The 62815-nt window shown below is 34.9% G+C and overlaps 8 protein-coding genes, 1 long non-coding RNA gene and 3 pseudogenes across 10 annotated transcripts; 7 read left to right on the top strand and 5 right to left on the bottom strand.

Moving 5' to 3' along the window:
• The first annotated feature begins 5773 nt into the window (after positions 1–5773).
• On the top strand, positions 5774–9279 carry LOC120204081 (linoleate 13S-lipoxygenase 3-1, chloroplastic-like). The gene is made up of 8 exons (XM_039204166.1): positions 5774–6200; positions 6278–6546; positions 6627–6864; positions 6955–7242; positions 7328–7521; positions 7658–7959; positions 8047–8310; positions 8409–9279. The coding sequence occupies exons 1-8, from the start codon at positions 5843–5845 to the stop codon at positions 9163–9165; spliced, it is 2670 nt and encodes an 889-aa protein (XP_039060097.1). The 5' UTR covers positions 5774–5842; the 3' UTR covers positions 9166–9279.
• Positions 9280–9574: 295 nt separating this feature from the next.
• On the bottom strand, positions 9575–13007 carry LOC120203966 (annotated as a pseudogene).
• A 1950-nt stretch (positions 13008–14957) lies between these two features.
• Positions 14958–17187, bottom strand: LOC120203965 (ras-related protein RABA1f-like). The gene is made up of 3 exons (XM_039204091.1): positions 17115–17187; positions 16120–16393; positions 14958–15390 (listed from the first exon to the last, which is right to left on the bottom strand). The coding sequence occupies exons 1-3, from the start codon at positions 17185–17187 to the stop codon at positions 14958–14960; spliced, it is 780 nt and encodes a 259-aa protein (XP_039060022.1).
• A 57-nt stretch (positions 17188–17244) lies between these two features.
• Positions 17245–18170, top strand: LOC120203964. The gene is made up of 2 exons (XM_039204090.1): positions 17245–17412; positions 17597–18170. Exons 1-2 carry the CDS (start codon positions 17245–17247, stop codon positions 17888–17890), a joined length of 462 nt encoding a protein of 153 aa, XP_039060021.1. The 3' UTR covers positions 17891–18170.
• A 3059-nt stretch (positions 18171–21229) lies between these two features.
• LOC120204078 (glutaredoxin-C9-like) lies at positions 21230–21778 on the top strand. The gene has a single exon (XM_039204165.1). The coding sequence runs from the start codon at positions 21280–21282 to the stop codon at positions 21718–21720; it is 441 nt and encodes a 146-aa protein (XP_039060096.1). The 5' UTR covers positions 21230–21279; the 3' UTR covers positions 21721–21778.
• Positions 21779–22654: 876 nt separating this feature from the next.
• On the top strand, positions 22655–22919 carry LOC120204080. Its single transcript, XR_005523913.1, has 2 exons — positions 22655–22721; positions 22799–22919. It is a non-coding gene; the product is annotated as an uncharacterized LOC120204080 (long non-coding RNA).
• Positions 22920–26487: 3568 nt separating this feature from the next.
• LOC120203963 (ethylene-responsive transcription factor 4-like) lies at positions 26488–27221 on the top strand. The gene has a single exon (XM_039204089.1). The coding sequence runs from the start codon at positions 26517–26519 to the stop codon at positions 27219–27221; it is 705 nt and encodes a 234-aa protein (XP_039060020.1). The 5' UTR covers positions 26488–26516.
• Positions 27222–30147: 2926 nt separating this feature from the next.
• On the bottom strand, positions 30148–33915 carry LOC120204076 (protein FRIGIDA-ESSENTIAL 1-like). 2 transcript variants are annotated; one of them, XM_039204164.1, is made up of 5 exons: positions 33654–33915; positions 32503–32974; positions 32218–32390; positions 30642–32095; positions 30148–30518 (listed from the first exon to the last, which is right to left on the bottom strand). In XM_039204164.1, exons 1-5 carry the CDS (start codon positions 33805–33807, stop codon positions 30489–30491), a joined length of 2283 nt encoding a protein of 760 aa, XP_039060095.1. In that variant the 5' UTR covers positions 33808–33915; the 3' UTR covers positions 30148–30488. The 2 variants fall into 2 exon arrangements, with proteins under 2 accessions (XP_039060095.1, XP_039060094.1); XM_039204163.1 differs by having other exon boundaries at positions 32173–32390; positions 33654–33914.
• Positions 33916–34842: 927 nt separating this feature from the next.
• On the top strand, positions 34843–36568 carry LOC120204077 (annotated as a pseudogene).
• Positions 36569–36847: 279 nt separating this feature from the next.
• On the bottom strand, positions 36848–40297 carry LOC120203962. Its single transcript, XM_039204088.1, has 2 exons — positions 39829–40297; positions 36848–37128 (listed from the first exon to the last, which is right to left on the bottom strand). Exons 1-2 carry the CDS (start codon positions 40295–40297, stop codon positions 36848–36850), a joined length of 750 nt encoding a protein of 249 aa, XP_039060019.1.
• A 2235-nt stretch (positions 40298–42532) lies between these two features.
• On the bottom strand, positions 42533–45899 carry LOC120204075 (linoleate 13S-lipoxygenase 3-1, chloroplastic-like). Its single transcript, XM_039204162.1, has 8 exons — positions 45501–45899; positions 45155–45423; positions 44836–45073; positions 44457–44741; positions 44177–44370; positions 43741–44042; positions 43388–43651; positions 42533–43289 (listed from the first exon to the last, which is right to left on the bottom strand). The coding sequence occupies exons 1-8, from the start codon at positions 45856–45858 to the stop codon at positions 42533–42535; spliced, it is 2667 nt and encodes an 888-aa protein (XP_039060093.1). The 5' UTR covers positions 45859–45899.
• A 3267-nt stretch (positions 45900–49166) lies between these two features.
• Positions 49167–57150, top strand: LOC120203961 (annotated as a pseudogene).
• Positions 57151–62815: the final 5665 nt, after the last annotated feature.

Genomic DNA, 62815 nt, shown 5'->3' with positions numbered 1-62815 from the left:
CTTATATGATTAGAAAAAGTAAAAAAGTTGGAACAAATTCTTGTCATAATATTATAAATAATTATAATAAAATTATTATCGAAACTCGAATAACTCAACTCAAATCAAAAAAATTTCAAATTAAATTCGAATTGTAAAACACGACTCGTCAACTTGAATAAATCAAAAAAATTTGACTCGACTCGATCGAATGTTGAACCACTCTCTTTGTCCATAACATCTGAAAATTAGATTTGTTCGAGGCGTACACTGAACATTGTCCTTAAGGATATTTCACACATATACACATCTAATTAATAGAAAATTAAAAGTTAAACAAAACAAAACAAAGTTAAAGAATACGCATAGAAGAAAAAGATAATGAAAAAAAATAATATTTACAGTACCACACATAGGGATTGTCATAGATCTGGTTTCTGTACAACCCGACCCGACCTCAAAATTTTATATCTTCATATGTAATTCGACCGACCTGAGTTTAGAGTAATTTTATCTGAAATCTAACTCCGACTCGAAATAATATAAAATTATTAATTTTATTTAATAAATAGGGAATTAATTAAAAATAATAATATAAAGAGAAATATTATTGCAATTATCCTAAATATATAAGGTATTTTATATTATTTTTCGGGTCGGGTTAGATTGGGTTAAATTTTTTACCACAAACCCGAACACGACCCGACATGAACTTATTCTCTAAAAAAATCCGACCCAAACCCCATTTCTTAAAAAAAGTTCGATTCGATCGGGTCAGGTCAAGTTGGAAACCATCAGGTTCGAGTCTCGTACCACACATCCCTAAAAGAAGATAGAACTTTAAAACATAAATATGTAAGAAGGAAATAATGTTTTTTGAATGATCGAAGTTTAAAACTTACAAGGTAGGGTTCATCTTACAACAGAAACGTTTTAATTGTGACTTTGGTTAAGTCATGATAATGCCAAAAAAATAGCTTTCAAAGAAGCTCTAGTGAGACAAAGAAATAATAATTCAATCGGTCCGAGTAAATCTTCAAGACCCAAACGTTTTGCTTTGTGGAAACGTTTATCAAACTATGATTTTGTCCCATCGCTATGTATTCGGCAGAATAAAATGGAACCCAAAAGATTGTGTGGTTCATAAGGGCTTATGATGTACATCCTCCAAAACTACAATATCTTTGTGTCGTTCACAAGTAGAGGTGGGTATACGGGCTACCCGCCCGATTAGTCCGTGGATTTTGATAGTGCGGGCTTAAACGGAGAGGGCTAAAAAGCTAGCATTCATAAACGGTTTTGAATTTTAAGGCCCGTGACCCGTCCATTTAACCCGCGGGCTAAACGGGCTTACCCGCGGCCCGTTTAATAAAAATAATTTTAAATGTTTTAAATGCAATAAAAAAAATAATGTTTTAACTTACTACACATTTAAAAATGATCGAGCAACTTGAAAAGGAAGGTAGCATCGTCAAAATAATAAATAATTTTTTTTATTTTAAATAGCCGAAAATGATTATAAAATAATATTTTTTTTAATTTTTTAATCATTAATATATATATATATATATAATGATATAATTACTTAAACTCAAATTAAAAAAACAATATTCATTTATATCACCAAATTGAAAAACAAATAAAAAATAACCACATTACACTTTTATAAAACACGATTATTCAAGGATATAATATGAAGACACAGAAGTGTCTGAATTCTGAAAGCAGAAATTCAAACATAAAAATTCAACAAAGTCAAACATTATACAAATCTAACAAGAAAGTTGTCAAGTGGTCCTAATAATTGTATTTTATGGATACTTTAGAGAAAGACTAAAACATAATATGAAAATATAAAAATAAAATACTTACAGTATAAGAGTAAATTTGAAAGATACATTTATACTAAAATTGATGTCATTAATTTGTTAAAATATATTTATTTTATAAAAGTCTTTAAAAGTTGAAAAGTATGTTTTCAATTTTTTCTTTTACTTTTCTTTCTTATTTTTAATTCAAATATTACGTGTCATGTGATATATTATTAGAATATCACGTGACTTTTTATAATTAAAGAACAAAATGGATAACATACTTCATGAAAAAAATAAAGGTCAAAATTAAATTATAAATCTTTAAATACCAAAATGATAATAATGTATATTTAAATGAAAAAAATATTAAACAGCGGTAAAATTATGACAAACGCCGTAATAAATTTAAGAACTACAATAGTTATAAGTAACATTATATTTATAGGTAATTTATTTTTTTTCTATAAAATTCTTTAAGTTTATTTTATCTAAAATTTTATGAATTTTAAATTAAGCGGGCTTTAGCGGGTTTCGCGGGTAGCCCGCGGGTTTAACGGTTCGGGCTAAAAAGCCCGCAATTTAAACGATCTTTAATTTTTGAGGCCCGAAGCCCACACGGGTTGCGGGTTAAACGGGTAGCCCGCGGGCCTTAGCCCATATACCTAGCTCTATTCACAAGTAGGGATGGTTCTAAGTAGGGTCGGAGGCAATTAGGGGTATTCGGTTCGGTTTTCACTAAAATATAAATCGAACTATCCGATTTTGAAAATAGGAATTGAAACCGAAATCAAATGGTATAAAACCACGGATTTAGGTTCAGGGCGGGTCAACGGTTTTTTACTGTTCACTATTTTTCAAACTCAACCTCCAAAAAAGACAAATTTAAAGATTAAATCGTGCGAAAAATATATAAATTTAAATTTATAAAAAAATTATTAGTTTAATATTTTATTTATTTAAATTTATCTCGTAATAAATTCAAAATGAATGTTTTTTGGATACTCATTTTCTTTTATATTTTTAATACAATTCAAACGGTTTCCATATGGAAAAACCGAAACCGAACTGAATTGGATATTTATTTTTTAGAATCGAACCGCAAATTGAAAAACCCGAATTGAATAGTCTGGTTCGGATCGATTTTTTCAGTTTTCTTGATTTCGTTGCTCAACCCTAGAGGCAATCACTACTATAATTAGGGGTGAGAGTTCGATCGAGCTGATTTGAGTAAAAAAAATTTGAGTTATTCGAGTTGACGAGTCCTATTTTACAACTCGGAGTTGACTTGAATTTTTTTAGTTGAGTCAAACTTTCGAGTTTATATTTAAATTTAATTATAAATATTTATAATATTATCATATTATTTTATTTCAATTTAAATGATTTTTTATGATCACGTCCACAATATATATTTATATATATCATACAAAATTGAGAGACTCAACTCAAACTTGAAAATTTATCTACTAATTACTAAAAGTTTCGAGTTATTCGATTTGTATTTTACAACTCGATTTGAACTTGAAATTTTTTTCGAGTCGAGTTGAGTTTATAAAATTATAACTTGAAGTCATTTCGAGTTGAGTTTTTTTAATCGAGTCAAGTTTTGTTCACCACATATCTATAATAATTTTTTTTTAATTATTTTAGAGTTTTATAAATTTATCCTTTTTTTAAATTTTAGAAGTTCACCGACTGACATAAAACCATCTGTTTGTCCCTGCTAACGAGCATGATTCACAATTTATTCAAATTTTTAGTCGCAATCAATTGCATGTCATTTCTTCACGTCTTTTAGCTTTTAATTTTGATAGATTTTTCGTAGATGTTTTGAAGTAAGATTAATGAAATGTCGATTTCTAATTTTTTATGATATATATAATATATATTTGATAGAAACCGCTAGTTATATTAAAAATAAGAAATATCTAGAATTATAAGAAAGATTTATAAGTATTATCGTAAACGTAAACTAAAGTATAATTAATACATTTTCCTATAACTATTTATATAAACTAGCCACCTAGATTCTACAAGGACCAGAAAAGGAAAAAGTTAAAAAAACCTAACCAATGTTCGAACAAACAAATCTGATTACATCGGCAAACGAACCACAAAAGGAGATATAGTTACTGAAAGACCATAGAAAAATCACAAATCAGCGTTAAACGATGTGAGAAAACTATCCCCAAGCGCAAAACGCGTATCCAAATCAACCCGAGCGTCCAAGCAGGAAAGATTAACATGATAACAAATAAGTGTAATCTTGATCAGTCGTGGCGATTTCAAATCCAACCCTGAGAAAAAAGATAACGAAGACAACGACAAAAAAAACCAAAAATTACAAAAAAATAGACAAAAACGTACCAATAAGACAGAGATAAATGTGTCATAAAGGTAGAGATAAACATATCACAAAGATGTAATTATTATTATTAAAAAACAAAAAAACAAAGAGAAAAAATAATCGACGATCGACAATCAATATCAAAACGATGCCACCGCCAACTAAACAAAATCGAAGAAGAAAAAATTAATTTTATCTATAGAAATTGGCTTGGCACAAGTTGTAAAGAAAAAAAGAGAGGGGAAGAAAGGATAAGGAGAGAGCGGCTAGGGTTTTTATGTTATATTTTTAAAATCTAATTTGTTCATTCTATAAAATAAAATTATAAGAAGAAGAATTAAAAAATTAAATTATATATGAACCAAATTATCTCAATTATTAAAGGAATTGTTGTTATTTCTAGAAATTCCGAGTTCGAGCACCAACGACTACAGCATGAATGATTGAGCGTTTATTACCAAATAAAAGTTACAGACACTGTGGATGATGGATGTTAAGCATTGGTGAAGAATGTCCTAACTTCAGTTAGAATCTTCAACAATAAGAATAATGTTGTTTTCCCGAAAAGTTTATGTCTCATTTTAGTCTCTACAATTTATCTCTTCACCCTTAAGAGGGTCACGGAAACAAGAAGAACACGATCCTTAAACCATTCGATTTTGGTTCTCCCAATGAGGTTAACACCAATTAATTATTCGTGGCTCTCCACACCGATCTGGATGAACTACACGATAATAAGTCAAAAGACCTAAGGATCGTATTCTCCCCCTCCGAGGCTCTCATGGGACCTTTTAAAGGTTAAAAGGCAAAATTTTAAGAATAAAACAACACACGAATTCCTCGAGAAAATGTTATATTTTCGATTGTTAAGAGTTCCAATTGAACAATCGAAAAATTTCTCAATAAGTATAGTCAACACTTACATAATAATAGAGTATGACAATATGTTAACAATTGATTTTTATCAAAACTCAACTTTTTAGCAGACTCGAGGACGAACCTCGTTAAAAACCCTTTCTAAACCTAATAAAGAGAAAAGAGTGTCCACATATACACCATAAATCAAATATCAAGTACATCGGTCTGAATGTCATTAGAAATGATGTTGAGACAAACCGAATCAAAAAAACAAAGAACTACCAGATCTAGGAGCCCAACTAGCTAACTTGTGAACAACATGATTACAAGAACGATAGCATATGTAATACAAAACTGAGGATTTGACTGAAAAATGACAACCATAAAGATGAGAGAACTAATACGAAGGTCTAAATTAGGAGTAGATTAACGAAAAAATTAAATAAACTACTTTTTTTTGAGTGTTTGTGTTTGCCACTCCATGGATAAACGTTTAAATTATGATTTTCAACCTTGTTTTCCTCCGAGTTAACTCATGATAATGCCAAAACCTAGCTTTCAAAGAAGCTCTACGTTTTTAGTGAGACTATTCAATTGGTCCGAGTAAAACTTAAAGACCCAAATGTTTATGAACGTGTGGGGGCAAAAACATGTGATTCACAATTCACACACATGTCTAAAGCCAACACCGATTCCGAGTTGACTCAATTTCAGCTCCCTTTTGCCTATAAATTTATCGGATAAACTTCAACATGTTCCATAGTTCGAGCTCACAAGCAAACCCTACATCTTTTCATCTTAATCATCATCTTAGCTTTGAATTCTAATTGATTTTCTCCCATCAATGGCGGCAACTAGGACTAATGAATTGTTGGGTTCGAAATCTTTGATTTCTGATAATCACTTTCTCTCCCATTCAGCCTCGTTGTTGAAGTCACGGGAGAGAAGGACAGTGCAAGTGAGGAAGGTGGTGACGGCTGTTGCCACGGTTCCCATGACGACGAGGCTCATCGAGCTTGATTCCGTCAGGGCTATCCCTGAGACTCCGGTGCAAGTCACCGTGTCGGGTCAGGTAACGGTGGGGTACAATGCGAAGGAGAAGATGAAGGAGTTTATGTTTCAATGGTGGGATTCTTCTAAAAACTCCATTGATGCTGAAAGAGGTGTTTCTCTTCAGCTTGTTAGCTCTGGTGTTGACCCAAGTAAGCATTGATTCTTGTGAAAGTAAGTGTATATGTATTTGATATGTAATGGCTAATGTGTTTGGAAATGAATGAAGGGTCGGGCAAGGCTAAGGTCAGCAAGGAAGCCATAATCGAGTGGTCCAGAGATTTTAACATAAGTGCCGACAAATTCATCACTCACAACGTTGAATTTGTGGTGGACGTAGACTTTGGGGTTCCAGGAGCTATTATCGTCACCAACACTGATCAAAAGGAGTTGTTTTTAAAGAGCGTCACCATTGAAGACTCTCTTCATTTCGATTGTGAATCTTGGATTCAACCAGAGAAGCTTCACTCGGAGAAAAGAATCTTCTTTTCTAATCAGGTATAAATCTTTATCAATTTTGCTCATGAGAACGTGAAATAATGGTGAAATGGCATGAACTGAGTTCCCTAATTTTGCAGGCATTTTTACCAGGCGAAACGCCAATGGGACTGAGAGAGTTGAGGAAGAAAGAGTTAAGGGAACTGAGGGGCAATGGAGAGGGCGTTAGGGTTTCATCGGAAAGAGTTTATGATTACGATGTTTACAATGATTTGGGACACCCTGATAAAGGAACCAAATTTGCAAGGCCTGTTTTAGGAGGAGAACGACGACCTTATCCCAGACGATGCCGTACCGGACGTCCTCCCGCTGAGTCAGGTGAGTTTAGCTTCATTATTCTTTCGATGGAAGTTAATAATATAATTTATAAATGAAGCAATTTATGGTGGTTTCCATGAAAATACACAGATCCCAAGTCGGAAGCTCAGGCAGACGAGTCGATGCCGATGTATGTACCGAGAGACGAAGCATTCGGAGACGTGAAAAGACAGACAGTTGATGCTGGAAGCTGGAAAGCGATGATGAACAATCTTTTCCCTTTCCTTAAACACTCAACAGAAGGCGATGAGGCAGTCAATTCCTTTTCTGATATCAATAATCTCTACAAAGAATGCCGAAACCATTCGCATCTTAACAAGATGATCAAAGATTCGACGGCCGGCGCTTTCAAATTCGACCCTCCGAACATCGTCTCCAGTAAGAGCTTTTCTTTAACTCAGGAATATGATATCTTTAATCTTTGAGATAAATTAACAAATTTTGGGTATGGGAATATTTGCAGGAGATGCTTCATGTTGTTTACGGGACGATGAATTCGGTCGGCTAACGCTCGCCGGAATGAATCCCTTAAGCATCGAGAGGCTTCGGGTTTTCCCGCCGGTAAGCAAACTGGAAGCCTCCGTTTATGGTCCTCAAGAATCTGCTTTGAGAGAACAACACATCATCTCTCATCTTGATGGCATGTCAGTACAACAGGTAGAATTAAAGAAAATGGCTGTTCTTGTTTGATTTTGCAACTTGCCATTGTTACTACGTACGAAACATGTCATTTTCACGAAATGAATTGGGTAAAATACAATTTAGGTCATCCAATTATTTGAACTTTTTGCAGGCAATTGAAAAGAAAAAACTGTATATATTGGACTATCACGATGCCTACCTTCCATTTCTCAACAGCATCAATGCTCATCCTGATCGAAAAGCCTATGCAACGCGGACGGTTTTCTTCTTGACTCAGTTGGGAACTTTGAAACCGATTGCAATCGAGCTCAGCCTACCGCCTATGAACCCTTACACTCCCACGAAACGAGTGATTACGCCTCCGGTTGATGCCACTTCTTGCTGGCAATGGCAATTAGCTAAAGCCCATGTTTGCTCCAACGATTCCGGTGCTCATGAATTGATTCAGCATTGGTATGTAAATCCCGATCCCTTATAAACATCAGTTTAGTAATTCCGATTTAGGATTTCGATGAATGAGAAGTTTTTAATTATGTACAGGTTGAGGACTCATGCGTGCATGGAACCGTTTATCATAGCGGCACGACGAAACTTAAGCGTAATGCATCCAATCCACAAGCTTCTTCATCCTCACATGCGATACACTTTGGACATTAACGCCAGGGCTCGAGATCTTCTCATCAGCGCCGACGGATTGATCGAGTCCCTCTTCTCCACCAAAGAATGTTCAATGGAGCTTACTTCTTTTGCTTACAAAAACTGGCGTTTCGACATGGAAGCCCTCCCTGCAGACCTCATCCGAAGGTATGTAGAGTTGTTCTTTGTTCGCCACGATTTCGACTCGGTTTTATTTAAACATTTAGATCTCGAGATGGATTCTAATTTTTACTTTTGTAATGCAGAGGGATTGCAGAACCAGACTCAACCGAGCCGCATGGCATAAAATTACTCATCCAAGACTATCCATACGCCAACGATGGGTTACTTATATGGTCAGCCATTGAGAGACTGGTTAAGGACTACGTGAACCATTACTACCCAGATTCAATTAGTATTCGATCCGATCTAGAACTCAATGCATGGTACTATGAGTCCATCAACGTAGGCCATGCCGATCTACGCCATGAGACCTGGTGGCCCAAGCTTTCCACCCCGGAGGATCTCGTCTCCATCCTGACCACCCTCATCTGGATTTCATCGGCAGAACACGCCGCTCTCAACTTCGGGCAGTACCATTACGGTGGATACGTCCCCGTACGCCCACCGTACATGCGACGACTCGTCCCGAACCAGGACGATCCGGATTACCCGAGTTTCGTATCGGATCCGGAAGGGTATTTCTTATCATCTTTGCCAAGTTTAAAAGATATGACGGTGTTAATGTCGGTACTCGACATCTTATCCACACATTCAGCTGATGAAGAGTACTTGGGGGACAGAAAAGATCTCTCGACATGGAAAGGAAACCCAGAGATCACAGAAGCATTTTACAAGTTCTCAATGGAGATTAGGGCAATCGAGAAAGAGATTGAAAAAAGAAACAGGGACCCGAAGCTTAGAAATCGATGTGGGGCTGGGGTTTCACCTTATCAGCTATTGCTGCCGTCTTCGGAACCTGGAGTTACTGGCAGAGGAGTGCCTAATAGCATTTCAATATGAAGTTTGAAGAGATTGAATGATGAACACTCATCTTTTCAAATTCTTTGTAGGGAAGTAGAAAGATTAAAGGCCATCCATTTCTTGGAACCAACCAATACAAAAGGCTACAAGGTTGAAAAATAGCTTAGTATTTGAGTTGCGTTCATCCCTGTAATAATTGTATCATATTCTTAAATACAACTTTATTCATAATGCTATATGTTAAAAGATCGTGATTTACAGTTTATCTTACTATCAGTTTGGTGAAGAGTTATTAAAAAATCGAGTTTTCATGGGTGATCATGATTTTAATTTTTGGATAAATTACATATTTAGTACTTAAATTATTAATTTTGATCCGTTTTAGTATCAAAACTTTCAATTTTTCAAAACTATAGTTAAAGTTTAATTTTTGTTCCATTTTAGTATCTCATTCAAAACTGCCTGGAGTTACGTGGATGTTATTGTGCGCAAAGAAGGGCCAAAGAGCCGAATGAAAACTGCGTGTACTTTTTTCCATCCCAGTTTCTGCAGACCTCATATCATTTGCCCTGTTAATGAAAGAGGTGTGTTAATGTCTGGGGAGAATCATAATCATCTAGATGTCATGCCAATAGATGTTAGTCGAAACGAGATTACCTTCCATGAGCTCATGATATTCCACCGTATTTTTTGAGTTTGGCGCATTCTGTGCCACAGCCTTTGCCTTGTCGGCCTCCTGAGGAAAATGAGGGCCGTCGGAAGAAACCGGTGGACAGTACTCCACATCGACGACGTGTTTGTAACCATCCAAAGATCGCAGTGGGGGCTGCCGAATCCATATAAATGTCAGGCGTATGCATGAAACCGGGATGACTCATTTTCAGTACTTCTATTTTCCCTCATTAATTCGAACTGAAAGTGTTGATTGTTCTACAAGAAAGTTTACCTTGACAAGTTCTTTCTCCCTCCTAATGGAGGATGTACGCCAACCGACCATATCTATTCGATGTCAACGAAAGTTCCAATTGGGCGGCAGAGACAAAAAACGAGTAGAAAAGCAACATATGTAGTTAAATATAGTAAAAGACAAATGATTCGGAAGGATACGATCATAAGATACATTTGCATACAAAGTGCGAGACCTAAATGCACCGAGGGCAGATCTGCAAAATAGAAATTTATAATCGTAAAATCAGTCATAGAAACAACCTAGACCTGGCTCCATGGTATCCCCACGAGTAGTGGTGGTGGTAGTCGGAAAAAAATGCGTCTTTTAGTCACTGTATAAAGCTCACTTTACGTACAAAAATTTTCCTTCTTCACAATCAGATGCCATCTTCAAAAGCAGTGGTGGCCTGCTGGGTTTGCCATCACTGAGAAATAGTTGCTTACCGGTTCTACCAACAACAAATGGAGCAATTGGTGCCGCAATTTTCTCTAAAAAGGAACTCCTAAGAGAAATGGAAGCTGAGGCACCACAAAGAGTAATATTAGAAACTGCAAAATGCATATGAAAGATGATTTTAGTACAGCCGAAAGCTATATAAACATTTTAATCATCGAAAACAGGATTTGAGATGCCAGAAGCATGGCAATAACATTGGAATTACAGGACACGAACATCATTTTGTACTCTAAAACATTATGAAATAAACTTAATAGCCAACAACATTGAGAACTAACCCGCTTTCTCCCTAGAACCCCAAGATGTTGTTGCCAAGGTAATAAAACTGACTGGCTCCAGTCCAGCAATCATTCCTCTTCTTGAAGGGACAGAATTGGTTACATTATCAGACTGGGTAGAACTTGAATCACTTTCTGAGTAAAGCATAGCGATTACATATCTTGCCTCTCAACAAAAGTTATAAAGTATATCACTTTGCTATTCATATGCTACAAACTCGTCTTTTTTCGTTAAAAAAAATAATAGTCGTTTAAGTTGAACGTTAACTTATTGACTGAGATGTGATAAAAACTATATTTTAATTATGTTTATTAGCATCATTGTTGTTTTAAAGCATTGGCTGGACGACATAATGTTTCAAGCACTTGCTCGACAGAATAATATAAAGGGAGAGTCGATCTACAAAATACAACTCAAATAATTCTGAAGTTAAGTTTTATCATATCTCAGTCACATGGTTTATGTCTACCTTAGACAACCACCAATTTTTTAATGAAAAAATACAAGTTTAGAACATATGAATAGTTAGATGACTATTTTGCATTTTTTAATAGTTTGAGGACTCAACAAAGCAATATCTTATAGTCAGAGAACTATTTTGTAACATTTAATAGTTATAGTATCCAAGAAAAATTGTCCTATAATTAAAGACCATTTGTATGTTTTACCCTTAATTATGTAGTCCGAAATAATAAATATTTTATGATTTATCGTTTATTTATTTTTTATAAAGGATTCGCAATGAGGTAAATAGTCATTATTACTAATGGTATATACTTTAATTTTGACCTAATCCTTTTTATATTTTTATTTATGTTATTTAAAATATAAGATTTAATTTTAAATAATATATAACTACCAGTAGATAAATTCATTATAAGTTAAACCCTAGTCGTTCTTTCCTTCCCTCTCTCCTTTTTTTTTTCTTTACAATTTTTTTTTATTTTGATTATGTTTAGTCGACGACGGTATCAATTTTGATACTACTTATCGATTGTCGGTTGTTTTTTCTCTTTATTTTTTTTAGTTTTTTATGAATAATTGTCTTTATGACATGTTATTTTCGATTATCTTTTTTCTCAAGGTTGGATTTCATATTGTCACGACTGATCAAGACGATGCTTATTTGTTATCATGATGATCTTCCTTGCTTTGGACCCTTAGATCGATTTGGATATGTGTTTTGCGGTCGTAGATAGTTTTCTCACGTCGCTTGACTCTGATTTGCGATTTGTCGGTGGTCTTTCAATAGCTTCATCCCGTTTTGTGGTTCGTTTGGCAATGCAGTTAAGTTTGTTCATATTTTTATTTTATTTGAGTACTTTGGTTAGGTTTTTTAACCTTTTCCTTCTTTAGTCTTTGTGTGATATAGGTGACTAGTTTTTGTGTCAATGCTTATGGGAGAATATCCTAATTATAATTTAGTTTACGTTTACAGTTATAGTTATAAATCTTCATTATAATTCTAGATATCTTCTAATAAAACCAACGGTTTTCTATGAAAAAATTCATTATAAGTCAATTTCAAAGTAGATAAAATATATTTACGAGTATATGAAAATAATTGTACGAAAGTACATTAAATTTTAAAATTTTAGTTATACATATATAATTATATGAATTTAATAATTTTAGTTGTACAATTTAAGAATCGTTGTATCCATGTCCGTATAAAATATTGACAGTTAATTAACTAATAATTTTTATCTAATCAGGAGATATTTTGCTCTAAAATAAAACTTTGAGACTAAAATACTCAAAAAAATGATAGAGAATAAAATCACCATTGTACAAACATTAGGGAAAATTTTATTATTATGCCTTTTAACAAATATTATAGGAACCGGTTAAATGGATGTCCCTTTTTCCCATATATATGGGGTAAGGGAGAGGTAAGATAGTAGGCTACCCCCAACACCAGGTTGAGAGCAGCTTCCGTAAGAGACCTCGAATTATAAAATACCCTCCGTGGGACTCGATCCCACGACCACAAGGTTAAGAACCTTGTGCTTTACCAACTGAGCTGGCGGAACGAGGCCACTGGTTTTCCTTCTTCTTGCCTGCCGGAACCTTGCGCAAGGTCGAGCCTTTCAATCTCTACCCGGATCTCATTGCCTTTATTCCGGTCATCGTTCCGCACGTCCAGGGTTGTCCTCTCGGCTCCAAGACAACGAACGACGTTCCTTTCCCTTTGCATTCACTCCTTATCACCGCCATGGATCTCACGGAACCGGACATCGAAGCTTCTTTACGTGAAATAACAAAATTCAACTTTTCCTTCCATAAAATATATACTGAATCTGATTTCCATTAGATAAATTATGTGCTTAGTACATAAATTATCCATTCTGGTTTGTTTTAATACTTAAATTTTTAATCTTTTCAAAATCATACCTAATGTTTAGTTTTTGTTTCATTTAAATATCTCGTTAAAAACTTAACATAAAGTTTGAAAAAATTGAAAGTTTAGGTACTAAAACAGACCAAAAGTGATAGTTTAGGTACTAAATGCAATTAAGTTTTTAACAGCGGGATACTAAAATAAAAAAAACTAAATGTTGGTATAATTTTGAAAAAAATAAAAATTTAGATAGTAAAATGGGATAAAATTGATAGTTGAAATACTAAACATGTAGTTTACCCTTTTTTAAAATTGATTCTATAAATTTATGGGTAAACTATTTAGATCGTCACTAAAGTATAGGATTGCTTTTTTTACCACAGAGTTATTAAATTCCTATCTATCAAGTCACCCAAAATGAATATTTGACGAAAATAATATGATAATTAATTTTTTTTGTATAATTATACTTTTGATACTCATTACTTACACATTTTATCAATTTATTTCTAATTTTAGTTTAAATTAATAATTTTTATCATTCACGTATGTAATACCTCGTGTCATCATCTGATTGATGGAATTTTTCCTTATTTTAATTAATTCAATTTATACTCATACATAACTTTTACTAACTATTATTAATTAGCTAAATTATAAATACTTCAATTATTTTTATGACATAATTGTTTTTAATAAATTTAATTAATTAAAAAATAAATAAAAAATATTTGAAGAAGAAAAATTGATAGGATCGAGTCATTCATTTTATTGAACAACTTCCCAGTGGGTCACCCATTCTTGGATTACTCTAGTTCAAACACGCTTAACTACAGAGTTATAAAGCGAATAGTCATCATTCCTTTTTAAAACCAATTGGTAATAAGTAAGTGATCCATTTTAACCTCATATCTTTGTAGCGGGTGATCACTGGTTTCCCCCAAACCAATGTGGATTCTTGTGGGATACCCCCATAATTCACCACGGCATTGCAAAGCTCCGCATCTATAGCGTGCTGCGAGCTGGCCTAGGGGCTTCGTAAGGCACACGTGGACCTCGGCAGGTTGGGCTGTCACGCACCTGATATCGCGCCCATACACGATATAATCCCTAAGGGTGATCGCTGAACCCATATCCCAACAAAAATTATTTAAAAGAATCTAATGAAAAGTGTGACTCAAAAACTGGTATCATTAATTTATAAATCAACTTATCAATAATTAATACTTTTAAAATTTAAATTGACAACAAGATGCTTTATTTTTTAGTATGCCATATTATATAATTTGTGAAAATATATACAGTTGACAAACCCACTTTATTTTTAAAGTATATTTATAATTTGTAAAATTTAAATTTAAATTGAAGACTCAGGTTCGAGCAATATAGATATCAAAAGTGTAAGTATTTAATATCGAAAGGTTGAAAGTTTATCTTTTAACATATGTTACATTGTACTTACTCCAAATTAATAAATATATATTTTATTTCTCGTACTTGAAATAAACTAGAGGAAAAAAGTCAAAAAGTGTGTTAAAGTATAGGGTTTATCGATTAAATTAGTTTTTTCGATTTTTACCGAACCAATCGATTACGCACCCTTAATTTTCTTTTTTATTTCAATTTTTGAATAAGTATTAGTGTTTCCAAACCGAAAATCACAAAAGAATTTGTGTTTTAACCTAATCCAAACCGCAATTTCAATCGGCTAAATACATGTTGATGCTCATTTGTGTGCGCGTTCAAGCTTGGCATAAAAGAATTTCAAAAGATGAAACATCTTGAAGAATGCATTCATCTGTGTAACTAAGACGAGCAACATCCGGCTCCTTTCACTGCCGATGCATCAACTTTAGATCCGACATTAATCGTCCGGCCTTTAGGTAAAGCCGACGGATCATCTCCGATATCAAGAGCTTTCCTACTCACGACATGGTAAATCTGAGCCAACACTTCGGTAAAAGCCTTCTCGACATTCAGAGCCTCGAGTGCAGATGTTTCCATGAAGAAGGTATTCTCTCTTTCCGCAAAAGCTTTGGCATCGTCGACTTCAACGGCTCGCAAATGGCGCAGGTCAGCCTTGTTCCCGACTAGCATGATCACAATGTTCGGGTCGGTGTGATCTCGGAGTTCCTTGAGCCACCTCTGTACATTCTCAAACGTAACGCGACGAGTAACATCGTAAACTAGTAGAGCTCCGACCGTGCCTCGATAATATGCACTGGTAATTGCGCGATATCTTTGGCAAAACAGGGTATGGAATAGGGATGTTAGAACAACATTTTGAAATTTTCATGTTCTTGTAAAAAAATCAGTAGAAAAATGACACTTCCAAGATAAAATGTACCCTAAATTGTCAAACCTAAAATTCCAAATTTTGAACCAGATTGCACCCTAAGGAGATCTAGTTATGACTTTAATCCTTCTATTATTCTGAAATTTTAGATTTAATTTCTCTAATTTAATTTGACATAATTCGATCCCTACGTAATGTTAGTCAGGAATCAGGATATCCCTTGCCATAAATTTCATGCATACGATCACGTGAAATCAAAATCTACTATAAAACTCAGATCTACTCATATCTAGGCATGTAAACGAATCAAACATTCAACGAATCGTTTGGCAGAAAGTTCGTTTATGTTCGTTTAATTAAATGAACGAACACGAACAAATTGCTCGTTCGTTCATTTATTTTCGTGAATGTTTGATAATTTGTAAACCCAATTAATTTTATGTTCTTTCGTCTATTTTTGTTCACGTGCGTTTATTAACGAACGAACGTGAATGAACATGAACAAGCTAAATTTCTTAATGAATGAACGGAAACAAAAAATTCCGTTCGTTTAGTTATTCGTGTTCGTTCGGATAAAGTTAAACGATCGAAGATAAACGTACCATCATTCATGTTCATTCCGTTCATTTACAGACCTACCCAGATAAAAAAAAAACAAACAAAATGATTTACCTTTCTTGCCCAGCAGTGTCCCAAATCTGAGCTTTAACGACCTTATCATCGACACGAATGCTCCGAGTTGCGAACTCGACACCGATGGTCGACTTCGATTCGGCGCTGAACTCGTTCTTCGTGAATCTAGACAAAAGGTTGGATTTCCCGACGCCAGAATCACCGATCAAGACGACCTTAAACAAGTAATCATAATCATCATCGGCCCTATAAGCTCCCATTTCTCTTCCTTTACGTCGTTTTACTTCTTCTTCTCGGTCGGCGTCAACAAAATCTTGAGAAAACGAAGAACAAAAAAGAAACACAATGTTGTTTGGGTATGTTAATAGTTATGGTCAACATTTTCTCATCCTTTCCTTGGGTTGATTTAGATTCTGGGTTTGGGGTGGGGAAGAAACAAGAATAGGTAAAACGTTTGGCGAACGACTCTGGTTAACCAGAACTAACCTCTTTTCACGATATTTTGGAACCAACTTTGTGTGGGTAACAATTACTTTGATTCCCTCTATTATTTTGAATGGTTTTTGTGTGTTGAGATATATTATGGAACCCAATGGTTTTTGACTTGTCTAATTTAACGAGAGCATCCGTTACCATAGGAATCCAAAGGACTTGCGTTTCCCACTTTAAAAATTGGAAAATTTTAAACTTTAATGCCAAAATGAGAGTGAGAAGATAACCGAATGATATAATTTACATATAAAAAATGCATGTCGTTAATTTTTTAACAATGAGGTATTCAAATAAAACAAAAACTAAATATTATGTATGATTTTGAACAAATTAAAAATTTAAGTGTTAAAACGGATCAAAACTAATAATTTATATATTAAATACGTAATTTACCCTAATATTTAAAATATTGTTGATTAAAACAATTATTTTTACATTGTTCCATGACCATTAATGTAGTTGACCCTATATAAATTGCGAGAAGAAGTTGGTAATGCGTCTTCCGCAAGAATGTGAAAGTCAAAGCTTGACATCAGATAAACAATGGCGAGGACGCCATTGAAATGCTCCTTGTACAACAAGCAACAGTATATCTTCAACCCCTTGCATTACCATCTCAAATTCAAGCCAATTTTCAAGCTTTGAAGCCCAGATTGAGAAGAGGCCGATGCAATGGCTTTGGAGGAGGAGGAAGTGGATTTGATTTTGGTCCCTGCTGGGTTGATCATGATGCTTGGTTACCATCTGTTCCTCTTGTACAGGTACTTGCATCGTCCTCACACCACCGTCATTGGCTTCGAAAACCACGATAAAGAAGCTTGGGTTGAAGGAGTTTTGCAGGTAAAACCTTTCTTTTCTTTCTTTTTTTCTTTTCTGTCAAAGAGACTTGGTATCCAATGCATCACATTTATGTCTTTGATTCTAGGTAACCTAAAAATTATCAAACTAAAGTAGAGAGAGAGAATTCACTAAAAGAGCATAGTACAGGGACCTTTTAAAAAATTTGATTTTTTTTAGTTTGCAGGCTGATAAAGATGGAAGTCAGCAACGCTTTAACAGTCATTGGGTCGAACACCTCGGCTGCAACTTTTCTATGCTCGGTTTGCTTAACCCTAGGTTCTCTCATCGGAGCCTGGCTCGGAAATTCCTCGAGCAACATCATCCGAAGCGCCCTAATCTATGGCGATACGAGGCGATCCAAGATGACGATCAAATTCATCTGCCTCTTAACCTGCTTCTTCCTTGCATTCTGTTGCTTCGTTCAATAGGCGAGGAAGTTCGTTCACGCAAATTACCTCATAACCACGCCAAACTGTGAGGTATCGGTGGAAGCCGTGAAATTAGCAGTTATCGGAGGAGGCGATTGTTGGTCACCTGGGCTCCGATCGCTTTATGTTGCTCTTGTTTTTCTTCTCTGGTTTAGGGTTAATTCTCTATTATCTGGATGTTTGTTTCTTCGATAATAATGGTGTTCATTCTCTATTATCTCGATACCAACACCAAGCCATTGCATCCCCATCGAAAGCTAAACACCGAGAAGATCTCTGCAACAAGCAGTAGTCGCGGTTTAATTGTCCGGTATTGATTTTTGTCTTTTCAGTTGGGCGTAAATTATAAATTTCATCACTAAACTTTACTCTCTCTATTAATTTGCTCACTTAACTTTAAATGTTTTTAATTTCCTCACTGAACTTAATACATTGAGCTTTTTTGTCACTGAACTTTACTCTTTTTTATTTTGGTCACTATTCCATTGAATAATTAACGTCGTTAATTATGATGCCGTTTTAAAAAAAATAAAATTTTCACCAAAACAATGTCGTTTTACATCTATATAGCAGTCTATTTTAACACATTTAACTATTTAACGGTCGAGTGACCAAAAAAAAACCCTACTGTACAAGTTCAATGAGGAAAATTGGAAAAACTTAAAGTATAGAAAGTGAAATAGGAGAGAGAGTAGAATTCAATTACCAAATTTGTAATTTACCCTTTAGTTGGTGTGATTATAGTTTTATATCCCTCTTTGATGTTTAATCATTGTACTTTAATTAGTATAAATTTTCTTTTCTGCTTATGACGCGTTAGTAAATTTAAAATGATAGTACTTGTATGATAATATAATTATTTCTTCTTTGAGATTATCTGAACAAAATAAAGAAATAAATTTTAGGATAAATTATGCGTTTAATATTTAGACTATTAGTCTTGGTATATAAATTTTTAATTTTTTTAAAACTATATCTAAAGTGTAGTTTTTTGTTTCATTTTAGTACATCGTTCAAAATTTTGCGTTAAATTTTGCAAAATATTGAAAGTTTAGATACTAAAACGGGCCAAAACTGATAGTTTAAGTACTAAATGCGTTAAGTTTTTAACGGCGGGTACTAAAATGAAATAAAAACTAAATGTTAGGTGTGGTTTTAAAAAAGTTAAAGTTTAGGTACTAAAACTGATAGTTTAAGTACTAATTACGTAGTTTACCCTAAATTTAAAGATCATACAATAAGTAGCATACTAAATAATAAATTTGGATCATGAAAATAAATTTAAGTTTCACTTTGAATAAAAATGTCAAATTTCTTGTTAGATAAAAATAGATATGAAATTGAACTATGAGATAGAATTCAGATATCTAATTGTAAAAAAAGTTAAATATTAAATTAAAGCTTTAGTGTTCTTTTTCTTTCCGTTTGGCTATCTAGAACATGTGCCTACCCATGCGATAAACGTGTTAAAACAATAAATAATTTTTTAAGTCACATTTTTCTAATTAAATTTATTGTACTCTAAGTTGGAATACCATACCCAAATGTATTTTGACTTTTCAACTTGAACTTTGATTTTAAAAAAAAAACTAAAAACGTGGAAGTAAATAAATATCCACGTCATATTTTTGGAATATAAATAAAAGGCTTAAGGATTATCTTTTCTCTTATAATAGACTCAATTTATTATTTTTGTATCTACGAATTTTTGCACCAATTTTGTCCTCAAATTTACTTAACTACATCATTTTGTATCATATCTCTAACTTAAAACCTTAAATTATAAAGCTAAATCAGTATCGGAACTTGGTGATATAGTTTGAGGGGGTCAACTTAATTTTTTTTTTAAATAAAAGTTTAAACTAAAATTTTTGAAGAGATAAATTTACATTTTTTTAAAAAAAAGAGGTATAATTAAAAATTTAAATTTTTTAGAGGCTTAATGAGAATTTTTAAAAATTGTGGTTGAGATTTAACCAAAAATATTTTTAAAAAAATTTAAAATCAATATAGATTTAGAAAAAATTTATGGGGGCCAAATTAAATATTTTGAAAATTTAAGGCCTAAAATTTAAATTTTCAAAATTTGAAGGGCTATGGCCCCACTAGTCTTCATTATCTTTCGACACTGTCCTAAGTTATGGTTCAAGTTTAAGGTTTATGATTTATAAGTTATGGGATTATAATTTAGGGTTTATAATTTAGGATTTAAAATTAGGGGTAAGGTATAGAATGATTTCATTGAATAACTTCGATTAGGTAAGATCAAATTTGAGCAATGAATGTTAAAAGTTTAAATTTATTAATATTTTAAGTAAATCTTAAGTTTATCTATGATTAATTTTCGAATTTATAGATTTAAAATTGTATTAAGCCCTCATATATTTGTAAAGATTAATTAAGTCCCTTTTTTGCAATTAATTAAGTTACTGCACCTTAAATTTTTATCAATTAAACTTTTGAACCGAGAAAACAAATCAATTAAGCCCTTTAAACCATTTTGACCATTAAATATTAACGGTTTTTTATTATATTTGTATAACACTACAGTTCTTTCGCATAGAATTTTCATGTTTTTTAAAAATATAATTTTTTTAAAAAAAATACGACTCGATAATATTGTGATATGATATAAGACATTAATTACTTTTAAAAAGTTAGGGTAAATTATGTGTTTAGTATCTAAATTATTAGTTTCATTTTAGTACTCTGTTCAAAATCCAACGTTAAGTTTTGAAAAAAAAATAAAAATTTAGGTACTAAAATAGACCAAAACTGATAATTTATGTACTAATGCATTAAATTTTTAATGTCGGGATACTAAAATGAAACAAAAACTAAACGTTAAGTATGATTTTAAAAAAGATTAAAAGTTTAGGTACTAAAACTGATAGTTTATGTAGTAAATGTGTAGTTTATCAAGAAATGATTTAGCGATGAATATCGATCAAATGAGTGAATTTATGAAATTTTGGAGTATATGGACTTAATCAAGTATAAACACAGTTTAAAGACTTGTTTTTTTAAATTTGAGGGCTTCAAGCATACTTAAGTCAAAATTATAACATAAGTCATTAATATTTATCCTTTTTTATAAGAAAAATGGTAAATTATGTATTTAATATATAAATTATCAGTTTTGATCAGTCTTAATACCTAAACTTTTATTTTTTTAGAATTATATCTAACGTCTAATTTTTGTTTCATTATAATACGTTAAAAACTTTCATTTAGTACATGCTTGGGAAAATTAGTTTTTTTCCCCACATGGAACTTAAGTCCAAATTAAGAAACTGTGAAGCCCTCGGAAGAAAGATGTCTTCCATTTGGCTTTTGCTAAGGTCACGTTCATTCTACGAAGCTATCAATGTCAACAAATGACGTTTGTCTCAAATATAAAATCCCCTCCAAACCCCCTCAAGATCTACCATCATATACCATGCAAGAAGCAATCCCTTATAAATCATACACACCCGCCACCGGCAGCCGCCTCTCATCGTTTCACAATTTTTTCGGTGGTATCGACGGTGATGGGGGAGTTGTTATCAACAATACCGGAAAGGGTGTAACGGAATTGGTGTCAGAGAATTCGGTGATAGTTTTTGGTAGACGTGGTTGTTGCATGTGCCATGTCGTGAAGAGATTGCTATTAGAGCTCGGGGTGAATCCAACGGTCTACGAAGTCGTGGAAGAGAAGGAAGCGACTGTGCTAAATGAACTATCGAGAATCGACGGTATTCGAAGGGACGGAAGTATCGAGCAGCTGCCGGCTGTTTTCGTCGGAGGGAAGTTGTTTGGTGGATTGGATAAGGTTATATCGACTCATATCTCCGGTGAATTGGTGCCTATTTTGAGAGACGCCGGGGCTTTATGGCTCTGATATATATGAATCTGTTTAAAATTCAAAGTAACATCATTCTAAGTTTTCTTATTGTCATTTCATCGAACAACTAATGCGCATTCAGTCCTGCACTCTTTTCACTTATAAAATTTAAGCCACTTATTTTTAGTTTTATGAATTTAGTCCCTAAACTTGCCTAATCAGAATCCATTTATTACAGTTGTTAGTAAATTACGGTTAAATTTGAAAACAAAACATTTTAATATTCAACATGTTGATTTTAAAATGAAAATTCTATTTATAATAAATATTAAAAGGAATTGAACTTTAATGTTCAATTTAGTGACTAAATTAAAAGCTGTAAACAAATACAAGGATCGATATCATAAATAAACCTAAAAAATAAAGTCGAAGATCAGTGAAAAGGGAATTGTTCTTCGTTAGAAAGTTCCAGATTCTACAAGAAAATTTGTTAATTAATAAAGTATTTTAATAAATCCTTTTGAAATATCCCACCGCTAACACATTGGTTTAACATCCGACACCCATAATAAATCAAATTCAAAGAAGAAAACAAAAGAATTTTTAAGTTTAATTAGTGTTGCCAAAAGGGGGAAATTTGTTATTATGAATGTGTAATTGGACTGGAGAAAGACACTTGTTGTTGTTTTGCTCAAAATTTCACTGTTTCTTATCATTTTAATTTTCATTTGATTTTTTTGTTATTCATTGTTCTTGTTTTTTATACTAATTCTCACCCTTTCCCTTTCTCGACTTTCACGATATTTCGTGTGTTATTAGACAGAGAGAAAAGAGAGAACTTCTTTGTTTGGAACCCTAAGTTTTGTTTTTTGATTATTGTACTGGATCTGCTTCAATGGAGGCTGGTTCAGAAGGGGAGGATAATAATTATGATAACAGTAACAATCAGATCAACAATCCAAGTAAAAACGTTAGCAGTTCCAATGAAGGCAACGTTAAGCCTAAACGACAGATGAAGACTCCTTTTCAACTCGAAGCTCTAGAGAAAGCTTATGCTCGTATGTTCTGCAATCTCTTTCACTTTACTTCTTGTTGTTGTTTTATTTTTTAATTTATGGTGTTTTTTTTTCCTTAGAGGAGACTTATCCATCGGGAGCGACACGAGCGGAATTATCGGAGATATTGGGACTATCAGATCGGCAGTTGCAGATGTGGTTTAGTCACCGGAGATTGAAAGAAAAGAAGGAGATCCCTTCCAAAAAAAATAGCGAAAAGGTGCCCCTTTACCGCCAGGATCTCCCACTGATGATTTGCGGGCTGGGCCCGGACTGCACTATGGATCCGGGTCGGGTTCGAATCCGTATATTTCTGTCGAATGTAGACTACATTTGTGCATTATTATTCATGGACTTGTAAAGTTACAAGTTGTTGCTGTGTGTGTTTTTCTTGATAGATTGTTTAGTGTAGTTTCTGTAGTAGGCGGAGTAATGGATTTTTTTTTTCGTTTTCAGAATGTTGGTTTTCCATTCATCACACATGTTCGCTTGGGACAGGATTACTGTTTATATAATGTGGCTTCTTTCTTTGTTGGCCGATTGTTGTCGGTTCAGCAGTCTAGGTGGTCTAAATTGATATGTTGCTGGCATCATTATCGTTGATCCTATTTTTGCTTGAATTTATGTTTGTTTAAAATGTAAAACTGTTGTCTGTTCTTGTTTTGAGAATTGTATTACCTAGTCATATGGGTTGACTTATCGATATCGTATGAACTAATAATCTCAGGCTGCTGCATGGGCTTTTCATGAATATCAGTTTCTTCCAGAGCATTAAGTCTTAGATCTGATGCATATGGACTAGTTACTCAGCCTCATTTTCATGACTCCTAGGTCAGTGGTGCAAGGGGTAGAGCTACATCATTCGTGCATGAAGAGGAACCATTGTCCAGGATTCATAAAAGGCGAAAGGTTCTCTGATTTTTTTTTTCCATTGACCATAATTTTTATACTGTGGGAATCCTCTATATTGGCTCATTATTAAAATTGTTTTTCTCAGAGTGAAGAGAGGATGAGAAGTCTAATCTGAATATATTTTAATTATTAATCTAATTATATTTAATAATAATTAATTTGTATAGTAATTATTGTATACGTATTATTTGACACGATTATAATTTTAATTGTAACCTCAATATATATTTTAATTTTATCATATTTACGATGTTAGCAAATGAAAATATTTTCTATTATAATATAATGGTTATAAAAATTTATCCGGCAAATGAATATTGGTGTAGTAGTAAAAAATTTCTATACAATTTTATAGATTTCACGTTTGTTCTTTTAAGGCGAAAATGTATATGAGGTCTATGTACCTTAAAAAAATTAATATGCCTCTCATGTCATTTTTTTATTCTTAATGTGACCGTCCAACTCAGAAAATAAACTCAATGTGGTCATTTGATTAACGTTTTTCAACCTTTGACCGTTACAATACTGATGTGACAATACATCGTACTGACATGATGATCCAAGATGTTGACGCGACTGTCTACAGTGGTTGATAACATGACAGAGGACATGAAAAATGAGCTAAATTGGTAAGTCAAACATGACAATGGGCTGTCATGTTAGTATCGTAAACCGCTATGTTAGCACCGTGAACTGCCACGCTAGTACTGTAATGATCAACAATGAAAAAACGTTGGTCAAAGGGTCACATTGAATTTATTTTCTAAGAAGGGTCAATAAGAAAAAATAATATTAACATCACCTAAGTTTAGAGACAGTTTGATGCCTTTTTACCTTTTATTAATTATATAAATTTATTATTTTTAATTAAATTATAAATCAAAAAACGAAAATGAACGCTCTCGTACTTGTAACATTATTACTATAGTAAATGAGACGAGATAGATCGTGAGCTACTCGAGATCGACTCAGTCAAAACTTGATAAATATTCAACTTGATCTCGAGCTAGACTCGAATTCTTGACGAAACAAAACAAACTACTTAATATTCGACTCGAAAAACTCGTGAGCAGCTCGAAAAAAATATTATATAAAAATTTTATTTTAAAAAATTAAATTATTAATAATATTATCAATTGTGTTGATTTTTTTCATAAATATATTATAATATTTTTATGTAATTGAGGTTCATGTCTAAGTTTAAATTTAAGCTTCAATCGAGTTAAGTTTTAATTTTTTTCAAACATTTTCGAGCTTTAATTTATTATTTCGAGTCAAACTTAAAAATTTTACTCATAAACTTTTAAATCGAGTCAAACTCTATTTTATTATTATTAAGTCAATTGAAAACCTAAAATAACTGCAAAAATGGTGTAGTGGAGAGTGTGATTCACGAAGGGAAGGAGGAGAGTGGAGGGAGAAAGCTTTTGAGGCTGAAATTGGAACCAATTGCGCAGCAGCGGTTTGAGTATGGGAGTCGGGTTCGTTAGGTGTCAATCAACACGCGTGAAGAACAATCGCCGGATTCAACGTTGGATCGAAGCGAGCAGTTCAAAAGGGGAACCAAAGCCTCTTTCCTCATATATCAGAAATCAAATGACTTATCCAGGTCAAGCGCCGAAATACCAGAATCTGCCGACAACTTGTTCAAACTTCTTTGCCTCACTCCACCCCACGCGCACTTGTCCGTATTTGCTTCATGTAATATCAGCCGTTTGATAAATGATAACGTCAAAATAATATAATAATGCATTTCTTCCAGACAATCCACTTCCCACGTAAGCTGGTCTCCCTGATTTTTATAAAGTGTAAAATATGTCAACGGATCATTAAAGTTTGGGCAGGGCTCTTTTTTCACCGCTAAAGTTCATAAAAGATACAAAACAATCACTAACGTTTTTTTATTTATAACAAAATCTTATAATTTATAGTAAACTACACATGAGATCACTTGACTACAGAGGAATTTTAATACGATCGTCTATTTTTTAATTTTTCAATTGAATCATTTAACTATTTAGAATGATGTCAATTAAATTACATATCATTTAAATGTTAATAAAAATGATTAAATTGACATAATTTAAATAGTTAAATGATTTGATTGATAAAAATAAAAAATCAATAATTAGATTAAAATTCTCGTATATTTCTTTTATACATCCTAAATCTAATCATAACATTACTTAGAGGACATGGTGAAGGAGGACTCTAGAGGAAAGAAGAAGAGTACTTATAGTGAGTCTAGAACTTATAACATAATGGAATATAAGAGAATAAAGGTGAATAACTTAGCCAACCGACTAAATATACTAACTCAAATTCTTGTATTTTTTTTATTAATCTAAAGTGATTACATATGATAGTATTTGTTTTGAAAACTCTTAACTATTTAACAAAGAAAGATCAAATACCTTAAACTCGATGGTGCTCAAACCTGAGACCTTTAAAATAACTATCTGTTTAACAACTAAAACTACTTGATTCTTGCCAAAATTTGTGTATAATTAAATAATCATGTTTACACTTTACCGTATGATTTTGTTACAAATAAAAAATATTAGTGATTGTTTTGAAACTTTTTAACATTAATGTTATAAATTGAAAGTTATCTAAATTTCAGTGATAGTTAGCGTAATTTACCTTTTACAAACCTGCCATCCATCAATCCATCACTCGCGCCCCACTCTTTATATTAGCCGCCTCCTCAGTCAAATCCCTCGTTGACTGCGCCCCATTTCCCTTTAATTGCTCGCCGATTTCTATTTTCCCCCTATATAACACCTCACCGCTCACTAGGTCCCTTCCTCTCTTTTCTCCCAACCCACACCATTTCCAGCCTTCTTTTTTTCCAAAACAAAAATAAGACAAATACAGCGTCGCGATATGGCGCCGAGGGATAAAACGGCGGCCGTCAACGGTCCCGGAAAGGAAGTTCATTTCAGAGGTGTGAGGAAGCGTCCATGGGGCCGTTACGCGGCGGAGATAAGAGATCCGGGTAAGAAAAGTCGTGTTTGGCTTGGAACTTTCGATACGGCGGAGGAAGCGGCGAGAGCCTACGACGCCGCCGCTCGACAGTTTCGTGGCGCCAAGGCCAAGACTAATTTCCCGAATCCTTGGGAGAACTTGAATAATGGTAATAAAATCAATGTCAATAACCAGAGTCTGAGCCAAGGGAGCAGCACCGTGGAGTCGTCGAGTCGTGACCCGGCACTCGTGATCGATTCATCGCCGTTAGATCTCAACCTCGGACGCGGGGCGGGTACCGGCTTCGGATCTCACTCCTATAGGTTCCCTTTCGAGAAAGTTTCGCCAATGGCCGGCGTTTTTACCACCGCCGGAATTCCGGTTGTGGCGAGTCCTCGAGTTTTTTACCTTGATGCTTTCGTTCGTCCTGGTTTAGTGAAAGGGCAACAGTATCAACTGATGAGATTCGATCACAGGGATTCCAATGCGACGTCGTTTAACGACGGAGTACAAAGCGACTCCGATTCACCATCCGTCGTTGATCTGAACCACAACAACGTCGATCCTCCACGTCCGCTTCTCAACATCGATCTCAACCAACCTGCTCTTCCGGAAATCATCTGATTGCTTTTTTATTCGTCGATCATAATACCGGATAAGCATTTTTTTTGAAAAAAATCATTTTTAATTTATCTCTTAAATTTTATCCCAAAATCGGAATTAAGTTGACATGATCTATGGTGATAATCTCCCATTTTTGCGACGGAGAAACATCGGCTTCTGTTTGTTTATTGTTCTCGATCAAATTGCTGAAAAAAAAACTTTCTTAATACATCATAATCTTCTTTACATTCTTGGGAAGTAACAATTGTAGGATAATATCTATCCTCCCGGAATCTGGAAAACCGTTCATTCCTAGCGTACGTGAATTGTTTTTTTTTTTTAATTTTACATAAATTAATCTTAATTTAAATATTTGTTCCAATTGTTAAAATGTTTTTTTATAGTTTAATCTGCTATTTGATCTATTAATTTTTAGAGTAAAGAACTCAAATGGTGCCGGATTATATAGAATATTGTTTTATTAAGTCTCTTGATTATTAAAAGTTAATCATTCAACTGTTAAGTATTATTTTGTTGAGTTATTTAATTATTAAAAGTTATAAAATAGTCCTTATACTATTAGTTATATTCTAAACTCGTTCTTTTCTTTTAAAAATAGACAATATTATGAGATGAATGTTAATTTATTGACTATTATATGATAAAATTTGATTTTAAATCTTAAACGATTATCATATCTCAGTCATCATGTTAACATCCAGTTTAAACAACTACTGATTTTTTAAAAGAAAAAAATGAATCTAGAACCTGATGAATAGTCAGATGACTATTTACTAATTTTTAATAATTAAAAAAATTAACACTTTATATTTAAAATATTATTTTATAACTTTTAATAATTGAAATATTTAATAAAATAATATCATATAATAAAATGATTTATAATTTTGTGAGAGCTTGAAATGAGAAAATAGTCGTCTGTTACACACGCGGCCTAGATCTTTTCGCTCTTTTGTAATGTGTTTTGTCTTTAAAAAAAATTAAAAAGCGAATGGGAACAAAAAGTGCTTTACACTTTCCACACAAAAAATAAAATTGATTTCTCTCAAAAACACACAGCTAAAGTGATTATATGCCCGTCAGTCACATTAGTAATATAAAAGGAATTGAGAGTTAAAAACTCATCAAAACATAATAAAACAAAGATTAGATTTCTCAAAAAAGCATAATACGATGATTCTCTATGTAATTTGACCAAAATATAGGAGGAATCTGACGTTCTTGAACAAACGAGTTGGTCTATGCAGTAAGCTGCTACACTGAACAGAACCAGAACCCACTCGTACTCGATGTACACTTGCCGGTTCTACTCACGTCACCGGCGCGTGTTACCACCGTGTAATTTTATTTTTTAAAAAAATTTGAAAATATTGTTCGTTTTGGGTCGAACTCATCTCCTTCATTATGATTTAGACGTGCTAAAATTGTAAATTTTAATCTTAAAATCGATAGCTGTAAATCTGTTAAGCCAATTTTAAGGTTAACATTCATACTATGCATTATTTTCCAATTGGTCATTTTAAATTTATGTATTTTTGGATCAAGACTACAAAGATTAAAACTAACCAAATTAAAATATAGTGATTAAACTCCAAACTTACACATGATATAGAAACTAACGGTAAAATTTGACGTTCTTTTTGGACACCCCATAACTATGCAAGAGAGATGTCTTAGAGATCCCATTGTCATATTTGCAGACACCATGAATGAACCATGTTCACAACACATTAAATGGCAACCTCTACTTGCCAAAACTAAAACACGGGGTACCATAGAATTCAAGTGCAACTGTCGAATATATGTTTGGCAAGCATATGTTCCTTCTTTTTAAGGTTTTTCATGTCCAAAATAACTGTCAAACATAGGTATTTGAAGAAAAGTAGGACCGAAGTCTACTAGCGTCGGGGAATACCAAAGTTGACCAAGAGTTGGGAGATTGTATATGGTAAACCTGGAACAGATATCAAAACCTGAAGAAAATTGAGATCTATTCAATGTATTTCCACTAGCATTCTTACCGAAACCGGCACAATCTAAGCCAAAACAACAAACCATAACGACCACCACCGCACATTTGCAGTAACAAGATTCCGATTGAAAACCATAATGACCCTGAAAGATTCTCATGGATCACACCAAGAAGCTAATATAAACAACTTAAAGATATAAAGTACGGCATTCTAAAGAAAACCAGAGGGACTGTGGTGTATGATTTGGAGTTAAAGTTCTCAGGAGTTGCCAGATGCTAATGATCATGGTTTTTTCTCTCTCTAAATTTAGCATATAGACCTATGAGAAGCAACCATTCATGTTTATTGACACTGCTTTAAGTTGTACATGAAGATTTCCAACAGACAATGACACATTACTTTATAAAATTGCCCATCGACCAGATCTAGTTCTTTTCAAACCTTAATAAAATAAAATTTGCAGTTGCAAAATAAGAGTTCTTTCTTTCTTGCAATCGAATAAGCCTATAAGTTATTAAGCTAGTGAAACTGTGCATATAATCATGTAAATTGCAATAAGATTCTAAACAAACATATAATAGCAACATCATTAGGAGGAGCCAGCATAAAAAGAGGAAAAAAGCAACCGCTTAAGGATTCCCACTATATATTCACTAAAAAAAGGAATGCTGTAAGCAAAAGGAAATGAGCATGGCATTCCAAAATTCTACAACTATGACAATAATGCAGAACAGCCATACGCATATGTCATTAGCAAAACACATGCAAGACTGGCCAAAGAGATGATCAAACTGGAGTAAGCCTCCACAAAAGAATAAACATATTTTACACCAGTTTGATCCATAATCTGGAGCAAAGAAACAATAATATCAATATTCATATCATAAGCATAAAACTTCTTAAGTTTCATATTGCAACCCACCTAAAAATTTCTTAAATAATGCAAGGCACTATGATAAAAGCCTATACTTTTTAACAACTCCTACCTTATATCCATGAAAAATGTTGCTTGGCATACAAGTAACCTTGCAACTAAATGTTCCATTGTACTAATAAAAAGTTTAGCTTAAACTCCTTGGCCAATTTCACAAAATGCAAGCAAAGAAGAATAAAATATTCTCCTAGACTTACCAACTGTCAGGAAGTAGAAATTATTTCTACATACAGCTAATAAAGAAAGGAACAGAGAATATTTACAAAAACATTTCGTAAAAAAATTCAGACTTCCATGACACCAGTTAAGACTTCCATTAATAAAATGTGCAAAAGATACAAAAGCACTCTGCCTAACATCTCAAGATTTTCTGTATTTATCGATATATCCCTGCAAAACAGAAAAAATAATGTCACATTGATGAATATATTACATTAAAAATACAATACTAAACAGAGCATTTATTCTCTAGAACATGCACGGCATGGTGCCTCTGAAATCAAAGACTCTCACCTCAACAAGTCTTGCTATTTTTGGTTGGGATAAAGAAAGATAATGCTCAACTGACTCGAAGGTAGTTGGAACCTGATGAGGCTGTATGCTGCCAAGAACCTTGTCAACTGCTTTTTTAACTATTGTATTATGAGCATCTTTACTGAGACGACCCTCACGCCAAGTTGGTTTCAACAGTTCCTTAATTAAATGTACAAGAGCAGCATGGAAATGCCTCATTGCTTTTGATTCTTTTCGCAAATCCCCATCTTCCCTATGCTCAAGCTCAACATCTATTTCATTCTTTTCTCTAACTCTATCAACTTCTAAGTCTTTTTTGCATCTAGTCTCGCCTCTTCGATGCCTGCAATCATGATCCATATCAATTTTTTTTGCCTTTGAACTGTCTTTGACATGAGAAACGACTGAAGACATCTCTTCTTTGACTAGATTTCCATTTTGCATCTCAACTACAGAAGTTCCATCATTTGCGTCGGTTGTTAGTGAATCTTTTTCAGAAGGGTAGCAATTATCGTTGACCAAATTTTCATGGTATTCATTCTGACAAGATGCAGTTCTTTTATCATCATTATGTTCAGGGATCAGTGGTCCCGTTGATGTGGAATCACCATATGCCTGTGGGTATGCTACATTCAAGAGTGATGGACCGGGATTAGAGAAAGAAAATTTAAGAGACCTCTCTCCTGCATTAGACAAATCAATGCTATCACGAACAGGATCATACTGGCTTTGCGGGGATGATAAGCCAGAAGTGACAAAAAAGGATGGTTGAAAGGGTACTGAAGGTTCCCAGTCATCTGAAGAAAAGTTTATTCTACATTCAGAAAAGGGAAATGGATCCCTGGAAATATCATTTACAAGAAGGTTTTCAGACTTAGAATTTGAGAAGGGGGAACAGCCTTGCAGCAAAGAAGAAAACCTGGAAGTATAATGCTCGATGTCGTTGTCCAACATCTTTTGAGCACCAAGAGAGCATGCACTTGAAGAATAATTTAATGGCAATGGTGGTAGGGATGTCGAGACACAATGAGATTGATTCTCATTATATACATTGTCCAATCGTGTAACTGAGCCGCTCAATGACTCAGGAATAAAACTATTCCTGAAGGAAGATGTATCTTTATCACCCAGAGAAGCCAGCTTGGCATAATTATCATCAGACAAATTCTGACCTATACCATTTTGTCTTACACCCTTAGGTGGTCCCACATCATCTATAGATGCAAAAAACCACTGAGAGGAAGGGGAAGTGCCCATAGATTTATCCTTATGATGGAGTGGAGGCAACTTATAAGTTTCATTAAATAGATGCAATCTTTGGTTCTCATCATGCCCTAATGGAAAGATTCTTTCAGAAAAGAACTGAGAAGATAACCCGGTCTTATTTACAACAGACGAAGGCCGAGTATCAGTAGAAGCAGGAGATTTTGATCTTTCAGCAGCATTTCTAAAACCTGAAGCATAAGGTTCATATTAAAATAGCATGTAGAGAAGATTCTGGATAATCCATAATACAGAAAATATTTATTACCTTGATCAATCTCAACAGCTCTTTTCCCATTTGCTACAGCTACACCTTCCTCAGGCTGTTGTTCAGGCTTTTTCTCATCTTTTATGTGAAGAAATCTACATGAACTTCCTTTGATACACCATCCTCTAGAAAAGAAGTCACATATAAGCGCAGGGCGTTTGTTCTCACTATTATTGCCGGGGGATAGACTCCCAGCACGAGTCTGAGAAGCAGCAGACCTGTGAAACATAGTGATTAGTAAATCAATGAATGTATAGTCTTTGGAAGGCAAAAATTCATAATATGAAACTTAGTTTCTATGTTATAAAAGGCACATAGGTCTCACCACACCTTGATCTTATCCTCCTCTTATCATCCTCTGTTTGCACGACCCTTGGCTTACTTTTTCCCTCAAAACCAAGACCACTCTGAACTCCTTCACCTGAGTGATTTCCGACGGGAATGGAATTAATCTCATTGACAGCAACCTCTTCAGCATGCTGATCATGATAGCCTTCAAGGGTTTTTCTTTCTAAAATGGCTTGAGCATCTTTTCCACCAAATGTATATTCTTGAATTGCCTTTTCCTTTGCAGGCTGTTTTCCAGATACTGAATACTTGGAACTATCATATTTTGTGCATCGATCCTCCTCTTGAGTTGTCAACAGTTCATTTGGAAGACTATAAAATTTAAAATTAGCACTACCCTCTACTGCATCAAGGGTTTTGAATGGTATTCTTGTTCCGCAATCTCCAGGAGTACTTAACGAATCTGACCCGAGCTGTCCATCGTGCCCCCTGGACTCCAGGACGTTGGCAGCATCTACATGGAAGTAAAAGCAAATCAAGATGGCAAGAAACATCCAACATTTCCAGTCACACGACAGAATAATGTTTTTTGAGGGAAATAGCATGGATTAAACAGCCAAAAGGGCATCGAGAGAATAATATTGAATAAAATACAAAGTCTTCACATTTTCTTTTATTGTAATCTGGAGACTTAAACATTTAATCACCAGCCAAAGGGAAGAACAAATAGATTCAAGAGCCTGCACTGTTGTTTCAATTGCAGTACTGCAGGAAAAAGTAAGACCAATTCTGATGATGCTAAAAGGTCACAGCTCTGTACAACAGTGTGTTAAAGCTAACTGCAAATCAAAAGACTGGTTGCAAAATTTCTTAAAACACTAAAGTACATAGGCTCAATTGACAAGCCAATCTATTTGTTGAATAAATGTACAGAAAGGAAGATCTATAAATCTTTTTCAAAATTGAATGTTAATGTCTTTTTCTTGTTTGCTCTGTTTTAAAATTTCCTTTGCTCCTAAAACACTACAATCTTCTAAAGCCATCCAATATTAACTTCCTTAAAAAAAACAAAACCTTTGAACAAATACAGGTATTTAATCTCCTACTAGAAAACTCAGTTTTCATAAAATTTGAAACAATTCAAAATCAATCAACCCTTAATTCGGTCGACCAATGGTTCAAGGTTGACTAACCGTTTCGATTCGAGGAGCCTTGCAAATCCTCTTCCCCTTCTTCGTCATCGATTTCCATATCGGAGCTGTTAATTTCTCGTTGGGCGGTCGAGGCGCCGCGGCTTTCGTCGTATATCCCGACGAGTGAGACGGCGGTGGATGTTGACAGAGACATCGGGGGCAGAGCTCCTAGGCAATTTGAAACGCTGAGACCGGAGTGGTGAATGTAGTGATGCGAATTTCTGAGCTGCGCGTGAGCTGCCCTTTCCCGCTAACCTATTCACTCGCGTGCTTCGAAGATGATAATTGATTAAGCCATCTCTTTGGGCCACTATTGGGTTTTAACTTTTAATAGGTCATTGTCTGTTTTTGGGCCATATTTTATTCTAAAAATATGGTAAAAAGACCTCTTAGGTCTCTCTCAATTTTAAAATTAAGCAAATTGGTCCCTCTAATAAAAATGAGCAATTGAATATTTTCAATTATCAAAGTGAGAAATTAAGATTAACAATATAATTAATAAAAAAATCTAATATTTTCATCAATTTTACAAGATTTTGATATACATGATAACAAGCACTCAACTTATATACATTATTCAATTTAATCCTAATTTTAAATAAATTAATAAATTTGATTTCTCAACATTTATAAAAATATGCAACTTGCGTTGGTTTATAAAAATAAGTATTAAATTATATATTTCCCAAACATTAAAAATTAATGTAATCCTCGTATAATTTTTTCTTCAAATGGGACCTTCTAACATAGAAAATAAATCTAATGTGATAATTTCATCAATGTTTTTCGTCATTGATCATCACGATACTAATGTGATAGTTCGTTGTAATTGATAACGTGACAAATAATATGATTAGATATATTAAATTGATGATTGACTGTTACATCAGCATCATGAATCATCGTATCAACATTATAACAACCATTAATAAAAAAATAAAATAATCATATTAAATTTATTTTTTTAATTAAAGATTCCATTATGATCAAATTATTATATTTTTCAAAAGTATAAGAATCTTTTACGCCATTTTTACCTGTATTTTGCCAGCGTCGTGGTGGTACCAAATTGGAAATACTCGGTCCAATTCCGGGTAGCGCCTTACATCGTCTCCCCAATCCGGTTCTACACTGTTATTCTTTCGGAAAGATAAGCTTTCACTTCCATTTCGCTCGTTTAGACATATCCATGGCGGCAACACCACCAGCAGCAGCAATAGCTTCGCCTCTATCTTCCTTCACAATTCGCTCTCCCATCCCTTATCTTTCTTCTTTCCCAAACCCTCGGAATTCTTCTCTCTCCGCTGCTCATTCCGCTCCTTCTCCTTCGCACCCAAATCCAAAGCCTCCGACATCGACACTTCCTTCTCCGACGACCTCAACCCCGAAGAAAACGTAGTTTTTGACCCACCAACGCCGCCGGAAGGGTTCATTCCGCCTCCTTCTTTCGACGACGCTCCCAGGAAACTGAGGACGAGGTCGCCGCCGCTTACGAGGAACTATATGGCCCTGCGTACAGCGGTGTCTCGGTTTTGGGCAACGATGTTTACGTGATGGATTCCAAAGTGAAAAGGATGAGTGCGTTTGGGAAAGTTAAGAAAGAGAAAACAAAGGATGGGTTTGAGGAAAGAGTGGTTCAAGTCCGGAGAGTTACTAAAGCGGTTAAGGGTGGGAAACAGCTGCATTTTAGAGCCATTGTTGTGGTCGGTGACAAGCAAGGACGAGTCGGTGTCGGTGTTGGGAAAGCCAAGGAGGTTATCGATGCTGTTCAGAAATCAGCTACGAATGCTAGAAGGAATATCATTGCAATTCCCATGACAAAGTATTTGACTTTCCCACATCGGTAAGGACTTTGATTGCTCCCATTGACATTTTTTTGCTGAAAAGGATGTGATTTTAGTCTGTTTAAATGATGCAATTGTTGTTCTTTAATGTACTAGCATATGATCTTCGTGTTCGATGCATATACATATACTTGTCCAGGACACGAGTAAAATTGGTTACTCTGTGATTCCCAGTTTTCTGGTTGATTATTGCGAATCCATTTGTTGAAGGTGATGGGATAATCTTTTAGTTTGTTGTACTTAAGAATGTGGCCTTTTCAAAATGTTTATCCATTGAATGTGATCTTTTGAGCTCTCCCTGTATGGCGATTGTGTGTTGTGATGTGAAGATTTTATGGTCTTGGAGTTATCTGCTGAGCTTGAAAAGCCCTAATTGATAAATGTGTGATGGTGCTGTAATTCTTGTAATCAAGAATGGCAAACTTGTTGAAGTATTTGTAGCCCACGACGATACTTTGCGGTTGCTATAAGTTAAAGATCTGGAGGCTTCATGTAGACAGATTTCATGTGGGAAAACTGTCATACCTGTTCCAGATAACTCACTAGGATCATATATGTATATTATATATTGCCGTGGTAGCTAGCTTGCTGCTTGATTAGTCTAACACAATGGTGAGAGAAAGATGGCATGTCGATATGCTTTTTGTTGATGTCATTGGGAAATGGCTGACAGATCGGAGGGTGATTATGGGGCAGCGACGGTGATGCTCAGACCAGCTGCACCTGGTACAGGAGTGATTGCGGGAGGTGCCGTGCGAATTGTTCTTGAAATGGCAGGCGTCGAGAATGCACTGGGCAAGCAACTCGGAAGTAAAAATGCCCTTAACAATGCTAGAGCTACAGTTGTTGCTGTGCAGAAAATGAAGCAGTTCCGAGAGTTTGCTGAGGAACGGGGGATTCCGATGGAAGAGCTGTGGAGGTGATGGCTCATCGAAGCAACTTCACCATTACCCTCATCCTCTTCCAATGTAGATTATGTACCTGAGGCTTTGGTAAAGTAAGTCAACCGACTACAAGATTCGAAGGCCTCTAAAATTTGTTGATTATGATTGATGCTTTGCTTTCTTATGATCTTTTGAGCCTTTGTTAGGATTTCTCCTTTCCATTTTCTTATGTTCTTTTATCTTCGCTCGTTATCGAACACACGAAGTTTATATACGAGTTAAAGATACAAATTAAGGACAAAATCTTATATAAACACACATATATCACAATCTTTATACAACCTCAACTGCTGAACAACGAACATCGGACAACTTATCGTGCAAATCTACAGTTAGCATCGAGGCCCTAGGTTTCGGCAAGCGACTGGAATTTCCCACCGGCAGCAATTTCGTCGATGAATTCCGTTCACAAGATTGTAACCACTTGGCTTGCATGTACCTTTGTTTCCTCCATGGCCTCCATCCCCTTTTCCTTCATGCATTTCTTGACTGCCAGACATAAGATTTTTATTACGTTATTCAATCTTTCCACTTTTCCGACGAAAACCTCCGGCAACCGTTGAACTAAACGATTGTAATCTTCACTTGCTCTTGCCATCTCAAACTCAGCCCTGAAATTCAACTCTATGACTACCCTTACGTCACCTTTACTTGAATTTTCTTTCACGTCCAAGAAGCTATGCTCTCCTGCAATATACAGACCAATTTTAGCGAAGAGAGAACTTGGGTCAAATTGTATAAAACATCCTTTAATATGTGTTTTTGATAGATTTAGTACTTGCTGTAACTTGGTCATTTCTAAGCCTCTATTTTTTGAAAGGGTAAATTACAAATTTGGTAAATGAACTTTGCTCTCTCTCCTATTTCACTCAATGTACTTTAAATCTATTCAATTTTCTCGCTGAACTCAATAATTGGGTTCTTTTGTTCATTCGACCTTTAAATAGTTAACGACATTAAAAGGGAATGTTATATAGATGCCAAATTAACTTTGTTTTGGTGAAAACTTTGTTTTTTTAAAACGGCATCGTTTTTAACACCATTAACTATTCAACGGTCGAGTGACTAAAATATGAGAGAGAGTAAAGTTCAGTGACAAAAAACTCAATGTATTAAGTTTAATGAGAAAATTGAAAACTTTTAAAGTTCAGTGGTTGAAATTTGTAATTTACCCTTTTTGAAAGTGTGTATGTTCATTCTCGAAATTAACATGCAATAACAAAAATTCAAGAAATGTTCTTTAAGCCCTTTAAAAAGTTTTACAAATTTTAAATTGGTCTCTTCAAAATTTAAAAAAAAACATTACAACTTAAAGTTTTTAAATATTTTAGTTTGTCACTCCACAATTTTTTTAATTCTCATTAAACCAATTAATTTTTTTTAAAAAAACTTTGATTAGAACTCTATTTTTTTGAAAATTTGTCATAAATTCCCTTTAATTTTTTTAAAAATTTAATTTGACCTCTCCAAAACTTAGCACTAATATCTTCACTTTATCATACATACATTTTTTTACAACTTGACAAATACTATAGCTAATAGCTTGTAGTAAAAAAATGTTTCTCTCGATTGAAAACACACTTTTTTCAAAAAAAAAAAATAGAGAATATAAATTATTAAATTTTAATTAAAGTGAGGGACTTATCTGTAAAAAATATAAATGCAGGGACCTTCTATAGAAGTTGACAAAAAAGTTAGGGTAAATTACGTGTTTAGTACCTAAACTATTAGTTTTGGTCCGGTTTAGTACTTAAACTTTTAATTTTTTAAAACCATATGTAAAATTTAGTTTTTGTTTCATTTTAGTACCTATTCAAAATTCAACGTTAAGCTTTGAAAAGAATTGGAAGTTTAATTACTAAAACGGATCAAAACTAATAATTTAGATACTAAATGCGTTAAGTTTTTAATGTGGATATTAAAATGAAATAAAAAATAAAATTTAAATATGATTTTGGAAAAATAAAAAAATTTAAATACTAAAACATACTAAAACTGATAGTTTAATTATTAAATCTAAGGGTTAATTACATGGAAAATCACTTACGTTTATGTTTTGTCCACTTTTGGTTAATGATTTAAAAAAAATAAGATATGTTCACTTTCATTTTTATTTAATTAAGATATGGTCACCCCGAGTTAACTGTCGTTAACAACAGTTAAATATTTTGATATGATAACACATTTGGTCCCTGCTATTTACATATTCTCTCAATTTAGTCCTCCTATTTTACAACTCGGAGTTGACTTAGAATTTTTTTTAGTCAAGTCGAGTCAAATTTTTGAGTTTTTGCTTAAATTTAATTATAAATCTTTATGATATTATTTGATTCCAATTTAAATGATCTTTTATAACCATAAACAATACATGTGTATTTCTTCATATGTAATATACATTTATGATACAAAGTAGAGAGACTCAACTCAAACTTGAAAATCAATCTACAAATTACGAAATTTTTTGAATTATTCGAGTTGTATTTTACATCTCGGTTTGAACTTAAAAAAAATTCGAGTCGAGTCGGGTTTATGAAATTACAACTCGAAGTTAATTTTAGTCAAGTTTTCAAGTGTCGATCGAAAAAATCAATTTTTCGAGTCAATTTGAATTTCTCTCACCCCTAATGCCACGTGTCATCGATCGATTGCAGGATTAACTTTCATAAACTCAACTCGACTCAAAAAAATTTCAAGTTCAAACCGAGTTGTAAAATACAACTCGAATAACTTAAAATTTTTAGTAATTAGTGGATTGATTTTCAAGTTTGAGTTGAGTCTCTAGACTTTGTATCATAAATGTATATCACATATGAAAAATATATGAAGAAATACACATGTATTGTATATAGTTATAAAAGATTATTTAAATTGGAATCAAATAATATCATAGTGTTATAAAAAAATTATAATTAAATTTAAACATAAATTCAAAACTCGACTCTACTAAAAAAAAAATTAAGTCAACTCCAAGTTGTAAAATAAGACTCGTCAACTCGAATAACTCAAAATTTTTTGACTCGACTTGACTCAGTTCAATCGAACGCTCAATCTTACGTGGCATGACATGTGACATCATTCGATTAGAAGATTAAATTTATTTTAATTTATTAAAAGTATGACTAAATTGAGATAATATATAAATAATAGGAACCAAATGTGTGATTATTTTAAAATATTTAACTATTGTTAACGACAATTAACTCGGTGTGACCACGTCTTAATTAAATAAAAATAAAAGTGACCACATCTTAATTAAATAATAACGAAAGTGATCATATGTTATGATTTTTAAAATCAGTAACCAAAAGTGAATAAAATATAAACGTAAGTGATTTCTCACGTAGTTAACCATAAATTTAATTTTCTTTGTTATGATATCTTTTTTACCTGATGGGATATGCGGAGAGCTTCTCCATTTAGAGCGGCAAACTGCAGCGTCGAAACCGGCGTTTTGGAGACGGCTAAAGACTTCTCTCATGAGACAACTCCGGCAAAGCTCGGCCATTAATGATTTCCCGCAACCACAGACCGTCGTTTCTCTCTCAATCTCTTTCGAAGCTTCTCTAACGGCGTTTCTAATCCTCGATTCTAAAGAGCTACTCCTACACAGCGTTGCTTGCAAAAGATGGTGCTGTATCTCCCAAAACCTCTCCCTTTCGTTCCCCTTCGACTCGTCGTCGTTGTCTTCACCATCGTCTTCCTTGCAGCTGCCGGTGACTTCTTCATCGCCGTCCTCCAGAAACTCGAATTCCATGTCCGACGAATTCGAGTCCAGGTTACCAGGTACCTCGAATATCCGAGAACCGTATATCAAACTCCGGTGATCCCGGTGAATCCTCGTCGCTGCTCCGGCCATTAGTGTTTTAGTTTTTGTGGATATGGGAGTTTGGCTTTTATAGTACTAAGATCGGGTCAAATGTTTTCAACCAACGTTATCGAACGAGCCGCCGCTAACATGTAGCGAGAAATTGGATTTTCCAACGTGGCGCGGATCGGTCCGGTCTACTAATTTTAGACTAGATAACGAGGATCCACGTATGATGGATATACTCCAATATCAGTATTTATTGAATTTGATTAGTACATATATTTATTTGAATATTAAATTTTTTAAGTACATATTTTTAATAAATAGTTACAAACATATCTTTATATTTATCATAAGATCTTTTTTCTATAGAATATTTAGAGTGATATTAATATTAAAAGGAAAATTATTTTTCTAAATAATTACAAAGATAGTATATTTTAAGAAAATTTTTCAGCACGAATCAATTTATCTCAATAGTTAAAGGAATCGTTGTTGTTCCTAGAAGTCACGAGTCCGAGAACAAGCACCTGCAACATGGTGATTGAACTTTCATTGTCAAATGGTTTAAATTATTTAGAACAAATACTACTCGACTGCTCAAGCTTAAGACTTTTAGGAAGAATAACACTATGTTTTACCATTGGAGTCTCTCGATATGTTCATTAATATTTAAACTAAAAATTACTTAGTTTTAATTAGTTTTAACTTTTAATGCTAAAATAAATATTTGGAAAAAAGGCATCAAAGGTCCCTATACTTTTAAAAAATATGACTATCATTTTATTTTTTCTCTAAATGTGGCCCTCCAACTTAAAAAACAAACCTAATGTGTCTATTTGATCAATATTTTTTTATTGTTGATCGTTGCAGCACTGGCATGCCGATTTACAATGCTAACGTGGTGCTATATGGTTTTAACATGACAATTTATCTGTTATATTTTAGTTATCAATTTAATCAATCTGTCATGTCATCTACCACGTTAATATGTCATATTGAAGTGTCATGTCAACACTGTAAAATGTCACGTCAGTATCATGATCTATCATATTAGTATTATAATGATCAACAAAGAAAAAATATTGATCAAATGGTTGTATTTAATTTTATTTTTGAGTTGAAATATTATATTAAAAATAATAATTCAAGAGTCACATTAATTTTTAAAAAATACATGAATCCTTGATGTCTTTTTGCCTAAATTTTTTTATTTAAAAATTAATAAAAAAACAATAGAATCAACTAGAAGTCTAAAACTGATTATGAGATTCTTGAGCAGATTAGGAGCCTATTAAATCAGAAGGGACACGAGTGAGTGTTGAATTAAATATCAAACGTGGCGAAATCAGGGACGTCCAATGTGAGGCTTATCTGAATAGAAAGATGGCCTGCAGTTCGTTGCATTACCTAACTAACAAAACGCGGCGTCTTACCAGTGGCTTGCTATCGTTTAGCATCCGACAATACAAGATTCCACCTACAGATGTACTATATTAGGGTTGTACTTTAATGGCAAAACACGATTGATATTTTTGGTCATTTAAAAAAAAGAAAAAGAAATGCAGTAATCTGGAAGGTTTCAAATGTTTAATATTAAAGGTATAATTATGACATGAATTAAATGATCTCGATGGTAAAATAATTATTGTTATTCTTTAAAGTTCTAAATTTGAACATAAGAAACATTAGAAATATAAACATTCAATATCAAATGATTAAAAATTATCTTTAGAGGGATAAATATTCGTTTTCTAAAGAATGAATGCATAAATATATATTTAATATTGCTTGCACGGGGCTCGTTGAAGATTCTTGTTCTCTATAATCAAACTAATTTAATCTAATAGCCATAATCTATACATATTAATATTTATAGAAAGCTAGATGAATTTATTTTGGTTCGACCGATTTATGTCTCCTTATTGAGATTATGCTATGGTTTTGAGAGCCGTACATTTGTCGAGACAAGATTGTATTAAAAAAAGGTCGAAACATATGCTGCAAACATCGAAGGTAGGGCATAATTTCCAGTTAGGTTTGGTTGTCCTCTAATTATCTATGGTTAAACAAACTGATGGCGACACTGTCGGAGAAAAATTTATCTTCTTTTCCTTTTTTTCTAGATGAAGACAACATACGGTAAGAATGATTGATGAGTATACATGCATGCATACATACATGTATATACTGATATTTACATAAGTACTATGACCTTTAATCTTTCTAATTCCCTACAAAGGATTTCAAAAGATGAAATTCATCGTTCAATCTCTTCAAAATTCATATTGAAATGCTATTAGGTACTCCTCTGCCTGAAACTCCAGGTTCCGAAGATGGCACCAATAGCTGATAAGGTGAAACCCCAGCCCCACATCTATTTCTAAGTTTCGGGTCGCTGTTTCTTTGTTCAATCTCTTTCTCGATTGCCCTCATCTCCATTGAGAACTTGTAAAATGCTTCTGTGATCTCTGGGTTTCCTTTCCATGCCGAGAGATCTTTTCTGTCCCCCAAGTACTCTTCATCAGCTGAATGTGTGGATAAGATGTCGAGTACCGACATTAACACCGTCATATCTTTTAAACTTGGCAAAGATGATAAGAAATACCCTTCCGGATCCGATACGAAACTCGGGTAATCCGGATCGTCCTGGTTCGGGACGAGTCGTCGCATGTACGGTGGACGTACGGGGACGTATCCACCGTAATGGTACTGCCCGAAGTTAAGAGCGGCGTGTTCTGCCGATGAAATCCAGATGAGGGTGGTCAGGATGGAGACGAGATCCTCCGGATTGGATAGCTCGGGCCACCAGGTCTCGTGGCGGAGATCGGCATGGCCTACGTTGATGGACTCATAGTACCATGCATTGAGTTCTGGATCGGATCGGATACTAATTGAATCTGGGTAGTAATGGTTCACGTAGTCCTTAACCAGTCTCTCAATGGCTGACCATACAAGTAACCCATCGTTGGCATATGGATAGTCTTGGATGAGTAATTTTATGCCATGCGGCTCGGTTGGGTCTGGTTCTGCAATCCCTCTGCATTGTAAAAGTAAAAATCAGAATCGATCTCGAGATCTATATGTTTAAACAAAACCGAGTCGAAATCGAGCTGAACAAATAACAATCCTACATACCTTCGGATGAGGTCTGAAGGGAGGGCTTCCATGTCGAAACGCCAGTTTTTGTAAGCAAAAGAAGTAAGTTCCATTGAACATTCTTTGGTGGAGAAGAGGGACTCGATCAATCCGTCGGCGCTGATGAGAAGATCTCGAGCTCTGGCGTTAATGTCCAAAGTGTATCGCATGTGAGGATGAAGAAGCTTGTGGATGGGATGCATTACACTTAAGTTTCGTCGTGCCGCTATGATAAACGGTTCCATGCACGCATGAGTCCTCAACCTGTACATAATTAAAAACTTCTCATTCATCGAAACCCTAAATCGGAATAACTAAACCGATGATGTTTTAAGGGATGGGAATTTACATACCAGTGCTGAATCAATTCATGAGCACCGGAATCGTTGGAGCAAACATGGGCTTTAGCTAATTGCCATTGCCAGCAAGAAGTGGCATCAACCGGAGGCGTAATCACTTGTTTCGTGGGAGTGTAAGGGTTCATAGGCGGTAGGCTGAGCTCAATTGCAATCGGCTTCAATGTTCCCAACTGAGTCAAGAAGAAAACCGTCCGCGTTGCATAGGCTTTTCGATCAGGATGAGCATTGATGCTGTTGAGAAATGGAAGGTAGGCATCGTGATAGTCCAATATATACAGTTTTTTCTTTTCAATTGCCTGCAAAAAGTTCAAATAATTGGATGACCTAAATTGTATTTTACCCAATTCATTTCTTGAAAATGACATGTTTCGTACGTAGTAACAATGGCAAGTTGCAAAATCAAAAAAGTTGTCATTTTCTTTCATTGTACCTGCTGTACTGACATGCCATCAATATGAGAGATGATGTGTTCTTCTCTCAAAGCAGATTCTTGTGGACCATAAACGGAGGCTTCCAGTTTGCTCACCGGCGGGAAAAACTCGAGCCTCTCGATGCTTAAGGGATTCATTCCGGCCAGCGTTAGCCGACCGAATTCATCGTCTCGTAAACAACATGAAGCATCTCCTGCAAATATTCACATACCCGAATTTTATTAATTTATCTGCAATGATTAAAGATATTATATTCCTGAGTTGAAGAAAAGCTCTTACTGGAGACGATGATCGGAGGGTCGAATTTGAAAGCGTCGGCCGTCGAATCTTTGATCATCTTAAGATGCGAATGGTTTCGGCATTCTTTGTAGAGATTATTGATATCAGCGAAGGAATTGACTGCCTCATCGCCTTCTGTTGAATGTTTAAGGAAAGGGAAAAGATTGTTCATCATCGCTTTCCAGCTTCTAGAGTCCACTGTTTGTCTTTTCACGTCTCCGAATGCTTCGTCTCTCGGTACATACATCGGCGTCGACTCGTCTGCCTGAGCTTCCGACTTGGGATCTGTGTATTTTCATGGAAAGTTGGAAACCACCATAATTAAATTGCTTCATATATATATTAAGATTTATCGAAAGAATAACGAAGTTAAACTCACCTGACTCAGTGGGAGGACGTCCGGTACGGCATCGTCTGGGATAAGGTCGCCGTTCTCCTCCTAAAACAGGCCTTGCAAATTTGGTTCCTTTATCAGGGTATCCCAAATCATTGTAAACATCGTAATCATAAACTCTTTCCGATGAAACCCTAACGCCCTCTCCATTGCCCCTCAGTTCCCTTAACTCTTTCTTCCTCAACTCTCTCAGTCCCATTGGCGTTTCGCTCTGTAAAAATGCCTGCAAAAAATAGGGAACTCAGTTCATGCCATTTCACCATTATTTCACGTTCTCATGAGCAAAATTGATAAAGATTTATACCTGATTAGAAAAGAAGATTCTTTTCTCCGAGTGAAGCTTCTCTGGTTGAATCCAAGATTCACAGTCGAAATGAAGAGAGTCTTCAATGGTGACGCTCTTTAAAAACAACTCCTTTTGATCAGTGTTGGTGACGAGAATAGCTCCGGTAACCCCAAAGTCTACGTCCACCACAAATTCAACGTTGTGAGTGATGAATTTGTCGGCACTTATGTTCAAATCTCTGGACCACTCGATTATGGCTTCCTTGCTGACCTTCGCCTTGCCCGTCCCTTCATTCATTTCCAAACACATTAGCCATTACATATCAAATACATATACACTTACTTTCACAAGAATCAATGCTTACTTGGGTCAACATCAGTGCTAACAAGCTGAAGAGAAACACCTCTCTCAGCATCAATGGCGGTTTTAGAAGAATCCCACCATTGAAACATCAACTCCATCATCTTCTCCTTGGCATCGTACCCCACCGTTACCCGACCCGACACGGTGAACTGCACCGGAGTCTCAGGGACAGTCCTGACGGAATCAAGCTCGATGAGCTTCGTCATCATGGGAACCGCTGCAACAGCCGTCACCACCTTCCTCCCTTGCACCGTCCTTCTCTCCCATGACTTCAACAACGAGGTTGAATGGGAAAGAAAGTGATTATTAGAAATCAAAGATTTAGAACCCAACATTTCATTACTCCTAGTTGCCGCCATTGATGGGGGAAAATCAATTAGAATTGATGATAAGATAAAAAGATGTAGTATTTGCTTGTGAGCTTGAATTACGGAACATGAAGTTTATCCGAGATATTTATAGGCAAAGGGAGCTGAAATTGAATCAACTCGGAATCGCTATTGGCTTTAGATATGTCAATTGTGAGTCACATGTTCTTGCCCTACGCGTTCAGACGTTTGGGTCTTTAAATTTTCCTCGGATCAGTTTGAACAGGGTTTTGTTTCACTAGAGACCATTTCTTTGAAAGCTAGGTTTTGACATTATTATTTCACTTCATGAAAAAACAAAGTTACAACAAACCACAATTTAAACGTTTCTCCATTGTGTGGCTGTGGCAAACACAGACTTAGAAATTTTTAGTTAACAAAGATCAAAAAAAGTTTAGTTATTTCATTATCTTATTGATCTATTTTTATTTTAGACGTTCCAATTATGCTTAAATTATGATAAAGTTTGTTGTCAACATATTATCGTATTCAACTACTATCTTAACGTTGATGATGCTTCTCGATAAATTTTTCGATTGTTTGATTCAAATTTTTAACAATTGAAAATGTATTCTTTTTAGATGTGTTTGCATGCCGTTTTAGTCCTAGAATTTTAGCTTTTAACTCTTAAGAGGGTTTCAAGAGAGTCTCAGAGAGGGAGCACACAATCCTTAGATCGTTATCATGTGGTTCATCTTCGTTAGTGGTATATTTCACCTAAATTATAACTGATTATTAAGTTGAATTTTATTATAATTATAGATGTTAAAGTTTACTTAGTAATTTGGTTTGTTTAATAAAGTAAATATTTATTATAGACAACAATTCTTATGGAATAAGAATCCTTGGTGATCAAGTATTTGACTATATAAATATAGATTATGTTTTAGGGCAATGTCTGAGAATTATTTTGGAGAAATTAATAATATTTGGAATCTTTGTAACTTTTGGGATTTATATTGCAGAGATAGTTTTGTATGAATGTTGAAATAGTCTTCTATATCTCTACGTTTATAGTGGATTTTTGTTTATCTCACCCGTGAAGGTTGACAATGCCAAACGACGTTAAATCTTATCTCTCCTACATGTCTTATTTTATGTTAACATCGTTTTAGTTATTTTTATGCTCTCAAATTCCTATCAAGTGATATTAGAGCTACGGTTCAAGCTGTGGAATTTTGAAGGAATTTATTGCTCGAATTTTGTTAGCTATTTTGGAGACATGCAAGAAGAATTTGTTGCAATGAGTTTTTAGTTGTAGGGAAGTAATTCCCAATTGATCCAATAATACTTTAATGACTATTGCGTAAGAATTAAAGTTATTGAAGACTTGACAACGGCGCTTCAACGGATATGCGACTTACATAAAGATTGAAGTTGTTGAAGACTTAAGACCAATTTTTGAAGAAGTTTAGGTGAAGAGGGAGATTTGTTATATTTTGACCTAAATTATAATTGGTGACTAAGTTGAATTTTATTATAATTTGAATGGTTAAGATTATTTGGTAATTAGGTTTATTTAATAAAGTAAATATTTATTTTAGGTAAGAATTCTCATGGAATACGAAGTCTTGATGCCCAAGTATTTGATTTTATAAATATATATTATGATTTAGCCTTTAGGGTAAGATGAGAGTGAATTATTTTAGAGAAATGTAATCTTATTTGAAATCTCAATGGCTAAGACCATAGATGACGTGATGACTCGAGTCTATCAAATAATTTCTCCTCATCATGTGGATCTAAATCAAGTAAAATTAAATATCTTTAAATTAGATTTTTATAATAAATATCTTTAAAATAGTTTCTTATAAACATCTTTATAAATAGTATCCAGTTGTTGATAACTACCTTTGAACTAAAATCCAACATTAGGGTAAGTGGTGAGGGATAATATTGGACCACAAGTACAGAGTAAAGCTTTTTAGATCGTCCATTGTTGATACACATTGAACACTGTGAACCACATGAGTTGAAGATCTCACTCGGCTCACTTGACTTGCTTCCTTGTCTCACGCGAAAGAGAAGTCAGTTCTTGGCCTTATTGTAAGCTTTTAGTTTCCTTCTTGTTTCTACTAAAGAAATAGCGATGGCTACACAAGCGTACTTAAAGCGTTTCCACTAGCATTCTAGAGTCTGCACATATAAGAACCAACGCAAAAAATTATGTCCGATACGAACTTAAGAAATTATATTAAAAATTTAGAGGTGCAGAATTAAAAAATCTAAAAAAAATACAAAATTAAATAATTCATGTATATTACAAAGAAAATACCTAAAAGATGATAGAATTTTAAAATTTCTAAGAGGTGTGAGCGCACCCCTCGGTCCATCGATATGGGTAGATGCCTCCCACTTGTCTAAATTTAGTTAGTTTAATTCCATTAATACGTTTTTAAATCTTCTCCACACAAAAAGAAGAAGAAATTTCAATAAATGGTACTACATTGACAAAACGTGTTTGTTATTTTTATATGTTATTTATATTAACAATGGTGAATATTTGATGGATTGAATCGAATTGAATCGAATAATTTTGTGAACAAGTAGGATGTATTGAAGCAAATTCCTAATCTATGTACGTGTTTGAGGATTTCATGCATTGCCCATAGTTCCAAAACCAATATCAAGCAGCCCCTTATAGCATCTCTCTTATAACCCTATTAAATTTTATGTCTTACACATGTTAGGGGTCTTTATATTATTTCAAAATTTAAATTTTAGTCTATGTACTTTAATTTTAGTTCAATTTTATCGTCAACTACTAACCTAACAACTATAAAAGAAAAAAATGGCTTGTTAATCTCCTATGATTATATTTTTAGGGTAAACTATGCGGATAGTCTCATTTGTTTTTGGTATGATCGATTTTGGTCACCAATTTAAAAATTAAGAGTAAATGATCCCTTAACGTTATCGATCTGTTCGACTTTAGTCCCTAACCGTTAACTCCCGTTAATTCTTTAATAGAAATATTACACGACAATTTAAAAATAAAAAATAAATGCACATAAATCACCTATAAGTGACATGGAATTTGGTTCCGACCCAGGAAAATATTTTCTTGAGAGTATGTGCGAAGCCGCCCCAGCTAATGTTATGTTCATTCACAGCCAACTTCAGGTTGATGTTGTTTTGAACATTCATAATGAAATTCGTTTGATTGCTCAAGTTGATCACCAGTAAAGTTACACCAGCCTGCAATAAGATGTCCACCTTTTTTCCGTCAATTCAACACCCAAAATTAATTCACTCATTTTCCAACCATAATCATTTAGTCTTAAGAGTTCAAGCAAGCTATGGTGGTAACAGAGGAACTGCTCAGCCGTTCTGATGGTAGTTAAAATTTTTGGATACATGACAGAATATAAGATGGAAAGGGTGTTTGACTAGGGGACAATGAAGGCTGGAAACAGTTAGATATTGATTATCACATAGACATCGGCAGCATCAATAGACGATCAAATTTAAGAAGAAGACACGCGAGTTTGGGTTTTGACTTTTTTATATTTTTTAATTATCACCTCATGCTTTCGTTAAGCGGTTAACAAAAGTTAACCACGAAGAGACTTAAACCGGACATACCAATAACATTAGGGATTTAAACCGAACATATCGATAACGTTAGGGATCATTTACCCTTAGTCTTTAAATTGGTGACTAAATTCAATTATACCGAAAACAAAGGGGACTAAATTCAATTATACCTTGTACTATATTTAGAATTAGCTGGAGATGCCTAGTACAGAACAAGTAGTCTATAGAAGAAGGTGGTTGGCATGATCTTGTAGCAAAGGGATTTATTGAATATATTGACACCGAAGAAGAGGAGACAACAATGATTTCCATGACCATCAATGTGAAAAATGTTGAAAATTCAATATTAGCCTAAATAAGTTCACACCTAAATTAATTTGATGTCATTGCTTACATCAATTTAGTTAGGTGAAAATTAAGTATTTTTCTCATGTTTTAATTTCAATGGTTTAAATTATTTAGTGCTTATTTTAATGAGTGATTTAGATTGTTTCTTGTAACCTATAAATACCCTACTTGTATTTGAGTTTTATCATCCAACAATCAAAGCTTAATTATAAGCATTTGAAAGCTTTCTTAAGAGTTCTTCCCTTTTGCAATTTTGTGAGATTATTCTACAATTGGTATCAGAGCCAGGTTTTTAAAGTCTCTTGAAATTCTGAGTATGCTATGTGGCTGCAGTTTTTAATTGATCTTCCAAATCAGAAAATATTTCTTGAGTTATTGTCGGGGTTATTACAAACCTTGTGGAGCCTCTTTGTGTTTAGAGTAATTTAGTACTCTGCACGTTTGTTACTCAAGCTTGTTCGGTGTAGTCAAAGCCTTGTCGTTAAGATGGGTGATCTTTAAGTAGTTGGAGGAATCAAGCTCAACAACAAAAACTACAACACGTGGGCAACATGTATGGAGTCATACTTACAAGGTCAAGGCCTTTGGGAGGTTGTCGGTGGTGGTGAAGTTACACAACTGGCGACAGAAGATGCCAATAGAATCTTGCGAAAGTGAAAAATTAAAGTAGGCAAAGCAATGTTTGCTTTAAAGACCACAATTGAAGAAGAAATGTTGGAGCACATTCGGGATGCTAAAACACCAAAGGAAGCATGGGACACTTTTGTTACACTCTTTTCGAAGCGGAACGATACAAAATTGTAACTTCTTGAGAATGAACTTCTATCAATGGCACAACGCGACATGGCGGTTGCCCAATACTTTCACAAGGTGAAGTCGATATGTCGCGAAATTTCAGAATTAGATCCGACAGCTACTATTGGGGAAGCCATGATAAAAAGAATAATTGTCCATGGTTTGAGACCCGAATATCGAGGGTTTGTTGCCGCTGTACAAGGATGGCCGACACAGCCATCGTTTGTTGAGTTAGAAAATTTGCTTGCAGGTCAAGAAGCCATGGCCAAGCAAGTGGGAGGAGTCTCGCTGAAGGGTGAAGAGGAAGCGCTCTACACCAGCAAAAGCAGAGGCACTTTTCAGCGGTATACATCTAAAAAAGATGGTGACAAGGTGAAAAATTACTAAGGAAAGGGAGGTCCTCATTCAGGGGGAGCATCCAAGAATCGCGGTAATAGTAGAAAGTTCGATGGCAAGTGTTATAACTGCGGGAAGATGGGTCACATGGCAAAAGAATGTTGGACCAAGAAAAAGCCTGTTGAAAGTAATACTGCTACTTCTTGTTCGAAGGAGAATAGTGAGGATGGTTGGGATGCTGAAGCGTTATTTGCTACGGAGGAAGAAGAATTAGCTCTCACGGTAACAATACCAGAACGGATTGACTACAAGAATGATTGGATCGTAGATTCTGGCTGCTCAAATCATATGACGGGTGACAAACAGAAGTTACAAAATCTGTTTGAGTACAATGGAGGTCGTGTGGTGGTGACAGCTGACAACTCAAGGTTACCGATAACTCACATCGGTAAGATAATAGTTACGCCTCGATATAATACTAACCAGGTGCAACTCCAAGATGTTTACCATATCCCAGGAATGAAGAAAAATTTGCTATCTGTGGCTCAACTAACATCATCAGGCCATTATGTCTTATTTGGTCCCCAAGACGTGAAGGTTTATCGTGACGTCAAAATCTCAGAAACACCAACAATGGAGGGACGACGTTTGGAATCAATTTACGTGATGTCAGCAGAGTATGCATATGTAGATAGGACAAGGAAAAATGAGACATCAAATCTATGACACATGCGGTTAGGTCACGTTAGCTATTCCAAGCTAAGTGTGATGGTGAAAAATTCGATGCTTAAGGGGCTTCCTCAACTAGACGTGAGAACAAACACGGTCTGTGCGGGATGCCAGTATGGTAAAGCACACCAATTACCATATGACGAGTCGAAGTTTAAAGCAAAAGAACCGTTGGAGTTGGTTCACTTTGATGTGTTTGGACCTGTTAAGCAACAATCAATTAGCAGTATGCGGTACATGGTAACATTCATTGATGACTTCTCAAGGTATGTGTGGGTTTTCTTTATGAAAGAAAAATCTGATACTTTCTCAAAGTTTAAAGAGTTCAGAGACTCAGCTGAAGGAGAAGTGGGAAAGAAGATATGTTGCTTGCGCACAGACAACGGAGGAGAATATAAATCAAATGAGTTCTCTTAATACCTAAGGGAATGCCGAATACGTTATCAGTACACTTGTGCCAACCCGCCACAACAGAATGGTGTAGCGGAAAGAAAAAATCGGCATCTTACAAAAATTTGTCGAAGTATGCTACATGCAAAGAATGTACCTGGAAGGTTTTGGGCTGAAGCAATGAGGACTACAGCCTTTGTGATCAATAGACTTCCTCAACCAAGGTTAGGATTTGTTTCACCCTTTGAGAAACTATGGAACATAAAACCTATAGTTAGCTACTTTCGAGTATTTGGCTGTGTATGTTATGTGTTTGTTCCTGATCATTTACGGAGCAAATTTGACAAGAAAGCTGTTAGATGTATCTTTGTGGGATATGACAACCAGAGAAAGGGGTGGAAATGTTATGATCCAATTAGTGGAAGATGCTACACGTCACGGAATGTGGTATTTGATGAAACATCTTCTTGGTGGTCCTCAGAGAAGGAGGTGTTGCCAGATTCGAGAGAATTTGGAGACAAGCTACAACAAAAGATGGGGGAGCATGTTGTTCAACTCCAAACAAGTTCAGATAAATCAGAAGATCCAAATGGTGATGATGTTTAACAATGAGTGACTCAGAATCCTTGGCAAACTGGCGTGTATCAACAACCAAACGAAGAAGGTGGGCCTAGTGAAATAGAAGAATCAATTCCACAATCTCAACTCCGAAGGTCAACAAGAATACGAAGGCTAAATCTCAAATATTCCAATGCAACCATAATTGAAGAAGCAACGGAGCCTGAGACGTTCGAAGAAGCATCGAAGAGTTCTGAGTGGATGACAGCTATGAAAGAAGAGATCGATGCACTTCAGCAAAATCAAACTTGGGATATTTTACCAAAGATAAAAGATGTGAAACCCATATCTTGCAAATGGGTTTACAAGATAAAGCGCCGTCCAGATGGGTCAATCGAGAGGTACAAAGCGCGATTGGTAGCTCGTGGTTTCTCTCAACAGTATGGACTAGACTATGATGAAACATTTAGTCCAGTGGCGAAACTTACAACCGTACGAGTCTTACTTGCACTTAAAGCCAACAAAGACTGGAACTTGTGGCATATGGATGTGAAGAATGCTTTTCTTCATGGAGAACTAGGTCGAGAGATCTACATGACCCAACCAATGGGTTTTCAAAGTCAAGATCATCCTGAATGTGTGTCTAAGCTGCGAAAAGCACTCTACGGATTGAAACAAGCACCTAGGGCGTGGTATGGTAAGATTGCTAAATTTATAACGAAAAGTGGTTATTCAGTAACACCTGCAGATTCTAGCTTGTTTGTCAAAGCCAATGAAGGTAAGCTAGCTATCGTGCTAGTGTACGTGGATGACTTAATCATAACCGGTGATGATGAGGCATAAATTCTTCAGACGAAGGAGAATTTATCAGTTCGTTTCCAGATGAAGGAACTTGGATAACTTAAGCACTTCCTTTGTCTAGAGGTTGATCGCACACACGAAGGAATATTTCTATGTCAACAGAAATATGCTAAAGATTTGTTGAATATGTTTGGAATGCTCGAATGCAAGTCAACTTCAACGCCAATGGAACCAAATATCATAATGTGTGCACATGAAGGAAAAGATTTGGAAGATGCAACAATGTATCGACAATTGGTAGGTAGTCTGATCTACTTAACCTTGACCCGACCTGACATTTCTTATGCAGTTGGTGTGATGAGTCGGTATATGCAAAATCGAAATAAGACTCATTTGGAAGCAGTTCGACGAATACTGAGATATGTGAAGAATACAATTGACTATGGTCTTTTGTACAAGAAAGGTGAAGACTGCAAGTTAGTTGGTTATTGTGATGCTGATTATGCAGGAGATCATAACACCAGGAGATCAACAATTGGATATGTGTTTAAGCTTGGCTCCGGAACAATTTCTTGGTGTAGCAAAAGACAACCAACTGTATCATTGTCAACCACTGAAGCTGAGTATCGAGCAGCAGCAATGGCAGCTCAAGAGAGTACATGGTTGATACAGTTGATGAATAATCTACATCAACCAGTAGATTATGCAATTTCATTGTATTGTGACAACCAATCGGCAATTCGGCTGGCGGAGAATCCTTTCTTTCATGCAAGAACTAAACATGTGGAAATACATTACCACTTTGTTAGGGAAAAAGTTTTGCAAGAAGAGATTGAGATGAGGCAAATCAAGACAGATGAGCAAATTGCTGACTTGTTTACAAAAAGCTTGAGTGTTGGAAAGTTTGAACATTTTCGTCGTCAGCATGACGTGATTCAAAGAATGGAGGCTAACATTGAGGGGGAGAGTTGAAAATTCAATATTAGCCTAAATAAGTTCACACCTAAATTAATTTGATGTCATTGCTTACATCAATTTAGTTTTGATGTCATTGCTTACATCAATTTAGTTAGGTGAAAATTAAGTATTTTTCTCATGTTTTAATTTCAATGGTTTAGATTATTTAGTGCTTATTTTAATGAGTGGTTTAGATTGTTTCTTGTAACCTATAAATACCCTACTTGTATTTGAGTTTTATCATCCAACAATCAAATATTAATTATAAGCATTTGAAAGCTTTCTTAAGAGTTTTTCCCTTTTGCAATTTTGTGAGATTATTCTAAAGAGTTTTTCTTCTTCTCAATCAATTAGAGTTTTTACTCTATTTTGATTCTACAAAAAACAAGTCTTATTGGTCAAAATCTAGAAAAAAATATTAAATTGTAAATGCCCCTTAGCTTCTAGGGAGGCTGTATGGCAACATCAGAAATATAACTGCTTGAACTTTGTTCTAGGATCTTGTCCAAGCAAGAGTCAATCCAGAGGAAGCTTATTCGGAAACTTATACCCATTGTGAAATCCATCCTTCATTGATTTTGGGTGTTTGTGCTTCAATTATACCATTCCCTGATCATAATCAGGTATTTGTATGCTTATGATGAACGTTAACTGATTGCATTTGTTTAGATTTCTGTTCTATTTTACTTATTTATTATTCATTGTATCAGTCTCCACGTAATACCTATCAATCTGCTTTGGGTAAGCAAGCAATGGGCATATATGTCACCAACTACCAATTTCGAATGGTATGTATTACCTCCTATTTACATAAACTATTTTAATTATGTAATACCTGGGAAAATTCATGATTTATCCTTCCATTGGTTACTCAGGATACATTGGCCTATGTTCTCTACTATCCCCAGAAGCCACCGGTTACCACACGAGCTATGGAACATCTCCATTTTCGGCAGCTACCTGCCGGCATTGTAAATTTGAAGTTTCTATTATCTATTTCCGTGGTTACTTCAATTTTTGCTATACCCTTTCAATGGTTTCTTTGCCTCATTTCCTCAGAATGCTATCGTGGCAATTGCCTGCTATTCTGGATACAACCAAGAAGATTCTGTTATCATGAATCAATCATCAATAGACAGAGGGTTCTTCCGTTCTTACTGGTAATATTCTCTTGATAATTCCTTTTACTACTTTTTTAGATACGAGTCTTCTGGACCCCATACTTGAGCTTCTCCTTATTCTGCATTAATGTCTTGTTTTCCACTTTTGAGTGTTGCCATATGACACCAATTTGCTTTTTGCAGGGAATGAGGCATGGCTCTTATGATAAATTGGATGATGATGGTCTTGCACCTCCTGTAAGTGCAAAATTAGTTGACTTAGACCACTCCTTCCTGAAATTAAATTATAGGTGTCCGTTAGGGAACAAGAGTTTCAGGCGAGGACGTGATCATTGGAAAGACCACACCTATTTCACAGGACGAAGCTCAGGGTCAAACATCACGCTATACAAAACGTGATCACAGTATAAGCTTACGTCACAGTGAAACAGGAATCGTGGACCAAGTAAATACTTTTCAACTTCTTGTTACTAATAGTTCTTAGTTGATGTTATTGCTCTTGCGTCTGTCACAATGTTAATCCGTGCAAATGGATTAGGTGCTTGTGCTTTGGTGATCTTGTCATTGTGTTGACCTCTTCTTTCTTGTTTAGGTTCTACTGAAAACAAATGCTGATGGGTTGCGATTTGTGAAAGTAAGAGTAAGATCTGTTCGGATTCCCCAGATTGGAGACAAGTTTAGCAGTCGGCATGGTCAAAAGGGAACGATTGGCATGACTTACACCCAGGAAGACATGCCTTGGACCGTGGAAGGCATTTCACCTGATATCATTGTGAATCCGCATGCTATTCCTTCCCGAATGACAATCGGTCAGCTTATTGAGTGTATCATGGGGAACGTTGCAGCTCACATGGGAAAGGAAGGGGATGCTACTCCGTTTACTGATGTCACTGTAAGTTGCAATCCTTAAATTTTGGATTTTGATTAATTAGATGTTTTCTTGAATTAAGTTTCTTTGATGTTCTTGGACTACATTAAATGCTTATACCTGTTTTGGGACTATTCATGGTGGGTACTACTCGCATGAAGTTTAACATTTAGATACTATAGATGCATTTTAATCCTTTGGATTTCATGTTATAGGTGGATAATATCAGCAGAGCACTTCATAAATGTGGGTATCAAATGCGGGGTTTCGAGACCATGTATAATGGGCACACAGGCAGGCGGCTTACTGCTAGGATATTCTTGGGGCCAACATATTACCAAAGACTAAAGCACATGGTCGACGATAAGATCCATTCGTGCAGTCGGGGTCCTGTCCAGAATCTAACAAGGCAGCCCGCGGAAGGTCGATCGCGTGAAGGCGGTCTTCGTTTCGGAGAGATGGAAAGAGATTGCATGATTGCACATGGTGCTGCCCATTTCCTCAAGGAGAGATTGTTTGACCAAAGTGATGCATACAGAGTCCACGTTTGCGAGCGGTGCGGGTTGATCGCCATCGCCAATCTAAAGAAGAACTCGTTCGAGCGCAGAGGATGCAAGAACAAAACCGATATTGTCCAGGTAAAGTTGGAACATACATTTGCCAAAGTTCTCGTTATCAGGAATCGTGGTTATAAAAAAATTATGCTTATTACAGGTGCACATTCCTTATGCCTGTAAACTGCTCTTCCAAGAGCTAATGGCAATGGCAATTGCTCCGAGAATGCTTACAAAGGAACCACCGAAAGACCAAAAGAAGAAGGGAGCGTGAGCTGGACGCGGTTGAAGTCCGGTCAGGTTTCTTTCTCGTCCCCTATGTAAACAAAGTGGAGATTCTCGGTAATCATATGAATTTCATTTGATTTTGTATTGTAGACAGTACACGAGAGTGTTGCTTGTATTGTGCTATGAATTCTATGGTCGAACAGCCATGTGCTCTGCTGGTTGGACACTCATTTCAGAGGCCAACGGTCGAACCCTGACAACATTAAAAATTATGCATATTTGTGCTATGAGGCTGCGTTATGCATATTGTAAAAAGTATATATACAAACTATACTCTCTCAATATCGCAATAAACAAATGAAGAGTTCCCGCTTAGCATATTTTCACCCGATTTGCTTCTTTTTTTTTTAAAAAAAAATTGGATTTTGACCAAATTTTATAAAAATTACATATATATCCAACTCGTAAATTCATTTATTAATAATAATGGCAGTTTTTTTTTTTCATATATCTTAATAAGCACATGTTCTCCTTAGAAGGACTATTTTTTTTAAATAATCTGGGTTAAGTACTACAAAATAATATTTGTTTGAAGTTAATTCTCAATTTTTTAACATTGAATGTTTACATATTTAATATCTGTGGTGTTTAAACTCGACTTCTTAGAAATAACAATAATTCTTTTACTACAGAGGTCACGAGTTATTCTGCAATTGTTTTTCCATATGTGTCAAAATCCCGATACAAATGCGGCAATGTTTTGTGTTTATTTAACTCGGATTTTGTCTTAGGATAATCTTGTTTCTTAATTATTCGAAAATTAATCGTACCATATTTTTGTTTGTGTGAAGAGAAGGAACCACTGCTTTTGACGGGTGATCAAACAATTAAGTTGGTTCTTAAAATTAATCAATATATCCCTTTTTTTTTACCCTATCATATATCCAATTGCATAAGAAAAAATAAAATTCCACATCTCTGGGTTTAATTGAAAAGGATTAATTCCATGAGTTTCAAACTTCAATTTAATTAAATTATTAAAAAAAATTATCTTTTTCTCCTAAGTTTAGAAAAATAAAGCATAGGTATTCTGGTCCGGTAGGTTTTTCTGGAAGGTAACAATCATCTCGTACACCAATCTAATTGGACGAGTTTCATAATCATCGAAATTAATCGATTCAATTATGAATTTTAGTAATTGACCAACAAAGCTGACTTGATCGCAAAAACAACTTAAGAAAACTAAAAAGGCAGGGAATTGCATAAACACAACAAGTCCACAAAGTTAAATAAGCAAGCAACATAAAATGATATTTCGAAATGTAACCACCAATTCCATGAGATGTACAGGAAACCACTTCAGAATAGGGTTCAGTAGAACAATCGGTGTCCCTAAATACACGCGGGGAGAATGATATGGAATGCGATGAAGAATAAAAATATTGAGGAAAATAGAAATAATGGGGGAACAATGAACCTTGGTAAATGTATTGTAAGCAATCAGGCTGTTGATGTTGCTTCTTGTTCTGTGACGGATTGGTCCTTAGTAGCCGTAGCATCGTGTCCTGGGGCAGAACCATTCTCTGCTGGTGCCACTTGCTCTGCGGATACCCATCCATTTGGAGCATCATCTTTTCCCTTTTTGGCCTGTTTTCCTTCCTTTCCATCGTTACCGTCATTCGTCGGAGGCAGAAGCTTGTGAGGTGAGGGAGCATGCTTAAGCTTCACAAGAACATGCCGCATTTTTGAAAGATCAGTTGGTTTTTGAAAGATAAGTTATTGAGGGCTTATTCTCCGTCTTTCTATCCTCTTTTCTTCTTGATATTATGGAGCTCGCGAGGAATGAGTTCTGCAATAGCTGTCCAGTACTGTTTGTCCACGGTCTTATGAAACTTCTCTTGGTTAGCCAAGTACACCTGCACCGAGTCCAAAATACCAAGCATCGACATCAAATATCTAAACTGCAGTTGAAGACGGTTTCTCATCACATCATGTTTATCAAAGTTGCAGACATAAGAAACTTCATTGCAGTCAATTCTGGTAAATAGCCATGGCAGGGAGTTGAAACCACCAATTAACAATCATAATATAGAGTTGCGACGACCATTTGAATTTGTGATTAATTGCATGAATTTGAATGAATACGGTAAATTGTTTAGTAGGAGACGTTACCTTTTCCCTTTCTCTGTAATTAGTTTTGTTGGTCTCAATTGTCTTTTCCCTTTTCTCATAGAATGCTTGCTTATACTCCTCGGCTTCTTCAATCAAGTCTTTCTCCTTGTCACACCCCAATATAGGGTTAGATTTCTTAAGTTTAAAATATGGAAAATGAAAAACGACAAGTGGGAAGAGTTGTTCAACCACTGCAATTATTATTATTTGTATAATATGGAAAATGGAGAACCACATGTTTTAAAGATATTTTTGGGATGACTTGGTTTTAATTAGAGAAATTGGAAGAAGAAAAAAAAATCAGCCATGGATTCTGTCATAACCATTTTTTTTGTAACAATTAAATATTATTTTAAAAACGATTATGACTTTAATTTAGAAAATTGGTGATTTGAAATTAATTTGAATTAAATTGAATAGAGTCGCCATCGACCTTTGGGTTAGGTAGGCCGAATACCTAAAAACGTCTTTTAAAACAATTTTAAGAACAATTATTTTTAAGACAAAAATAGTCTGCGTTTACCAAAGATTCAATTAAAATGGATTCGGGAGTCGGTTACGTGTGGGGAAGGATAAACACCCCCACAACGCCCAAAATTGGTACTGTGTCGCTTACACATCGTCATAAATGGTGGAAGTTACAAATCGAATATAAAGTTAATTTATTATCCATTTATCGAACATTAATTAATTTGCTTCGAATTAAATAATTAGAGAAAGTTCTTTAACTCGAAAGGAAATCTCAAAATTAGCAATCCTCCGTCGGGAAAGCTAACTCGAATATTTCTTATCAGTTAAAGAATATTTCCCTCTTTGATAAAATGTGAATCGAATATAACTAAAAATGATGTTTACATACAAATAAATTGATTAACTAAAAACGTGGATGGAATACAAATTAAAAAATTGAAATTTACATTCACATAAAATAAAATAAAATAAATTGTTACTTAAAATAACAACATTGCATCATTTGAACAAATTAATTAGTAAAATATATTCGACTTATTTCAAGTTCCTATGTCGCTAAAATGACGTACCGGATCGCACCACTTCGACCAAGTAGTACTTTCCACGCTCATTCTACGCATACGTGTTCTTGAAAATAAAATCAGATATAATGAAAATAAATGCAATTGGAAATATAAACATTTACATTAAATAGAATTAAACACATTACTTACATAATACAAATAACCATAAATATGTAAAATACATTCATACATAAATAACTAAAATAAGACTAAGTTAACATTACAAACCAAAATACAAACCAAATAAGCACATATGATAATTTCAGGGACCAAAATACAAATACAGAAATTTAAAGGGCTAAAATCGAAGAAACATAAGTTAAAGAACTAAACTGAAATTACACAAAAACATGAAGGATCAAAAATATTTAAACCAAATGCCAAAACAGTGACTAAAACAAAAGATGCATAAATCTGAGGGCCAAATTCGAACATCAGCTAAAATCCCACAACACATGCAAATAAGGACTAAAACGAACATTATACAAAATAAGCAACCAAAAATTTAAACACTTAGAAAATAGAATACTAATCATATAGGATTAAAATGAAACACGAAATAAATAAAGAACCCAAAATAGAAATATGAAATTTCATTAAGGATCAAATTACAAACGTTACAAAGCTAAAGGAATTTAAACTGTAATTATCCCAAGAAAATAACAAAACACGGAAGAAGTTATGAGGACCCATACTGTCATTATCCCCTTTTAACCCAGCGTTCGACCCTCCCTTGTCTCAGAACGACGTCGTTTGACGTCTGAGATATACCCTTTAAGGGTTATTTTGAAACCCTATAATCATTTTAATGCTTCCCATTTTCCTCAGCCGTTTGGCTATTCCTTCCCCCTCTCTTCTTCCTCGTTTCTCCTTACGAGAACCACGCGGCTCCCCGGCCACCGTAAGCCGGTGGCCACGGGGAGCAACACAACCTATATCACTCTACTTCCTCTCCCAGACCTCAATCAACAAAAAAAAACAAACGAAAACCCACCCCAAGGAAAACTAGATCTAGGAAAAGAGAGGTTGTTTTACCTTCGGTAGTGGCTCCTGTTCACTCCGGCGACGATACAACGCTCGGATCTCTCTCCAAAGGTAAGATGCCTCTCCTTTTTTTTGTTTTCTGTTTTGAATCTCTCTTTGTATTTTTCTTTTTTCTCTCCTTTTTTTAATGTTCTCTGTTTTTTTTATATCCCCGACCATTCTCCATTTTCTCTTCTTTTCTCTTTTATGTTTGCTTGCCTCTGGATTTCTGGTGAGATGATGATGATATCTAGGAAAAATAGGGGATGGGTCTCACTGACTTGGTGGGATAGAAATCCCGAATATTTAGGGATTTATTGGTATTTAAATTTGGAATTTAGATTTTGTGAGATTTGAACTGTATATGATATATTTTCTTGATTGGTTTTGCTGTAGATGACAATAGTGCAACAGTTGGGGTCAGACCGGAACAGTGATGGTGGCGGCGTTGAGGCAGAGAAGGGTCACACGGCGGCTGGAAGTCCAAACAGAAGCGGCGGCTGAGTAGGGGATTAGGGTTTGAAACCCTAATATGTTTTAGGGTTTGAAACCCTAATCTGATGGGTTGGTTCAGTCTGGGTTGTTGGGCTCCGGGATTGGGCCTTTGTAATCTGAATTGGGCTTCTAAGCCTGCAAAAGTGTAATATTTGTAAATTAATAATAATAATAGTAATAATAATAATATAACGATAATAATAATATATATAAAAAAACCCGGACAAAAATGGGTGTCTACAGCTACCCCTCTTTGCACATTCTTGTGTTAACAAGAATAGGGCAAAGACGACAAGAAAACACGTTTTTGTCTGGTTCTCCTCTTTTTGGTTTTAAAAAAATGGATAGTTTTGTTGGTGGGGACGACACTGCTCATACGCAATGAAGAGGTCTGGTCGTCTAAGGGTGACACGGCTCCTACGTGATGAGGAGATCTGGTCAGGGGATGACACTGCTCCTACATGATGAAGAATTCTTGGCCATCTTTAGGGATGATAACACGGTTCCTATGTGATGAGGACGACTGGTTATCAGGTTGACACGGCTCTTACGTGATGAAGAGTTCTTGGCCATCTAAAGGTGATAACACGGTTCCTACGTGATGAGGACGGCTGGTTATCTATGGTTGACACGGCTCATACGTGATGAAGAGATCTGGTCTGGGGATGACACGGTTCATACATGATGAAAAAACTCTGGCCACCTTTAGGAAGGGTGATAACTCGGTTCCTACGTGATGAGGACGGCTGGTTATCCTAATGTTGACACGGCTCCTACGTGATGAGGAAGTCTGGTCAGTTGATGTTGACTGATTCATTGCTTCAATAATGAAATAAGTCTTGAAGATCCTGTAAAAATGGTCATATGCCATGATTTCATGTTAGCAATATGCCCTAAGGATGATCTAAATGCATGTTTAAAGGATTATGCTCAGTTCGATCCTGGCATTGGGAATCTCTCATACTCTTTGACCGGAATATGCGATATTTATGCGTTTGTCCA

Source organism: Hibiscus syriacus, unplaced genomic scaffold (assembly GCF_006381635.1).
Source record: "Hibiscus syriacus cultivar Baekdansim isolate YM2019G1 unplaced genomic scaffold, ASM638163v2 tig00010533_pilon, whole genome shotgun sequence".
In the NCBI taxonomy this organism is placed as follows: domain Eukaryota; kingdom Viridiplantae; phylum Streptophyta; class Magnoliopsida; order Malvales; family Malvaceae; genus Hibiscus; species Hibiscus syriacus.
Note: the sequence above shows the minus strand (reverse complement) of the source record. Positions and strands in the feature narration are given on the sequence as shown.

Coding starts and splice junctions, on each gene's coding strand:
- LOC120204081 (XM_039204166.1), top strand. CDS start 5,843: ATGGCGGCAACTAGGACTAATGAATTGTTGGGTTCGAAATCTTTGATT. Junction 6,201..6,277: donor TAGCTCTGGTGTTGACCCAA/GTAAGCATTGAT, acceptor AAATGAATGAAG/GGTCGGGCAAGGCTAAGGTC. Junction 6,547..6,626: donor GAATCTTCTTTTCTAATCAG/GTATAAATCTTT, acceptor CTAATTTTGCAG/GCATTTTTACCAGGCGAAAC.
- LOC120203965 (XM_039204091.1), bottom strand. CDS start 17,187: ATGGTAATGCAAGGGGTTGAAGATATACTGTTGCTTGTTGTACAAGGA. Junction 16,394..17,114: donor TCAATGGCGTCCTCGCCATT/GTTTATCTGATG, acceptor CGTTTTCTCAAG/ATTTTGTTGACGCCGACCGA. Junction 15,391..16,119: donor GACACTGCTGGGCAAGAAAG/GTAAATCATTTT, acceptor GTTTTGCCAAAG/ATATCGCGCAATTACCAGTG.
- LOC120203964 (XM_039204090.1), top strand. CDS start 17,245: ATGGCTTTGGAGGAGGAGGAAGTGGATTTGATTTTGGTCCCTGCTGGG. Junction 17,413..17,596: donor GGGTTGAAGGAGTTTTGCAG/GTAAAACCTTTC, acceptor TTTAGTTTGCAG/GCTGATAAAGATGGAAGTCA.
- LOC120204078 (XM_039204165.1), top strand. CDS start 21,280: ATGCAAGAAGCAATCCCTTATAAATCATACACACCCGCCACCGGCAGC.
- LOC120203963 (XM_039204089.1), top strand. CDS start 26,517: ATGGCGCCGAGGGATAAAACGGCGGCCGTCAACGGTCCCGGAAAGGAA.
- LOC120204076 (XM_039204163.1), bottom strand. CDS start 33,807: ATGTCTCTGTCAACATCCACCGCCGTCTCACTCGTCGGGATATACGAC. Junction 32,975..33,653: donor AGGCTCCTCGAATCGAAACG/GTTAGTCAACCT, acceptor ACTTCCATGTAG/ATGCTGCCAACGTCCTGGAG. Junction 32,096..32,172: donor AGCTGTTGAGATTGATCAAG/GTAATAAATATT, acceptor CTTATGCTTCAG/GTTTTAGAAATGCTGCTGAA.
- LOC120203962 (XM_039204088.1), bottom strand. CDS start 40,297: ATGGCCGGAGCAGCGACGAGGATTCACCGGGATCACCGGAGTTTGATA. Junction 37,129..39,828: donor CTCTCCGCATATCCCATCAG/GTAAAAAAGATA, acceptor TGTATATTGCAG/GAGAGCATAGCTTCTTGGAC.
- LOC120204075 (XM_039204162.1), bottom strand. CDS start 45,858: ATGGCGGCAACTAGGAGTAATGAAATGTTGGGTTCTAAATCTTTGATT. Junction 45,424..45,500: donor TAGCACTGATGTTGACCCAA/GTAAGCATTGAT, acceptor AAATGAATGAAG/GGACGGGCAAGGCGAAGGTC. Junction 44,742..44,835: donor ACGTCCTCCCACTGAGTCAG/GTGAGTTTAACT, acceptor GAAAATACACAG/ATCCCAAGTCGGAAGCTCAG.